At 42.1% G+C, this 72089-nt stretch overlaps 2 protein-coding genes across 2 annotated transcripts; both read right to left on the bottom strand.

The window, feature by feature from the left end:
• Window positions 1–8582: 8582 nt before the first annotated feature.
• LOC102663149 (uncharacterized) lies at window positions 8583–9122 on the bottom strand. Its single transcript, XM_006577455.2, has one exon. It carries the CDS (start codon window positions 9120–9122, stop codon window positions 8583–8585), a length of 540 nt encoding a protein of 179 aa, XP_006577518.2.
• A 25956-nt stretch (window positions 9123–35078) lies between these two features.
• LOC100811961 (uncharacterized) lies at window positions 35079–39423 on the bottom strand. Its single transcript, XM_006577456.2, has 2 exons — window positions 39201–39423; window positions 35079–36289 (listed from the first exon to the last, which is right to left on the bottom strand). The coding sequence occupies exons 1-2, from the start codon at window positions 39421–39423 to the stop codon at window positions 35079–35081; spliced, it is 1434 nt and encodes a 477-aa protein (XP_006577519.1).
• Window positions 39424–72089: the final 32666 nt, after the last annotated feature.

Raw genomic sequence — 72089 nt, 5'->3', positions numbered from 1 at the left:
ACAACCTGTGCCTACGTCCAGTCCCCAAGCAACCACCGGTTCTTGAGATTTCCAATAATCTTGTAAAATCCTTTACAAGCAAAGATCCATAAGGGATGTACCCTCCCTTGTTCTCTTTGAACAACCAAGTGGATGTATCCTCCACTTGAACTGATCCACAAGAGATGTACCCTCTCTTGTTCTCAATATTACAACCCAAGTAGATGTACGCTCTACTTGTACCATAAAGGATGTACCCTCCAATGTGTTAAGACAAAGAATTCTTAGGCGGTTAGTCCCTTGAATCTGTGTAAGGGAAAACAAAAGATATCTCAGGCGGTTAGTCCTTTGAAATCTTTTGTTTAAAGGGAAGAGGAAGAATCAAAAGAATTTTCAGGCGGTTAGTCCTTTGAATCTTTTGGCAAGAGGGAGAAGGAAGAATCAAAAGAATTCTCAGGCAGTTAGTCCTTTGAATCTTTTGGCAAGAGAGAGAAGGAATGAAGAAGAAGAATAGCACAAGTTTTTGGCCAATGAACTTTTCTTGAATAAAGAAAGTTTTGAACAAAAACTCTTAGAAGAATGCTTTGAATGAATGAAAGAAATTTGAAAGTTGTCACTTTAAAATTTGTGCCATGATCACATATTTATAGTCATTTGATGAATCAAGTTAAAAGTTTATGACTCTTGGCAATTTCTTCAAAACTAGTCACTTTTTAAAAGTTGTGACTCTTTTGAAAACTAGTCACTTTAAAAGTTGTGACTCTTTTGAAAACTAGTCACTTTAAAGGTTGTGACTTTTGAAAAATCTTCAGAAACTAGTCACTTTAAGAATTGTGACTTTTGGTAATTTAATTTTCAAAAAATAAGTCACTGGTAATCGATTACCATTGTAGTGTAATTGATTACACATCAACAGATGCGACTCTTCATGTTTAAATTTGAAAACCAACGTTTAAAAACACTGGTAATCGATTACACAAGTTTGAAATGATTTGAAAATGTTTTATCATAAGTTGTGACTCTTGAAATTTGAAATCTAACATTTTAAAACATTGGTAATCGATTACATGATTATGGTAATTGATTACAGCTTTGTAAATCAGTTTGAAAATAATGTTGGCTACTGGTAATCGATTACTGCCTTCTGATACTCAATTACCAGAAAGTAAAACTCTTGGTGAAAGATTTTTCTTTGAAAAAATTCCCTTGAACGAAATTGTGCTATTCAATATTTTGAAAAACTCTTTTAATACTTATCTTAATTGAGTCTTCTCTTGAATCTTCACTTTAATCTTGATTCTTGAAACTTGCTTTGATTGAACGACTCTTTGATTCTTGAAACTTGCTTTGATTGAACGACTCTTTGATTCTTGAAACTTGCTTGACTCTTTGATTCTTGACTTGAGTCTTTGGCATCATCAAAATAAACTTGGAAAACATTGCTTCCACAATTCATTGCAAGAAGTAGGCATAACTTCTTGGTTGTAATCACTGAACACAAAGGAGGGGATTCCTTTGTGGTTCATTGCTTGTAAAGGATTTTACAAGGATAGTGGAAATCTCAAGCGAGTTGCTTGGGGACTGGACGTAGGCATGGGTTGTGGCCAAACCAGTATAAATCTGGTTTTGCATTCTCTCTTCCCTTATCTCTTTTAATTTTTGTTGTCTTTACATTTCCTTAAGTTATTTTCCTTCATTTATTATTTCAGTAACTTGTTAACAAAGAAATAATTAAATCTAGGGAATAATTAAGAAAGGGAAATTTTCTATTAGGAATAGTCAATGAAATCTTAATTTAACCCCCCTTCTTAAAATTTCTGAGGTCACTTGTCCAACATAAGTAATGTACAAATCCAAAAATAATTGATAAACAAAATCATATTGAATTCAAGTTGTTAAAACATAAAGTATATCAAAAGAAAATTAAAAAAGAGCATAATATTAAAAAATATATGGATTAGAGATGATTTATACTAATATAGCCAAATAAAAATATTTAAATTGTCTGAAAATATCTTTATAAAACATTTTTTTCTTTGGAAGTATTAATCTGGTTGCATTATCCTTTTAACTTGAGTCTTTTTCTTTTTGAAAATTTTTCACATGCAAGTGAACTCTAATGTAAGCTCCATTGGAGCTTGTAGGCCTAGGATCTTCTTCATCAATGCATTCATTTGCTTCTCGGAAGATGAATGGCAGTGGAATAGAGAAGGAAGAGAGAGAGGAGATGCCACTTCAAGGAGAAGATGAGTCTAGAAGAAGCTCACCACCATAGGAGGCCATGGATAATAGCTTGGAGGAAGAAGGAGATGAATGAAGGGAGAGGAAGAAAAGAGCACGGAATTTTGTGCACTAAAAGAGCTCTGAAATCTGAAGTTTAATTTTCAAATGATTAAAGTTGGAAAAATGCACACACATAGCCTTTATTTATAGCCTAAGTGTCACATAAAATTGGAGGAAAATTTGAATTTCTATTCAAATTTCACTTGAATTTGAAATTGAATTTGTGGAGCCAAGTTTTGGAGCCAAAATTTCACTAATTATGATTAGTGAATTTCAGATATGGTTCATCCCACTAATCCAAGATCAAGTCCAAGATTCTCCACTAAGTGTGCTTAGGTGTCATGAGGCATGTAAAGCATGAAGGACATGCACAAAGTGTGACTATATGATGTGACAATGGGGTGTAGCAAGCAAATGCCCACCTCCCCCTCTAAAATTTAATTGGATTGGGCTTCTCACAATTCAATTAAATTTATTTCTCAACGCACACATCAAATATTCACTTAATGCATGTGAAATTACAAAACTACCCCTAATACAAAAACTAGTCTAGGTGCCCTAAAATACAAGGGCTGAAAAATCCTACATTTCTAGGGTACCCTACCTACATTATGGAGCCCTAAATACAAAGCCCAAAATTAATGAAACCTTAATCTAATATGTACAAAGATAAGTGGGCTCATACTTAGCCCATGAGCCCAAAATCTATCCTAAGGCTCATGAGAACCCTAGGGTCTTCTCTTGCATCTTTGGTCCAATCTTCTTGGAATCTTCTATCCAATGCCCTTGGGAGGTAGGATTGCATCATTCCCTCCCACTTGAAAAGGATTTGACCTCAAATCCAGAGGTTCTTGAAACTCATGGATTCTTTCCTCAACACCTGTAAAAAGAATAAAAACATATGTAATAGTGATGTTGGGTATGTTAGAGTACGGTAAGAACTGAAAACCCCTTTCCTGGCCCTCTTCCCATGAGAGAATATAGTTCCTCACCAACTCAATGAGTGGTGCTACAAGTATAGAAAAATATGGGACAAACTTTTTGTAAAAGTTTGTTAAGATATTGAACCCCCCAAATTTCCCTTATACTTGGTGGAGTAGGCCACTTAGGAATGACCTTTATTCTCTTAGGGTCCATGGGAAGCCCTTGATCACTATTTAAAAAGTTAGGGAAAGTAATGGAATAAAACATACCTTTTTCTTTATTTTCATGTTGATTATTTCTACAAAAAATTACGACAAACCTAAGGTGTCCCACATGAGCACCTAGGTTTGCATTGAAACAAAAAATAAGAACAAACCTACCTAATGAGTCCATATGTACACAAGTCATGAAGATGTTGGGTGCATGAGTGATTTTACAAAAGAGTGACAAGTCATGAAGATGTTGGGTGCATGAGTGATTTTACAAAAGAGTGTTGAACCACTCAACACATTCATCATACCACCTATCATAGGGATTTGGTGCCTAATAATACCTATTTTAGGCACCAACAAAGCACAATGATTTAAGCCTTATAAGCCTGATAGACCGGCCTATATATATATATATATATATATTATTTTTTGGGTACCAATATATAATATTATTTTTTGGATACAATTAATTTTTTTTGAAACTATTAGACTTTGATTACACATTATTGCTTCATAACTTCTATTCCTATAATCAAGGACTTTAATTATAATTTAGGTGTGAGTCATGTGTCATTTTATATTCCTCATTATTTTGATTGACTTTCCTTTTTCTTTAACTTTCCTATTACGTCCCAACTCCATAAAATATTAAATTTATTGTGAAGAAGGCTTTTAAAAAGGCTATCAGCTCAGGCCAGGCTTTTAAAAAGGCCAGGCCGAGCCAAAATAAAAGTCTTTGATAGGCTATAGGCCAGGCTCAGGCCTCAAAGATTCATCGTAGGCTAGGCTCAGGCCTTTCAAAGCCTGGCTTGGCCTGGCCTATTCCCACCCCTAATGTGGACACTTGAACATAAAGCTTTGTGGCCATGTAAACATTAAGGCTTAGGGTTTGTTTCCCCATTCAGATTGAACCAGTGTTTCAAGGATTGTTCTTTTATCAAATTATGCGAATATCCGAATCTATTTTGGCATTCAGGAATTTCTCATTGCGCTCACCCTTTAGTTGCACATTCATTCTTTTTCACAAAAAAAAAAAACTTTCTATGTTTTGATCCGTGAATTTTCCAAAGAAAACTGGCGGTCATTCTTTTTCAAAAGGCATGTGGACTTTTTAGTTTTCTTTCTTGTTTTTTTTTTTCTTTTTAGAAAAAGTTTGTAATCTAAGGAACAAAAGGCGTGTAAATGACAACAATACACAAGGCACTATTTTTTTTGGACAAACCATAACAACGCAACAGTATGACAATACACTAGAAGCGGTAAAGTTTATCACAATGGGATAACAAAAAAAAACTAAAAGCAATAACATAGAGTACATTTTTATCGAAATGAGATAACAAATAAAAACTGAAAGCAATAACATAGAGTACAATTTTATCGAAATGAGATAACAGATAAAAACTGAAAGCAATAACATATAGTACAGTTTTATCGAAATAAGATAACAGATAAAAACTGAAAGCAATAACATAGAGTATAGTTTTATCGAAATGAGATAACAGATAAAAACTGAAAGCAATAACAAAATAACGATGCAATCACAATTTTTTGGGTGATCTCATCCATGCATGCAATGCTGCCTCGTCAAGTGAAGAAATCTAGCACATCAGCCATGTCATCATCCTCCTGAGCTTTATCCTCATCCCCAGGGGCCCCTACGGGTCCTGCCCCTGTCTCAAAATCAAGCTCATCCTAGGCTAGGCAACCATGGCTCGGAACTACTCGGGGGTAAGCCATGGAAAGGATTGGTGTCCTGGCTCTGCTGGTGCATAGTGTATCAGTAGAAGGTCTCATTCAGCTGGACCTGACCCCGGTGATTGGCCGCTTGCTGGCCAGTCACATACTGCATGTACCTGTGCATCTGGAGCTCAATCCTTCACAGGTGAGTGGAGATGGACTCCAGGGATGGTGCCTCCTGTAGAGGCGGCGGTGGCACATCTGCAACTAGCTTCTGTTGTGCCTGACCCTGTTGCGGTGCCTGCCTTGGCATGCAATATTTCTCTATGAAGGCCCTATTGATGGGGGCTGGATAAGCTTAGTGGGAGTGACCGACACTCCATAGAACTGGCACAGGCCTGTGATCAAAGTAGGAAATCCCAAGGCCCTGTTGGACTTCTTCGGGTCCACCGGGTGTCTAGGAGGCGTCATCCCTGTAAATTGATAGATAGCATCTGAGATCAGCTGGACAACATGGACACTCACTTGAGTTAGGATGGCGTAGACCAGCTGACACTTCAGTAGGGGGAGGTCTAAATTATGGTCGCTGGGGAGAATGTTGCTGAGCAGCAATGTCATCTAAATCTACGTGAAGGTGGTCATGCTGGTGCGCATGATCCGCACCCGTCTCCCCGCTACACTCCAGGCAAAGTCCTGCCCCGAAACGCACAACAACTGGCTGATAGCCTCCTCATCGAAACCTAAGGCTTGGCTCCTCCTCTGGCTGTTCTCATAGCGCTGGCCCTCCTCCAAGACCAATGGATGCCCCAAAATTTGATTAATGGCATCCTTATCGAAAGGGATCCACTGGCCCCTCACCCAGGAGCATTTGTCTCTGACTCCCTCCTCCGTGGGCAGGCGTTGGCATAAAAATCCATGACTATCTCGAGATCGTACTTAGCCATGGGTGATACAAGCTGAGCCCATTGCCTCCATGCAATTTCCTCTTGAAACTCAGCATACTCTCCATCCTTCAGCTGGACTCTTCTCTCTTTGAGGAACGACCAGCCTTTAATGGTCTCAAAGCGTCGCTGGTGTTCCTCACTCTGGAACTTGTGCCCATCAAAATCCATGTCCACCTGTGAGGCCTCCCTGGAACCCTCTCCAGCGGCATCTTTTCTCAACCTCTTGGCTGGAAGCTTCTTCAGAGCCATTTCTTGCAGGGAGTGAACAAAAATGAGAAAAGGAGAGCAAAAACTCAACAATGGAGACTTGGGGCTGCTGGAATCAAGTTTTCCCATAAGCCTTGGCATTCTTGAAGGTTGGGGAATATTTCGGGGTGAAGAATGGCTTCACCCCTCCCCATTTTAAAACTTTTGCCAGACATGCTCGCCTAGGCGAAGCTCGCCCAGGCGAGCTAACCCTTTTTTTTTTTTTTTGCAAAACCTAGATTATCCCTTGTCATGCTTATATATATTTTTAAACTCCCATGATTACAAATAAAATTGGCGCATTGAACTATAATTCAAGAAAATAGACAAAAGTATGAATCTTATAGAACAGAATTAGAGATACTAGGCTGCCTTCTAGTAGCGCTTCTTTAACGTCTTGAGCCGAATGCGGGATGGTGGTTGATTGACCATGGGCCTAGCACCTGCTCATACTTGCCCTTAAGCTTTTGAATGAAGGAAATGGCATCATGTAGTAAATGTGAAATAACACCACAAAATACCGGTATTGCCTTTCACTTACCCTTGTCTCAATTTTGGCATGATATCTGATCATCACCCAAAATGATTATTTATTTATCCTCTGATTTGCAGGATGACAAGATGCAAAATGAATGCATTCTTATGATTTGGATGTTTAAGTGCAAAAATTAAACAAATGTTATCATGTTCAATTTTACTTAAACGCTTACGACACCCCATCGATTAAGCCAAATGGCTCTGGATTCATTGGACAAGATTGAAAGTGTAGGTTCTTAAAAAAGTAAAAACACAACACAGGAAGTTAAGATGCAAATCATTAATCCAATATTTATTAATGTTGCGCTCATGGTCTACAAAGGATTTCAAAACTTTGGAAATCCCAATGAGTCCTTTGGAGAACAAACATGCATTGAACCTTCTAGCCGCCCCAGGCACTAGGCATAATATCGTTTAATGATATCAGAATTTACGGGTGAAGGCAATTCTTCATTGTCCATGTTGGCAAGCAACAAGGCTCCTCTCGAAAATGCTTTCTTCACGACGAAAGGCCCTTCATAATTCAAAGCCCACTTCCCGCGGTGATCCTTTTGCGCTTGGGATACTTTCTTCAAGACGAGATCCCTTTCGTTGAACTTACATGGGCGTACCTTCTTGTCGAAAGTGTTCTTCACCCAGCTTTGATACAATCTTCCATGGCTCATGGCGGCCAATCTCTTGCCTTCTATAAGGCTCAACTAATCAAAGCGAGTTTGAGCCCATTCTGACTCCTCCAACGCTGACTCGGCTAGAATTCTCAAATAGGGAACCTCTACTTCAAACAGAACCACAACCTCCATCCCGTACACCAATGCAGCATGAAAGGGAGCATCTCATGCTAATCCTTGTATGACATGGTCATCTTCAGAACTATCTTCTTGATGTTCTTATTAGCAGCCTCAACTGCCCCATTCATTTTGGGCCTGTAAGGCATAGAATTGTGATGTTGGATCTTGAAATCCTCACACATTTTCTTCATCATTTTATTGTTCAGATTGGTGGCGTTATCAGTGATAATCTTCCTGGGCAATTTGTATCGACAGATTATCTCTTTCTTGATGAACCTGACCACCACACTCCTTGTCACATTGGCGTACGAAGCTGCTTCAACCCATTTGGTGAAGTAGTCAATGGCGACCAAAATGAAGCAATGCCCATTCGAAGCTTTGGGCTCAATAACCCCAATCACATCTATTCCCCACATAGAGAATGGACAAGGTGCTGCCAAAATGTTCAAAGGCACGGGCAGAGCATTGACATTGTCGGTGAATGCCTGGCACTTATGGCACTTTCTCACATGGATACAACAATTGTTTTCCATGGTGAGCCAGTAATACCCTGCCCTCATAATCTTCCAGGCCATGGCATGTCCATTGGCATGTGTTCCAAAGGACCCCTCGTGAAATTCCACTAGCATCTGCTCAGCCTCCCTGGCATCCACACATTGGAGCAAAACCATATTATGGTTCCTCTTGTATAGGATACTTCCAATTAGGAAGAAATCGGCTGCTAACCTTCGCATCATTCTCTTATCGTTGTCGGAAGCCTCCCGTGGGTACTCCTTGTCTTTGATGTATCGCTTGATGTCAAAGTACCAAGGTTTACCATCTTGCTCCTCTTCTATCAAGCAGCAATGTGTGGGCTTGCCGCGACATCTGAATTCGATGTACGGTGAGTCCCCATGCGGGGTTAGCTGAAACATGGCTGCTAGAGTGGCGAGCGCATCGACCATTTGATTCTCCTTTCTGGGAATGTGGTGGAAGGATACGTTATCGAAGAACTATATCAGTTTCTTGATGTAGGCCTGGTAGGGTATCAACTTATGATCCCTAGTCTCCCATTCTCCTCTCAATTGGTGGATCACCAAGGCTGAGTCTCCATATACTTTGAGCAATTTGACCTTGAAGTCAATTGCTGCTTGGATCTCGAGGGCGCACGCCTCATACTCAGCCATGTTATTCGTGCAGTCAAAGCCTAACCTAGCTGTGAAGGGTATGCATCGATTGTCGGGGGTAACCAAAATTGCCCCTACTCCGTGGCCTAGTGCGTTCGACGCACTGTCAAACCACACAATCCATTTATCTTTATCTTTATCCTCTACTTCTTCTTCGAGCAAGGTCATGATGTCCTCATCTGGGAATTCTAGATGCATTGGTTGGTAGTTGTTGATGGGTTGTTGAGCCAGGTAATCTGCCAAGGCATTTCCCTTTACCGCTTTTTGAGTGACATAAACAATGTCAAATTCTGAATACAGAACCTGCCACCGAGCGATCCGTCTGGTGAGAGTGGGTTTTTCAAATATGTACTTGACTGGGTTCATTTTGGACACCAACCAAGTGGTGTAGACGGGGGGTTGCCCACACCAAAGCACAACATGTCCTTTCAAGCAAAGAATAGTTCATTTCACATGTTGTGAACTTCTCGCTTAGGTAATAGATGACCCGTTCCCTTTTTCCGAACTCGTCATGCTGCCCCAGCATACACTCGATCGACTCATCCAACACCGTCATATATAGGATAAGGGGTCTTCCGGGCACCGGTGGCACAAGCACAGGAGGATTCGTAAGGCATCGCTTGATCCTTCCGAATGCCACTTGGCAGTCGTCGTTCCATTAGACAGGCTGGTTCTTGCGCAATAGCTTGAAGAGGGGCTCACAAGTAGTGGTTAGCTATGATATGAACCTCGCTATGTAATTCAGACGTGTCGCAACCTGTCCTCCGGTGGGGGCCATGAAAAAGGCCTCTCAGATGGGCCTAAGGTGCGTCTTTCATCGAAGGAAAACGCGTGGAGTCGCCACCAATGTTTATTCGAGGAAAACATTGGAAAAACTAAAATGGAAAAGGTCGAAGGTTTGTGTATTTTGAAGATGAGGGTTTGGGAGTTGCTTACGCACGAGGAAGGTATTAGCACCCCACGCGCCCGTTACAAGGGACGACAACCTCTAATCGAGTGTGCAAATCATGACTTCAAAACTATGTATTTTCCCAAGCCTATTTATAGCAAAATAGGGGAAGGAACTTGCCGCCCAGCTCGCCCAAGCGAGCTGGTGACTTACTCTAGAAGCAACTTGCTCGCATAGGTAAGCTCAGCTCGCCCAAGTGAGCTGGTTGCTTCCCCCCTAAGTCATCTAGTAGGCCTAGGGGCTGAATAATGTCCCAAAATGGACCATTTTGCCCCTACTTTGACTAATTTAGGGTGGTGTTGGGCTAATTTAGGGGTGGCCTTTGTGGCTGATTGGGTGGTGGGTAGTGAGAAATGCCAATAGTGGCTGAGTATTGACATTGTTGAGCTGGTGGGAAGTTTGGCCATGTAGGAATGGTAGTCACAGCATGGGTTCCTTCCTCCTCATTCTCTCTATTTGCCCCAGACTTCCCATTCATCAAAGCAGGATGATCAATTTTCCTCTTTTCAGACCCACTTTGATCCTTTCGCCGACGAAAACTAAATCTGCAAAGCTTAAAGGTGTGTAGCCCACCATCTTTTCATATTAGAACATTGGTAATGTGTCTACTATCATTGTTTTCATCTCCTTCTCCATCAATTGGGGTGCCACTTGAGCTGCCAGGTCCCTCCACCTTTGGGCGTATTCCTTAAAAGATTCATGCTCCTTTTTGCACATGTTCTCATTCTATCCGGAGCCATACCAGAATTGTACTGTTACTGCCTAACGAAAGCAATCATTAGGGGGGAAGGTTCCAGATTAGTGTACTAGGTGTCGGCTGCCCCAATAAGACTTTCTAGGAAGAAATGCATCAATAATTTTTCATCTTTCGCTTATGCTCCCATTTTACTGCAGTACACCTTTAGGTGATTCTTGGGGCAAGTTGTCCCCTTGTATTTATCAAAGTCCGGTACCTTGTGATACATGTGGTGTCCCTAAATAATGACTAGTTTAATAGTAATAATTTAAATAACAGAAACCTTGGTGATGAGGACATGTTCAAGAGCAAGGGCAAGGATCCACTTGAAGGACTTGGAGGACCTATGACAAGGGCTAGAGCAAGGAAAGCCAAGGAAGCTCTTCAACAAGTGCTGTCCATACTATTTGAATACAAGCCCAAGTTTCAAGGAGAAAAGTCCAAGGTTGTGAGTTGTATCATGGCCCAAATGGAGGAGGACTAAATGATACCACTTTGTCTCAATTTTAGAGTGTTTAGTTTGTCTAAATAATGGCCCAATCCTTGTAAAGTTGGCTGACCAAAAATATGTTTTGGGTTAATCAACTAAAAGGGCTTTAGTTAGGTTTAGTTCAAGTTGTAATAAGGGCCCAATTGGCAACCTAGGCATCAGCCTTTTGGGAGACCAAATGGTGGCTGACTTGTTGGCTGTTGGGGGTGACTTTTGGTTGCCACAATTTCAGTTACACTCAGCCATTAAGTTTTTTTTTAATTCCCTAGGTTAATGGCATTAAGTTATTTTAATTCTAGGTTAGTGGGTCATTACTAAAATCTGCTGTAAAGCTTCTATATAAACTGAACCATTTTATCAATAAACACAAGTTGAGTTTTATTTAGAAAATTAGAGTTTATCTCTTTTATCTTAGTGAGAGTGATTCTCCTAAATTCTTGAGTGATTCAAGAACACCTTGGCTGTATCAAAGGACTTTCACAACCTTTGTGTGTTGCCCTCGCTGGAAAGAGTGATTCTTTCCTTCCTTTCATCATCACCCTTGTTCTTTCAAACCACAATTCCAGAAAATCCACCTCTGCCCAGAATTATCTCGTGGCCATAACTCCCATTTTACGCACTCAAATTAAGTGATTCTTGAGCCTAAATTGAATTTCAAAACGAGACCTTTCACCTCGTTTTGGAATCACCTCATTTGGAGCCCTGTAGCTTCAGTTATTGCCATTTCTATATTTCTGTCCAGCCACCACTTAACCTACGTTTTACCATCCCATTCATCCATTTTATGCCAAGAACCACCTTATTAAGACCCACGAAATTAGCCACCTTATTTTCCATCCTTTCCTTAATCAATTTCCGCATTTTCCATCAAGGTTTAATCCTAGACGATCCTAAGTCAGCCCTTGTGCCATGTGGGTTCATATCATTTGGTAATCAGAGCTCCGGTTCTAGGATCAACACTTCCTTTGCTGGAAATATTGGGTAACATCCTTCTTTATTCTCTTTGCCATTTATATTACCTTCTTATTCATATATATTTTTTTAGGCTGAACCATTGCAAAAGTTAAGCCTTTTGATCTCTTTGTTATAAAAAAAAAAGAAGCAGAATTTCATATAAGCAAAATTAAAAAAAAATAAAAAAAATTGGGCTGAATGGTTCATGCTTGAAGAACTTTTAAAAAAATCTCTTTAAGGTAATATATTGGTTGCATGAAGGATTGTTACTTGAATTCCTAAATTCTGAATTTTATTTCCTTCATTTGTGCCTAAAAACATTGTTAGCCTTTTTCTTGGTTAACCTTTTCCTTGTCTCTCTAGCCTTACCTTACACATATTGGTGAATTGTTCTTTGTTGTGGCCATAATCTCTTGAATTGCCTAAGAACTCAAGGGGAATTAGAGTGGTAAAAGGCAAGAGTGTTTCATTAGAGAAAAGCCATAATTGTGTGATACACTTGAGTGGGTGAGGTATTCAAACAGCAACTATAATTGTCTTGTTACGTTTGATTTGTTTGTTTGAGATGTCAGGTACTAATCCTAATGATGGAGTGGGGCTTTCGCAATTCCAAATGCAAGCTTTGATGCAACATTTGGAGAGGTTAATGAAACAACGAGATGATGCGCTCCATGAGAGGTTGGATCAAATGGAGAATAGAGATCATAATGAAGAAGAAAGGAGGAGAAGAGGGAATGATGGTGTTCCTAGACAAAACCGAATTGATGGTATTAAACTCAACATTCCTCCATTTAAAGGAAAGAATGATCCGGAGGCCTACGTGGAGTGGGAGATGAAAATAGAGCATGTTTTCTCATGCAACAACTATGAGGAGGACCAGAAGGTGAAGCTTGCCGCCACAGAGTTTTCCGACTATGCTCTTGTGTGGTGGAACAAGCTACAAAAGGAGAGAGCAAGAAATGAAGAGCCAATGGTTGATACATGGACGGAGATGAAAAAGATCATGAGGAAGCGGTATGTGCCGGCTAGTTACTCAAGGGACTTGAAATTCAAGCTCCAAAAACTAACCCAAGGCAACAAGGGGGTTGAGGAGTATTTCAAGGAAATGGATGTGCTCATGATTCAAGCAAATATTGAAGAAGATGAGGAGGTAACTATGGCTCGATTTCTTAATGGTTTGACTAATGATATCCGTGATATTGTTGAGCTGCAGGAGTTTGTTGAAATGGATGATTTGCTTCACAAAGCAATCCAAGTGGAGCAACAATTAAAAAGGAAGGGAGTGGCTAAGAGGAGTTTTACCAACTATGGTTCTTCTAGTTGGAAAGACAAAGGTAAGAAAGATGGGGCTGCTACTTCTAGTAGTTCCACACCTATCCCATCAAAAACTCGCTCAAAGTCCCAAGAGGAACCCTCTAAAAGGAGTAGAGATGTGAAGTGTTTCAAGTGCCAAGGCCTAGGACACTATGCTTATGAGTTCCCTAACAAAAGGTCCATGGTTCTTAGAGATGGAGAATATATAAGTGAATCCGATGTTGAAGAAGAAGAGGAAAGTGAGTACGTAGAGGAAGAGGAGACTCCGGAGGGAGATTTGTTGATGATTAGGCAGTTACTTGGTGGCCAATTGAAGCATGAGGAGGAGAGCCAAAGAGAAAACATCTTTCACACTAGATGTTTAATCAATGGCAAGGTGTGCATGGTGATCATTGATGGAGGTAGTTGCACCAATGTGGCTAGTGCTAGATTAGTGTCAAAGCTAAATTTAGCTACTAAACCACATCCTAGGCCATACAAACTTCAATGGCTTAGTAAGGATGGGGAGGTGCAAGTGAGGCAGCAAGTTGAAGTGGACGTTTCCATTGGGAAATACAATGATAAGGTACTTTGTGATGTTGTTCCTATGGAGGCCAGTCACTTACTTTTGGGGAGACCATGGCAATTTGATAAAAGAGCCAATCATGACGGTTACACCAACAAGATCTCTTTCATGCACCAAGACATAAAGATTGTGCTCAAGCCATTGAGTCCACAAGAAGTGTGTGAGGATCAGAAGAAAATGAGAGAAAAACTTCTTCAAGAGAAAAGAGAAAAAGAAAAAGTGAGCAAAACACTTGAGAGTGAGAAAAAGAGGGAAACACTTGGGAGGAAAAAGAGTGAACAAAAGAAGAGTGAAACACTTGAAGTGAGGGAGAGCTATTTAGCCACAAAAAGTGAGGTCAAGAGGTTGTTTCGTGCTAAACAGTCACTATATATCTTGTTTTGCAAAAATCAGATTTTGACCACTAACACTTTTGATGATTTTGAAGTGCCTTCTAGTGTTAAAACTCTTTTGCAGGATTTTCAAGACATGTTTCCACCAAATGTGCCAAATGGACTACCACCTTTGAGGGGAATTGAGCATCAAATTGATCTCATTCCGGGAGCTTCTTTGCCCAATAGGCCAGCCTATAGAAGTAATCCACAAGAAACCAAAGAGATTCAAAGACAAGTGGATGAACTCATTAGCAAAGGTTGGCTAAGAGATAGTATGAGTCCTTGTGCTGTCCCAGTGATTTTGGTCCCTAAAAAGGATGGGACATGGCGCATGTGTTCCGATTGTAGAGCCCTTAATAACATCACCATTAAATATAGGCATCCTATACCCAGGCTTGATGATTTGCTTGATGAATTGCATGGTGCATGTTACTTCTCTAAAATCGATTTAAAAAGTGGATACAATCAAATTAGGATTAGAGAAGGGGATGAATGGAAAACTGCTTTTAAAACAAAATATGGTTTGTATGAATGGTTGGTTATGCCTTTTGGCCTAACTAACGCTCCTAGCACTTTCATGAGATTAATGAACCATATCTTGAGAGAGTTCATAGGAAAGTTCGTTGTGGTGTACTTTGATGATATTCTTATCTATAGCACTTCACTTGATTTGCATATTGATCATTTAAAATCTGTCTTGACTGTGCTTAGAGAAGAACAATTGTATGCCAATCTTGAAAAATGCATCTTTTGTACTAACCATGTTGTGTTTCTTGGTTTTGTTGTGAGTTCAAAAGGAGTGCAAGTGGATGAGGAGAAGGTTAGGGCTATTCAAGAATGGCCTACACCTAAGTCTGTGACCGAGGTGAGGAGTTTTCATGGCTTAGCAAGTTTTTATAGACGACTTGTGAAGGATTTTAGCACATTGGCAGCACCTCTCAATGAAGTGCTCAAGAAAAATGTTGGTTTCAAATGGGGAGAGAAACAAGAAGAAGCTTTCAATGTTCTTAAGCAAAAGCTAACTAATGCCCCCATACTTGCGTTGCCAAACTTTCAAAAATCTTTTGAAATTGAGTGTGATGCTTCAAATGTTGGGATTGGGGCTGTGTTGATGCAAGAAGGCCATCCAATTGCTTATTTTAGTGAAAAGTTAAGTGGTCCTACCCTTAACTATTCAACTTATGATAAGGAGTTGTATGCCTTAGTACGTGCTTTGAAAACATGGCAACACTACCTTTATCCCAAGGAATTTGTCATTCATAGTGACCATGAGTTCCTCAAATATATCAAGGGGCAAGGCAAGCTTAACAAAAGGCATGCGAAGTGGGTGGAATTCCTAGAGCAATTCCCTTATGTTATCAAACATAAAAAGGGAAAAGGTAATATTGTAGCCGATGCTCTTTCTCGGCGTCATGCATTACTTTCTATGCTTGAAACAAAATTGATTGGTCTTGAATGTTTGAGAAGCATGTATGAAAATGATGAAACTTTTGGAGAAATTTTTAAAAATTGTGAAAATTTTTCAGAAAATGGTTTCTTTAGACATGAAGGCTTTCTTTTCAAAGAAAACAAATTGTGTGTGCCTAAATGTTCTACTAGAAATTTGCTTGTTTGTGAAGCACATGAAGGAGGTTTAATGGGGCATTTTGGGGTCCAAAAGACTCTAGAAACATTACAAGAACATTTTTATTGGCCTCATATGAAAAAGGATGTGCAGAAATTTTGTGAACATTGCATTGTATGTAAAAAGGCAAAGTCTAAGGTAAAGCCTCATGGATTGTATACTCCGTTGCCAATTCCGGAGTATCCTTGGATTGATTTATCCATGGATTTTGTTTTGGGGCTGCCAAAAACAAGCAATGGTGGAGATTCCATTTTTGTGGTTGTTGATAGGTTTTCTAAAATGGCTCATTTTATTCCATGTAAAAAAATTGATGATGCTTCCCATGTGGCTGATTTGTTTTTCAAGGAGATTGTGAGACTCCATGGTTTGCCAAGGAGCATTGTTAGTGATAGGGACTCTAAGTTCCTAAGCCATTTTTGGAGGACTTTGTGGAGCAAGTTGGGCACTAAATTGTTATTTTCAACCACTTGTCACCCACAAACCGATGGGCAAACGGAAGTTGTTAATAGGACTTTGGGAACTTTGCTTAGGACAGTTTTGAGGAAGAACTTAAAAACTTGGGAAGCTTTTTTACCCCATGTTGAATTTGCTTACAATAGAGCTGTTCATAGCACCACTAATTGTTCTCCTTTTGAAGTTGTTTATGGTTTTAACCCACTAACTCCTCTTGATCTTTTGCCTATGCCTAATGTTTCTATTTTTAAGCATAAAGAAGGTCAAGCAAAGGCGGACTATGTGAAGAAGCTTCATGAGAGAGTCAAAGATCAAATTGAGAGGAAAAATAAAATCTATGCTAAACAAGCCAACAAAGGGCGAAAGAAGGTTGTCTTCGAACCCGGAGATTGGGTTTGGGTGCACATGAGAAAAGAAAGGTTTCCGGAACAAAGGAAATCAAAGCTTCAACCAAGGGGAGATGGACCATTTCAAATGCTTGAAAGAATCAATGACAATGCTTACAAAGTTGAGCTGCCCGGTGAGTATAATGTTAGTTCCACCTTCAATGTCTCTGATTTATCTCTTTTTGATGCAGATGGAGAATTCGATTTGAGGACAATTCCTTCTCAAGAGGGAGAGAATGATGAGGACATGTTCAAGAGCAAGGGCAAGGATCCACTTGAAGGACTTGGAGGACCTATGACAAGGGCTAGAGCAAGGAAAGCCAAGGAAGCTCTTCAACAAGTGCTGTCCATACTATTTGAATACAAGCCCAAGTTTCAAGGAGAAAAGTCCAAGGTTGTGAGTTGTATCATGGCCCAAATGGAGGAGGACTAAATGACACCACTTTGTCTCAATTTTAGAGTGTTTAGTTTGTCTAAATAATGGCCCAATCCTTGTAAAGTTGGCTGACCAAAAATATGTTTTGCGTTAATCAACTAAAAGGGCTTTAGTTAGGTTTAGTTCAAGTTGTAATAAGGGCCCAATTGGCAACCTAGGCATCAGCCTTTTGGGAGACCAAATGGTGGCTGACTTGTTGGCTGTTGGGGGTGACTTTTGGTTGCCACAATTTCAGTTACACTCAGCCATTAAGTTTTTTTTAATTCCCTAGGTTAATGGCATTAAGTTATTTTAATTCTAGGTTAGTGGGTCATTACTAAAATCTGCTGTAAAGCTTCTATATAAGCTGAACCATTTTATCAATAAACACAAGTTGAGTTTTATTCAGAAAATTAGAGTTTATCTCTTTTATCTTAGTGAGAGTGATTCTCCTAAATTCTTGAGTGATTCAAGAACACCTTGGCTGTATCAAAGGACTTTCACAACCTTTGTGTGTTGCCCTCGCTGGAAAGAGTGATTCTTTCCTTCCTTTCATCATCACCCTTGTTCTTTCAAACCACAATTCCAGAAAATCCACCTCTGCCCAGAATTATCTCGTGGCCATAACTCCCATTTTATGCACTCAAATTAAGTGATTCTTGAGCCTAAATTGAATTTCAAAACGAGACCTTTCACCTCGTTTTGGAATCACCTCATTTGGAGCCCTGTAGCTTCAGTTATTGCCATTTCTATATTTCTGTCCAGCCACCACTTAACCTACGTTTTACCATCCCATTCATCCATTTTATGCCAAGAACCACCTTATTAAGACCCACGAAATTAGCCACCTTATTTTCCATCCTTTCCTTAATCAATTTCCGCATTTTCCATCAAGGTTTAATCCTAGACGATCCTAAGTCAGCCCTTGTGCCATGTGGGTTCATATCACTTGGGAAATTTCTTCTTCTTCTCTTCTTTTCTCTCTCGTTTCACGGTAATTAAATTCAGAAGGAAAATTATCACTATAGAGTCCTGAATGGCCAGCTCACAACTCTATTCGGAGTCATTTCTTTCTGATCACTCATAACCTCTAAACTATTTTGCTCTTTCAAAAAGAAAAATATACCAGCCATCATTTTAGGTCGTCACGTGAAAAATAATAAAATGCGGTCGATGAACTCTTTTCAATAAAATTTGTTAACACTTTCTTTTCAAATAACAAGATTAAACATAATTACATTCATCATCTAAAACTGTCCAAAATATGGGAGTTTGCAAAATACATAGTGACATCCAGAGCAAAGGTATCGATTTTGGTGGCTTCAGTCACATATATACAATCATCAAAATTTCTATACAATAGGTCTACCCACCCAAAAATCAAAAGAGTAAACCTAGCAGTCTGTACTAGACACACCCACCCACAAAAAGTATGTAAACCTAGTCTAAGGAGCCGTCTGCTATGATGAAGAGTCTTCACTATTCGCTGTCCCTCCAGGGCCGCTCTCCTCCATAGAGTCTGCCTCAGATGCTGACATGATATCCTCTGGAGAATCCAAATCAGGGAGTGGGTCCTCATCATCCTCTGGAAAGTCAAGAGCATCCACAGTAGGCTCAGTAAGTAACTCCTTGTAGTTCTGCTTCAGGTCTGGCGTCAGAGGATGACACCCTCTATCACTTGGGCTGGCTCCACTAGTCGATATGGAGTAGGTGTAGGTAGTATCCACTCCACAGGCTGCTGAAGCGTGCATGCGGGTTCCTCTGGATGTACCAATGAAGTAGCAGTGAGTCGAATCGTGCCACGGAATCGACACCTCTCATTGCCTTCGAGGGTCTCCCAAACTCCCTCTAGGCACTCCATCACCACGCGATCATGGATTAACTGCGCTGCCATTGCGATCTACAAGAAATAAAAGAAAGAGGGTAGACTCTTTCACAAGAAATCTAACTACAGGCAACAATACAATGCGTCCCATAACCGCTACGTATAATCAAAAGGTCTCTCTCAAGGGATTTCCTCTCTGGTAATCGATTACCAAAGTATGTAATCGATTACTAGTGCCCAAACTCGAGTTACACAGCTTCTGCACATGGAAACCTACAAGTTACCCTGTGTAATCGATTACACCTAAATGGTAATCGATTACCAGTGCCTTGTTACTCTGTGTAATCGATTACACACCATTGGTAATCAATTACCAGAGGCCATCTTAACATTCTGTCTACATTTTTAAGCCCTGTAATCGATTACACACCCTTGGTAATCGATTACCAGAGGCCATATTAACTTCCTGTTTCCATTTTTAAGCCTTGTAATCGATTACACACCCTTGGTAATCGATTACCAGAGGCCAAATTCCAAATACCACTCAAGATTCATAGCTGGCCAGCCGCCACACAAGCCTCCTTGCTTCGTGGTCTTTGTTCTTTTATTGGTTGACTGTCAGGAGCTCGCCTGTTTAGGTACGTCACAGGTTCTCACTGACTGACTATGCCCGGGTTGGGTCGGGATTGGTCAAGCTTGGTTTTGGGCAATAGCACCCTACCTGACGTCCCCAAGGTCTCCTGACCCTTGCGACATATCTCCAGGTACCACTCTGTGGTCAACAAACAAAAGTAGGAAGACTGACTCTTCCACGCTTTCTCACATCAAGCTTGTTGGATTATGGGGTACCCGTCATATATGGTACTAGGTGGCGATCGGGCGATGGTGCAAATCAACTCTCCCACATCCACATATCAAACATGAACCCACCATCCCCAGTTGCCCACCTTCAACTGAGCTCACGTACTCCTACGTAGCCCTTATCCTCGTTCCTCTCAGCACCGCATCTCTGGTTCCAGTCCCTCGCGTTTCTCTGCACCCGTCGGGGCCCGTTTTCGACAGTAGGCAATATATATATATATATCAAAACGCTCAGAATGAAACCCTGAGGGTGGTTCAGAGGTTGGTTTTGTTAAATTTTTAGTTGCACGCAAAACGATAATTTTTAGACTAATTAATTGAGAATTAATCTATAACTGTCCAGTTATGGATTTCTCTTTGTTAATTAGCCTAACCCGTGTATCTTTCCCCCAATGTACATACTTCTACCGGGAGTATATATATATACATTGAATAATACTTATATATATAATTATTCAAAATGTATTGTTTACAAAATTCCGGGTAGAAATTTCCAGGATGTCACAATACAATCCTACACCACAAGGGCATAGGATAGAAGACTCCAAGAAGATTGGGCCAGAGATGCAAGAGAAGGCCCTAGGGTTCTCATGAGCCTTAGGGTAGATTTCGGGTCCATGGGCTAAGTATGAGCCCGCTTATCAATCCAATTATATTAGATTAGGGTTTCATTATTTTTGGGCCTTGTATTTAGGGCTCCATAATATAGGTAAAGTACCCTAGAAATTTAGGATTTTTCAGCCCTTGTATTTTAGAGCACCTAGAATAGTTTTTTGTATTAGGGGTAGTTTTGTAATTTCATATGCATTAAGTGAATATTTGATGTGTGTGGTTGGAAATAAATTTAATTGAATTGGGAGAAGCCCAATCCAATTAAATTTTAGAGGGGGAGGTGAGCATTTGCTTGCTATATCGCATTGCCGCATCATATAGTCACACTTTGTGCATGTCCTTCATGCTTTACATGCCTCATGACACCTAAGCACACTTAGTGGAGAATCATGGACTTGATCTTGGATTAGTGGGCTGAACCATAGCTAAAATTCACTAATCATAATTAGTGAAATTTTGGCTCCAAAATTTGGCTCCACAAATTCAATTTCAAATTCAAGTGAAATTTGAATAAAAATTCAAATTTCCCTTCAGTTTTGTGTGACACTTAGGCTATAAATAGAGGCCATGTGTGTGCATTTTTTCAACTTTGATCATTTGAAAATTAAACTTCAGATTTCAGAGCTCTCTTAGAGCACAAAATTTTGTGCTCTTCTCTTCCTCTCCCTTCATTCATCTCCTTCTTCCTTCAAGCTCTTATCCATGGCCTCCTATGGTGGTGAGCTTATTCTAGACTCATCTTCTCCTTGAAGTGGCATCTCCTCTCTCTCTTCCTTCTCCATTCCACTGCCATTCATCTTCCAAGAAGCAAAGGAATCCATTGATGAAGAAGATCCTAGGCCTACAAGCTCCAATGGAGCTTACATCATGTGGTATCAAGAGCATCTTCATCTAGGTGATGTTCTTTTTCTTCCTCTATCTTTTTGTTCGGTGAATTCTCTTTAATTCCTTGTTCTTCATCTTATTTTCCATGTATATCCTCCATTGTCTTGTGGTTTGGTGCTGTTTAGAGTTGATTAAAAAAAAATAAACCGATTAAATCTTAGATCTACACTTGTTCTTGCATTTCTATGATTCAAATTTTGTAGATCTACTCTTGAATCATGTTTTTGTGTTGATTTTAAGTTCTATAAATTTTCGTTCATAATATTCTTGTGCTAAACCTTTAGATCTAAATTTTCTTCCAAAATATTGATTAGAAAAAAACACAAAAATCTAAGCGTAAATCACCTAATCCATGTTGTCTTAGAGTCATGTTTAGTCATAGTAATTGTCACATTATGTTCTAAGTTTGTGTTGAATTTTTATTTTGTTTATTGAATTCTAGATACATGTGTTCATGGATTCTTGTCATTCTTAGCCTATCTTTTGAATTTTGAGTCTAATTCATGCATGTTATTTAGTTCATAAGATGTTCTAAATCAATTCCTAGAAGTAGTCTTGTTGTTGAACTATTTTTTTTTTTTTGTTTTCTAAGTTTCCTACATGATGCCTATGATGAAGTTGAGTTGTGGTGCTGAGTTGTGGCTGGATTTGTGAATCAAATAAGTCTTAAGCTCTCTTGAATTGTGTTAGTCAAGATAATTGAGCATAAGCAAACACAAATTGTAACTATCCAAGCCTTAAGCAACATAAACATTACTCTTGATTTCTAGGTTGAAATCGTTGGTGCTGGCAGTTTGAACATACAAACTTGTATAAATTTCTGGGAATTAGTCACTATGTGTTTTGAGCTGAAATTTTTTACTAAATTTTCTAGACATCTGGACCAAAATTATGAAAAAGGAACCAAGCGATTTGGATTAAAGAAAAAAATAATAAAAATCACACAAGTTGGCAGAAAAATCAGTGTCTAGGAAAAAAAGTGAAAGGGAAGTGTGTTTGTTGTTTTGGCTCAAAATTTGTTCTATAATTGGTGCCTATTTTATACCAATCCTAGTTCTTAAATTTAAATTGCAAATTAGTGTGAAAAAAAGTTCCAAAACTAGAGGTTTCTTGAGTCTTTTTTTTAGTTTTTTTTTTACTATACTCTAGAGCTATTCTAAGTTTCTCTTTGAGTCCTAGCTTGCTTTTATGTGTTTTTCATTGCTTTAATTGTTGAATAATCCTTGAAAGTTTGTCTTGTCAAAACTCTATTGGTTTAGCTTTCATTTCATTTTTTTGGTCTTTGGTTATTGCTTGTCTCTTTGTTTTCTTGTTTGTGAGTTGTCGTATAGGAAATTGGAAAGGGAGGATTGATTCCATCCCTTGAAGAATTTGAGTCAAGAAGCAAGGGGCCAACCACCTTAAGAGCTATTGGACTAAGAAGCACTCCAAATTGAGTGAATCACCAAAGAGAGAACAAACACCAAAATTGAGGACCTTTTTGTAATTTTTTAAATTTAGAATTTACTTATGTTCATTGCTTTCAAATTTTGTAACAAAAAGGCCTTTCATTGGAAGTAAGTTGGGAGCCTCCAATAGGTCAACCTACTTCCATTTGTGTGTAATAATTTTAGGCAATTTTCCCTTAGGATTGTGAGTGTTTTGTTGGGAACCTTAAATGTGGTCATCCAAACACTCTTAGGATTCACCTAGTTTACATTTCTTGCTTACTATCATAGCTTATTTCATTTACCTTCCATTGTCAAACCGCCTAGATAGATTGCCTTTTACCAATTAGTTTTTACCTTATCTTTCACACCTCTTTTAGTGTTTATTTTGGCTAGTTTCAACCATAGTTTCTTTTACCTTTTATTTTCAAACCCCCAACAAGAAAGAACCACAACTTAGGAACCAACATGAGTCTTCATTCTTCATCTAGTGTTAATGGTGAGGGTTCTACTCCTAAGGACCCCTTGTATAAGATATTAAATGAGTTGAGATCCCTTAAGTTGTGGAAAGAAAAACTAGAAAGAAAAGAAAAAGGAAAAGAGAGGGCAAAAATAAATCAAGATGAGAGGGAACAAATAAGGGAAGAAGAAAGAAGGAAAATACTAAAAGAGTTAAGAAAAGAAAAACATGCCTCCTATAGTAGTCATAACTCTTTCAAGAGCCTAAGTGAAGAACTTTGTGACTATTATGAAGGAAGGCATAGGTCACATCTTAGACCTCACTCCCACAGGAGAGAAAAGGAAAGAAAGCCTCAAGAGGCTAACATTAACCTCCCATACTTCCATGGGAAGGACAATGTAGAGGCTAACTTAGATTGGGAAATAAGGGTAGAGCAAAAACTTAAAATAAAGTCTACTTTAAAATCTTATGGCTCTCACTCTTATCCAAAGAAAGACCAAGGTCTAGGCATCTTAGGGGCTGCACCTTCTAAGCCCAAAGATGATAAGGGGAAGACAATAGAAAAGCAACCCCCTAAGGCTAGTATGCAAGAGAAGACTAGCTCTATAAAGTGCTTTAAATGTCTTGGAAGAGGACACATTACTTCTCAATGCCCCACCAAGAAAACCATGATTATGAGGGGCCAAGACATTTATAGTAGCCAAGATGAGGCTACTACTTCACCTTCCTCTAGTGAACGTGAAGAAGCAAAAAGGGAAGAATCTAGTGAAGAAATCTACCCCCATGAAGAAGGACAACCATTAATGGTTAAAGAGGAGTATAAGGAGGTAAGTGTTTCCTCCAAGAGGTTAGCTAAGAAGGAAAGTCATTTTACAATTGTCGCAACCTACCCTTCGATGAGAGGGCGACGCGGGGCTCACGGGTGCGTCTTTCATGGGAGGAAAATGTGCGAAGTCGCCACCAACGTTTATTCGAGGAAAACGTCGAAAAAACCAGAAAAGGTGTGGTCTACGAACTTTAAGTGTGAAAGGTTCGGGAGTTGTTTTTACGCACGGGGAAGGTATTAGCACCCCACGCGTCCGTCATAAGGGACGGCAGCCTTCAATCAAGTGTGCAAATATGACTTCAAAATTATGTATTTTTCCCTTTTTTATGTTTTTATGTCTTTTTATGCCTTTTTTGTATTTTTTATCTTTTTGTGGTCAACAAGGGTGTTTCCCTCGCTCCTACGTATTCCTCAATTGTGATAAGGAAATCAGACCTACGTAGTTCTTTTAAAACTGAACGTTGGTTAAGTTGTTTTTATTTTTTTTTGCAAGATATATTTTGACCAAACAAAAGTCGTTTAAGGCATTGGACCATTAAACGATCTTTTGATTTTGAAAGGAGAGAAACATTAAGGCGTTGGACCATTAACGATCTCTTGGGGTGGTCGACAAAAGCGGGACTTTTGCTCCTATGTATCCTCAATTGCGATGAGGAAATCAGACCTACGTAGTTCTTGCAAAAGCGGTAAAGTTATGGGTTGATTTTATGCTTTTGAACGGTCCATGTTAACCGATAAAAGCAAAGAGGACAATTTAAGGCGTTGGACCTTAAAACGGTTTTAAGTGACTTTTGCGGACAAAGCTTGATTTGTGAGTTGATTTTAGCCTTAGTTTCACTTTGGTTATTAGTCAATTCATTCAAGGAAACTTCCAAAGAAAAAAGTCCGATTGATTTTTTTTATTATTTTATTCAAAGATATTTTGATTATTTTATTATTGTTTTTTTCAAGATATTTTTGATTATTTTATTATTATTTTGCTTTTTTTGGTTTAACCGAGGTTACAACATGGAAGATCGGTTGGATTTTGTTTTAACGGTGATTACATGAGATTACAACACAAATGATCGGTTGAAATTCATTTTATCATTTATTAGGTGAGAAAACGGCTTAAACGATCGGTTAAAGCTCGTTAAAAATGGAAGAAAAGAAACCGAAAGTGAACGAAATAAAGATGGAAGCCAAAAAAAACAAGAAATGAATTGAAAGTCTCGGATTCGAGAACTTACTCGTTGAAGAACGAAGAACGAACGAAGAACGGTGAAGAACGACGGAAAACCTTCATGGATTTGCTCACGGAAGCGTTATAGAAGCGCTTTGGCGTGGATTTTCATCACGGAAACAATTTTTCTCACTAATTTCAAGAGAATCCTAAATACTAGAAGGGCTGAACGAAATTACTCTGCCCACTTTCCCCTATTTATAGGGAAAAAGAGGGAGGTGGTTGTCGCCCAGCTCACCCAGGCGAGCTGGGTCGCTTCCACCAGAAGGCACCGCCATCTGTTGGAACCCCCTAGAAGGCCCAAGTGGGCCTGGTTGCTATTTGCACACCTCTTTTTACTAAATACACCCCATTTTGCTTTTTGTGTTGATTCCTTTTTCGTAATGTTACAGAACTTTACGGATTACGTAACAACACTTATTTTCTTTCCGCAATGTCGCGAAACCTTACGGATTACACAACAATGCCCTTTTTGACCTCTGTAATGTTGTAGAACTTTACGGATTGCGCAACAATGCTTCCTTTCGACTTCCAGCATGCCGCGGAACCTCACGGATTGCCTAACGATGGGTGTTAAGTACCTTGAAGCGGTCAAGCAAAGGTTGCGTGCCACCAAACAATGGTCCCCAGACAAAATTAGGGTATGACAACTGATGTGCCATCATTTTCTTCTATTTTCTAAACCCTTTTTGCACCATTTTAATTATTGATTGGTCTTAATTGTCAATTAATTAGGCAGTTTTATTATTTGGGCCCATTCAGCTAATTTGATGTTTTTAATCTAATTTCAGGAATTAATGAAGCATTGGGCTTGAATCTAGCATTGGGCTTGAATCTAGAATTGGGCTTGGACTTGAAGAGGGCAGACTAATTTATTCTATAAAATTAGATCTTATCTTATCTAGATATTATTTAGATTTGATCTCATCTAGATATTATTTCATCTAGATCTTATCTTATCTTATCTTATCTAGATTTGATTTGATTTTACTTATGGGCTTGGATTTAAAACATATTTGTAAGCTTTGGGGCTGAAAAAAAACTATATAACAGCACCAAGGTTCTAGTTTAGGGCCCCCCCCTCTCTCCCTCGCGGGAGACTCTCTCTCTCTCCTCTCTCTCTTCTATTTTTCGTTTTTAGTTTTAGTCTCTCTTCTCTTTCTCTTTTATTTTCGTTTTTTTTCAATTCCAGTTCAGACTTTTAGTTTTATCAATAAAATTTCATTCTCTATTTGATTAATGGAAGGCTAAGTCCGCAGCGTTGTTTTCCCTTGAGGATCAAGCACAGTTCTCTTTGAGGTTCTATTATTACTGTTAAATTCTGTTTAGTTTTTCCTCTTCACTAATTACTTTGAATTTGTTGCTTTTAATTCATGCATGCTTAGTGCTTGATTAATTGTCTCTGCGCTTAATTTACGTTCATGCTTAATGATCGTTTATGAGTAATTGGTGTATGTGATGCTTAATCACATAATGAATGCCTTATGTTGAATTTCGCTTAGTAATTTAATTTAGGGTTGGATTAAGTGGTTAAACTGATAAAGGATAAACTCTCGTAACCTAGGATAAGAGACTTGCTTGTGAATCAAGGGGAAGCAACGTGTTTTAATTCTGATATTTTCTAATTCACATATATTCGCTGTTTAATTTACAAAAGCAAACAACCCCCCCCCCCCCATCGTTACTGTTACTGTTACTGCAAGTATATTATGAACATTTGGCTTGTCACTGCTCGTTGGGAAACGACCTAGGATCACTTCCTAGTTACTACATTTTAATGTTTATTTGATTCGGGTACGGCCTCGATCAAATTTGGCGCCGTTGCCGGGGAGCAGTGTCCAAAGGTTCATAATAGCTAGCTATTTTCTCCTTTGTAAAAAGACACTTGTTAGCATTGCCACACCTTTTGGGCTTAAGTTTATTCCTCAAGTAAAGGAGTTGTTGGATGAGGATTTGGTTCGCAAGAGCTTAAATCCTTGTGCTTTGTTGGTACCCAAAATAGGTATTATTAGGCACCAAATCCCTAAAATAGGTGGTATGATGAATGTTTTGAGTGGTGCAATGCTCTTTTATAAAATCACTCGTGCACCCAACATCTTCATGATTTGTGTACGTAGGGACTCATTAGGTAGGTTTGTTTTTATTTTTAATACAAACTTAGGTACTCATATGGGACACTTTAGGTTTGTCATACTTTTTTGGTAGGAATAATCAACATGAAAATACCGAAAAAGGTATGTTTTATTGCATTACTTTTCTTAATTTTTTAAATAGTGATCAAGGGGTTCCCATGAACCTTGAGAGAATAAAGGTCATTCCTGAGTGGCCCACTCCACCAAGTATAACAAAAATTTGGGACTTCCATGACTTAACAAAATTTTACAAAAGTTTTGTCCCATATTTTTCTATACTTGTAGAACCACTCATTGAGTTGGTGAGGAACCATGTTCCTTCATGGGAAGATGCTCAGGAAATGGGTTTTCAGACCTTACCTTACTTCAACATACCAAACACGACTAATATATATGTTTTTGTTCTTGTTACAGGTGTTGAGGAAAAAAGCCCAGAGTTTCAAGAACCTCGGGATTTGAGGTCAAATCCATTTCAAGGGGGAGGGAATGATGCAATCCTACCCCGCCAGGGTATTGGATAGAAGACTCCAAGAAGATTGGGCCAGAGATGCAGGAGAAGGCCTTAGGGTTCTCATGAGCCTTAGGGTAGATTTCGGGCCCATGGGCTAAGTATGAGCCCACTTATTTGTGTACATATTAGATTAAGGTTTCATTATTTTTGGGTCTTGTATTTAGGGCTCCATAATATAGGTAAGGTACCCTAAAAATGTAGGATTTTTCAGCCCTTGTATTTTAGGGCACCTAGAATAGTTTTTTGTATTAGGGATAGTTTTGTAATTTCATATGCATTAAGTGAATATTTGATGTGTGTGGTTGTAATTTCATATGCATTTGCTTTCTATACCCCATTGCCGCATCATATAGTCACACTTTGTGCATGTCCTTCATGCTTTACATGCCTCATGACACCTAAGCACACTTAGTGGAGAATCTTGGACTTGATCTTGGATTAGTGGGCTGAACCATAGCTAAAATTCACTAATCATAATTAGTGAAATTTTGGCTCCAAAATTTGGCTCCACAAATTCAATTTCAAATTCAAGTGGTGTCTCCATGAAGTGGTGTCTCCTCTCTCTCTTCCTTCTCCATTCCTTTGCCATTCACCTTCCAAGAAGCAAAGGAATCCATTGATGAAGAAGATCATAGGCCTACAAGCTCCAATGGATCTTACATTACCTTGAACTTCGGAGGAATGACCATGTCAGGTACTAGGCACAAATCTTCCATGTCAGTGTTGGATCAAGTGGCCTCGGAATAATTAAGAAGGGGGGTTGAATTAATTATTAATGTACCTTGTTCTCTTTGAACAACCAAGTGGATGTACCCTCCACTTGAACTGATCCACAAGAGATGTACCCTCTCTTGTTCTCAGTTACAACAACCCAAGTAGATGTACCCTCTACTTGTACCACAAAGGATGTACCCTCATATGTGTTAAGACAAAGTTCTCAAGCGGTTAGTCCTTTGAAACTTTGTAAAGGGGAAACAAAAGATATCTCAGGCGGTTAGTCCTTTGAAACCTTTTGTTTAAGGGAAAGGGAAGAATCAAAAGAATTCTCAAACTGTGTCTTATTGAATTCTTTGAAAAAGGAGAAGGGAGACACAAAAGAATTCAGGCAGTTAGTCCTTTGTTCTTTTGGAAAAGGGAGAAGAGAGACATAAAAAGAATTCAGGCGATTAGTCCTTGTTGAATTCTTTTTGGCAAAGGGAGAAGAGAATGAAAAGATATAGCACACTTTTTTTTTCTGTGAAAGAACAAGGTTTGGAAACCAGAAAACTTAGAAAGCTTTTGGCAAAGGAAGAAGAAGTTCAAAAAGATGTTCAAAAGTTGTGTGAAAAAGTTGTAAAAGTTATTGAAATGCAAGTCAAGGTCTTGCTTTTATAGACTCTTCATGTCTGGTCAAGAAAACCATTGGAAGAGTTATAGCTTTGAGGAAAATCCTGAAAACCATTGGAAGAGTTACAATTCTTGACTTTTTATTCAAAACATGCCACTGGTAATCGATTACCAAAACCATGTAATCAATTACACAAAGCATTTTATGAAAGGATGTGACTCTTCACAATTGATATTGAATTTCAACGTTCATATACACTGGTAATCAATTACCAATATATTGTAATCGATTACACCATTTAAAAATCAATTGGAACGTTGCAAATTCAGTTAAAAGCTTTTGAAATTAAACTTTGCCACTGGTAATCGATTACAGGTAATTGGTATTCGATTAACAAAGAGTAAAAACTCTGGTAACTTAGAAAATTTTGAGAAAAACTCTTTTGAAAAACAAAACTGTGCTATGTTTGTTTTTTGAAAAATCTTTTCAATACTTCCCTTGTGAAGTCTTCTTGATTTCTTCTCTTGAATCTTCAATTCATCTTCTCTTAAATCTTGAAATCAAACTTCTCTTGATTCTTGAATCTTCTTGATTTCTTCTCATGAAACTTGAAATTAATCTTGATCTTGAACTTGTTGACTCAATCTTGAAAACATTCTCTTGGACTTTTTGTCATCATCAAAACTAGACTTGAATCAACTTGATTCATCATGAAGCTTGCTTCTACAGTCAACAAAGCCATAATCTTCGCTTCCTTCAATGGCCCTTAGCCTTTCCTCTATTTGATCCAACTTTCCTTTTTCTGCCATAGCTGGAGGGACTCTCCCCGCTGCAAAATGCAATGGTTATGGTTGTGGGCGAAATTGAGGGCCCTCCAAAGTGCTTGGCAAGGGTACACCACCAATTTCTTGTCCCTCAGTGGCGTATCTGAGGCAAGGCTCGAAGTCGGCTAGATTATGGTGGGGTATTTCATGTGCCTCCCTCATGGGTTGAGAGATATGTGCATGATCAGATTGAGGTTGTTGGCTCTCAATGAATATGGGAATGGATTTATTGACATTCTCATCGGGAGTGTGCACCACATTGGGTGGTGTATAGTTCGGAGGCAAGCCATATGGGGGGAAAGCATGCTTGTTCTAAATTTGCATAAAATGGGGGCCGCCCGTACTTCCCAACTCTTTGCCTCCCTGCCCTACCATATCTGAGGTTGGGGGATTTATTTGATTGAGGCCAGATGGGGGAATCGAGTCCACCTCAGCAATGGCGCTGGTAGCGGTGACTGCAGCCGCATTGACCTCTATTATTTTCTTCATGCTCATCATGGCCTCCATCATTGTGGCCATTTGCTCTTTTATGGCCTCCATGTTGGCCTTGATATGTTCTTTTACCTCCTCTACTTCACCCATTACTCTAGCTCTAGCACACGTTTGGTAAGGGTGTCGTAAAGCATGTTCTTTCCTTTTGATTACAATTCTATTTTCAAGGAAAGAGTGCAATGAGCAATGCAACCAATGAAAAGCATGGATGTATGCGAATGATGCATGGTTGAAGTATTGCAAATTTTTATGCAGGACATAGGGTTGAATCAATTTAGATTTTCATTAAAACCACATGGTCCACCACTTCTTATCAAAGTGAAATTGGAAATAACACATGGACTTCAACAGTCCTCATTTTTTTTTTTAAATTGGCACAATTATGTGTTGGCAGTAGATAAAGAAATTATGTAACTTGATCCATCTTCTGCCCCAACTTTGCAAGCTGGTTACTTCCATACTTGACCTTGACTTGATGAACCTTTTCTTAAAACATGTGCTTGGTTCAAGCCCATAATCCTAGGAATAACAATTTTGATCGCCAATACTTCGAAAATATCTCATAGAGATTAATGACTCAGGCATACTTATGTTATGCATGGCAAATGCAATTATGAGATTAAGATGAGATGCCCTAAGAACCATCATTTCCTAGTTAACCATGCATTAGGTACATGATTTTCATTCATTTTCTTGTTAGAGAAATGAGCGTATAATCCTAACATGGTTGGTTTATAGCTATCATCGTGGTAGCCAACACATGTAACTAAGAATGTGGTACAAACTTTCACGCTTCATTGGGACTTTCTTTTTGTTCTTTTTGTTTTGTTTTTGTGTTTTTTCTTTCTTTTTTTTCATGTAGAGGAAAATTCAAGGATCATACATGAGTGAACATCATGTCAATGATGAAAATAGAATGTATGCAATTGGCATGCTAAATGAAGGTGTATGATAATGTCGTGATTTACGCAATGCACAAATATGATGTAGGAATGATACACCCATTACGATGCTATGAAGAGACGCATGATGCCATCAAGGAATATGCTGGAGTAAGTTTGCTACATACCCCCTAATTGAGGAACCTAATGGAAATGATCCAAAAGTCCACTTCTAGTGATAACTCCAAAAGGTGGTTTCAAGTAACTTTACTGGCTTCTAGAGATATCATCCTCTTAGGTAATACATTGTGGTGATAGGAACTATCAGCAGCAATGCATCACTAAAAGAGGAAAAATCTAGATGAGGCTTCACTGTCATCAAGCGAGTCGGATACCCAGCATGACCACAGATAGACCTCCACTCCTATGGCTCACATAGACCCAGGTATAAGGCCTAACATCTCAATGCGTGTGCGAGGTATAGGTGTCATGTGTGTGTAGAAAAAAGTATTTCTAACTATGAATGTAATCGATAGACAAACACACACCAAACACAACAACATAGCAAAGGTTATGTACAAATATGGACAAAAACCAAAGATAAAAGGGAAGAGAGAACATAAATTAAGAAGTCATGATGAGATGTTGCACACTAATTGATTGGCCTAACTCTCTAAAAATCGTCCCCAGTGGAATCACCAACTGTCGCAACCTGCTCTCCAGCGAGGGCGCAAAAAAGGCCTCTCGGATGGGCCTAGGGTGCATCTTCCGTCGAAGGAAAACGCGTGGAGTCACCACCAACGTTTATTCGAGGAAAACATCGAAAAAACCAAAATGGAAAAGTTAGAAGGTCTGTGTATTTTGAATATGAGGGTTTGGGAGTTGTTTATGCACGGGGAAGGTATTAGCACGCCACATGCCTATCACAAGGGACGGCAACCTCTAATCGAGTGTACAAATCATAACTTCAAAACTATGTATTTTCCCTTTTTATGTTATCTTTTTCCCTTTTCATATTCTTTTACCTTTTTTTGGATTTTTATGTTTTTTACTTTTTTAGGGTCGACAAGGGTGTTTTCCTCGCTCCTACGTATTCCTCAATTGCGATGAGGAAATCAAACCTACGTAGTTCTTTAAGAACTGAAGGTTTGTTGATTAAATTGATTTTATCTTTTTTGAAAGATTTGATTTTAGTTGTGAACAAAAGTCATTTAAGGCGTTGGACCTTTGAAACAATCTTTTGATTTTTGAAAAGGGGATAGAATTGTTAAGGCGTTGGACCTTGAAATGATCTTACTCAAATTTGAAAGGCGAGAATCGTTAATGCACTGGACCTTTGAACAATCTCTTGATTCTTTTTTATGAAATGAAGAAGTTTATGAGTTGGTTTTATTTGGTCTTGGCTCATTGATCTTCAATCCTTTTTTAGAGATAACTTGTGGCATTAATGACCGGTTAAAACTTATTTTTTGATGAAAAGAGTTTACGACACAAACAATTGGTCGAAACTTAATTAAATAGTGATTAAAAGATATTACAACACAAATGATCGATTGAAATTCATTTAAACTGTGATTAAGTGAGATTACAACACAAACGATCAGTTGAATTTTATTTTAACGGTGATTAAATGAGATTATGGTATAAAGGATCGGTCGAAACTCGCTTTGAACAATGAAAAAGATCACCAATGATCGAAGAAGGAGATGAAGATGCACAAACAATAAAGGGGACCCCTAAGGGTCCATAAACCAAATTCAAATCCTTGAAAGCAAACACTAACCGGATGAAGAATGAAGAATGATGAAGAACGGATGAAGAACGGTGAAGAACGTTCATGGAATTGATCACGGAAATGTTACGAAAGCGCCTCGGCCTTGATTTTTCTTCTTTTTTTCCTTCTTCTCACCAATTTCACTGGAATTTGCTCACTAAGGATGATGAACCCCTTCCCCTCAGCCTTCCATGCCTATTAATAGCAAAATAGGGGGAGGAGCTTGCCGCCCAGCTCGCCTAAGTGAGCTGGTGACTTACTCTAGAAGCAACTTGCTCGCCCAAGCGAGCTGGTTGCTTCCCCCCTAAGTCATCTAGTGGGCCCAGGTGGGCCCAAGGACTGAATAATGTCCCAAAATGGACCATTTTGCCCCTACTATGAGTTTCTTGCCCATTTCCTTCCAAAACGTCATGAAATCGTACGAATTGCACAGTGATTGTTGTTAAGCAGCTTAACTCGAATGGAAAAAATCCCCATGTTGACAAAAATTGCCCCCATTCTGAGTATCTTACTCATTTCTTTCTGTAACATCGCGAAACCCTACGAATTGCGCAGCGATTGATGTTAAGAAGCTCAACTTGATCGGCAAAAATCCGTATGTTGACAAACAATGGTCCCCGGACAAAATTATGGTATGGGAAGATGTCCTAGGAAGGCTCGGACCTGCTTCTCTGTGCGTGGCTCAGACATTTCAAGGATGGCTTTCACCTTGTCTAGGTCCATCTCTATCCTTTTCTGGCTTACAATAAAACCAAACAACTTTCCCAACATGACCTCGAAATTGCACTTTGTTGGATTCAACCTTAACCGGTACTTACATAGTCTCTGAAACAACTTATGTAAGTTGACGAGGTGTTCTTCTTCGGTCTTTGACTTCGCAATCATATCATCCATGTAGACCTCAATTTCCTTGTGCATCATGTTGTAGAATAATGCCACCATAGCCCGTTGGTAAGTTGCCCCAGCGTTCTTAAGCCCGGAGGACATCACTTTGTAGAAGAACGTCCCCAACAGGGTGACGAAGGTTGTCTTTTCCATATCCTCTGGCGCCATCTTTATTTGGTTATAGCCCAAAAACTCATCCATGAAAGAAAACAAAGCAAAGTTGGTGGTGTTGTCTACAAGGACATCAATGCGCGGTTAAGGAAAGTTATCCTTTGGACTGGCTCGGTTTAGATCCCGATAGTCCACGCACATTTGTACCTTCCAATCTTTCTTAGAGACTGGCACAATGTTAGCGACCCATTTGGGTATCGTGCCATAGCCAAGAAGTCGGCCGGCGTCAAATTGCTTTTTGACCTTTTATTTTATTTTTAAGGACATCTCGGGCTTCATCCTTCGCAGCTTTTGCTTGACCGAGGAACACTCGGGATTCAGAGGTAATCGATGTTGCACGATGTCAAGACTTAAGCCTGGCATATCTTGGTATGACAAAGCAAAAATGTCTTGGTAGCCTCATAACAGAGCTACCAATTCATCTCAGACGTTTGTGGACATGCCCGTGCCCACCTTCACCTCCTTTCTTTCCTCGTCATCACCCAAATTTATGATTTATGTCTCTTGATGTGGCTTCATCTCTCTATCTTCTTGTTTGACCATCCTTTTTAGCTCTGGGGGAACTCCCCAATCCTCATCTTCCCCATCCTCAGCTTGGTTTACCAACTGCTCAAAATCGAAGTCTGGGTCCTCGGTATCATTACCTTCATAAGACTCATTGTTGGATATTATGTTTGCCATGGAAATCCCGGGTTGCTCGACAATTTGCCAGTTCTCTAACTCGAACTCCAGAGGACACGACCGTACCCAATTCGATTGCTCTTAAGGGACTCCACCGTTGATCATGGCGACCCACCCTTCACACATCCAGCCTGCGAATGGCCCATGCTCCTTCCCCTCGTTTCTAGGGAAATCCTCCTCACGTCGGTGCGTGTAGGTTCATATCCTAGCCCGAACCTTCCACGGTTTCCTGTGAACTCTATTAAGCTCACCACACCATCGTCACTTCAGCGCAAACCCATGTCGGGCTCATATCCATGTCCCAACATCACACGGGCCACTATTAATGCGACATCGGATGAGCGTGGTTGCACCGGGGGAGACTCGACATAAGCATTGGTCACCACTTCAAATGCTTGAAAGGCCATCTCCAAGGACTCCTCCGTGGCCTCTACATAGGGCGTAGAAGAAGGACAACTTACAAGAATGTCTTCTTCTCCTGAGACTATGATCAATTGCCCTTCCACCACAAATTTCAACTTTTGGTGGAGCATTGAAGGGACTACCCCAACTGAGTGAATCCAAGGTCGGCCCAATAGGCAGCTTAAGGCCGGGTTGATATCCATCACTTGGAAAATGATCTGGCAGACATGGGGTCCAATCTGAATTGGGAGATCAATCTCCCTCCTTACATCCGGGAGACTGCCGTTAAAAGCCCGCACGACCATGGAGCTCGACCTTAGGTGTGACGGATTGAAAGGCAATTTGTCCAAGGTAGCCTTGGGCATGACATTAAGTGATGAGTCATTGTCAATAAGCACCTTGGCCACGATGTGGTCCAAACACTTGACGGATACATGTAAGGCCTTATTATGTCCCTGACCCTCGACGGGTATCTCCTCATCGAAGAATATGAGGTAATTGTTGGCGGTAATATTGTTGATGATGCCCCTGAAGCCCTCCACAGATATGTCTTGGGCGACGTGGGCTTCATTCAAGATTTTAACCAAAAGTGCCCGATGAGGCTCCGAGTTCATGAGTAGTCCTAACAAGGAGATCCTAGGAGGGGTTTTATTGAGTTGTTCAATTACCTTTAACTCAGTCGCTTCTTCAACAGATATTCCTCTTTTGCTGAAGTCCTCTTCTTCCTTAACCAACCGTCCGGCTGAGACTTCCTTATCCAGAATCGGGCTCGCCTTACTGCTCTCTTCCATGCCCACCTTTGCCTTCCCCTTTGGGTCTTTAGCTCGCACCAGGAGCTTGGGTGTTGCAAAGATCCGTCCGCTACGAGTTACGCCGCTCGTGCCGGAGATGTTTGTGACCTTGGCGGCGGATAGATCATCTATGATGGAATCTTCCTTCCTTCGGTCGGGCCTTTGAGAGACGTACTTCCATGGGACCGCCTTGTCACTCTTGTAGGGAAAAGGAGCAGGCTTCTTAACTGAGATAGGCTGGAAACCTTGGGGGCTTATGCGTGTTGTAACGACCCGCCTCGTCGCTACGGTATCCACACTCTAATATTCGATAATTTCAATTTTTATAAAAAGAACTCCCTTAATTTTTTATTATAAAAATAGAAGTGATTTTGTCACAACATAAATTCATCCAACAACATGCCATTACTTAAGTGAATATGCATAATTACATAGAAACAATAATTCGGTACATGTCATACACATAACGAAAATTAAATATGTTCATATATATATATAATTAAAATTCCAGTTTTACATCTTTAACTCAAAAAAATAAAACTTAAAAACCAACTACAAAGGAGTTGATTACAAAACACAACTCTCCCAAAATAACGCCAACGTCATCACGTCGGCTCGGTGGCTCCTCACCAGAATCTTACTCCCTACACCCTGCCACTGTCCTTCTACTCCCACGAACAAGGTTTGTGATCATCACAGGTGTCAACCACACGATACAAAATTGCAAGGGTGAGTTTATTATAAAAGAACCAATACCAATTCCAAATAACCACAATTAGCAAGGAACATATGCAAACATGATAAGCATACACAACAATCATTATTCAACACTCATATCCAACAAATATTCATCATTCACATCCAACAATTACTCATCATCCATCCATGGACCCAATCAAGACTGCACAAAATGATGCATGCACCTGACTCAACACTCAAATGCAATGTGGTACGTACCAACAACAACCAAAACTCAGGAAATAGCCTAAGCGTGTCCACACGATACTCTCACTTAGGGAACTGTGCTGAGTTTATCGAGACCACCCGGTTGTGCACGTAACAGCCCCCCTCCCATAGGTGATCAGCCTGGGAGCCCAAAGGTGTTCCCTACCAGGTGACAGCCCCCTAGTACAAAGTACACTTGGCCACAGTTACTCTATTTCCTGTGTCGTATGAGCTATGATCACGGCCAAAAGTAAGTGCCAAAGACCATGGACCAATTAAAGCGCCTAAGCATCCCCTTAGAAATGCTTAGATTCTCTAACCACGCTAGTTATCCACGTCTGGGCCATCCGACAAGGTCAGCGCACTCTACCCCCCATGACATACACTCCATACGACGTATGATCGTGGCCAAAAGCTAGTGTCAAAGACCCTGGAAGGTCAGTGCACAGTGCCCCGCACGATCATACACAACATCCAACGTATGAACGTGGCCAAAAGCTAGTGCGAAAGACCCTGGAAGGTCAGTGCACAGTGCCCCCCACGAACATACACAACATGCACATGCCAATGCATTTCCAACATCAATCAACATTCCATTTCCATGTCATTCACAACATAAATATCATCTCATCTCAATGACGTTATCAACAACAACAACAACCTCATTTCATATTCACATATTCATCAATAATAACAATTCATGTTGACATGGTCTTTATTAACAACGTCATCTCAAATCAATATCATCATAATTATCATTATCATCACATATCAATTAAAATCCTCAATAGCAACATCAACAACAATTCAAACAAACACAACAATATCATTTCCACACGCACGGTCTTCAAACAACACATTTCAAACAACCAAAACAATATCATTCATCACAATACATACATACATATATATATATATATATATATATATATATATATATATCGCATCCCATTAGTTAAAACGTAATTTTCTTTGAAGAAAAATCAGCATGCAACAGGGACAGGCAGATATCCTCATAGCTAGGTTCCCTGACCCTAACTATGGTGTTAAAACGGTAAATTTTATAATAAACTCCCCTTACCTATCGTGAGCTACCCCGCGGATTCCTCGTCGTGTCACTTGAAGATTCCTTTTCACCCTTGCTTGTCGATTCCACGCACGCCTCTACCATGCCAAAACGAAGGAGACTTAGTATGGATTTCAGAAAACCAAGCTAGTAACAGTGCTCTGGGTCAAACACCCACATCACTACATGAAAGAGCTGAGAGCATTTTGGGTTTTTCAAAGGAACATCATTTGGAAATTCTGACCTCGCCAATGTGACCGGGGTTCAGTGTAGGTTACGAAAATAACATGCATCTCATGAAAGGATAACGTTTACAAAGTCTCTTTCTCTAAGGTTTTTCAAAGGAAGCATAAGACATACAATGGCGGTTCCAAAGTCAGAAAAGATGCAAAGACAAGATAAAACTAACAAGAAACAAGTGTAGAACCATGGTTACCTCGAAAGAAAATGAAAGGTCAGATTAGGGTTTCGTTCTCTACCGAAACCACAAGCCAAGTTGGAAGATTCCGGTTCGGTTGAAGGGTTCCTCTCGGTGTGGAGAACAACGATGGTTTGTGGTGGCTAATGGTGGCTGTGGTGATGGAGAAAGTGCTTCGAACTTTAGAAATGGCTTTGGATGAAAGAAAGAAGAAGAAATGGCGTTTTTCCTAAGCTACACGAAAGCAAAGGCTGAAATGCTTAAATAAGAGATGCTCTCGGGAACGGAAGCTTCTAGCATACTCCAGACATCTTCTCAAAGATCCCAACGGTCAGATCATGGTAAATTGTCTTGTGAAGTTGCAGATCAAATTTCGAGAAGATCCAACGGTTAATAAAGGCTGGGCAGCGTTTTTACCGAGGCAGCTTCATGTAGCTTTCTCTAGAAGCTTCATTAAGAGGCTTCCTCCAGAAGCTTCCTCGTGGCTTCTTTGAGAAGCTTTCTCAAGAGGCTTCTTTGAGAAGCTAGATCCTTATCTATCCATACCACTCTATTAACTAAATTAACTTCCTTAAAAATAATTTCGGATGAAAATAACGTAACAAATAATCAAACATCAAACATAATTACTAATAATATATAGATATATATATCAGGGTGTTACACGTGTCAACATCCCTAGTGAAGTGAATTACCAAGGGCTTGGGTTTGCTCAAGCTCTTGTCAGCCGATTGCATGCACATTTATTGCTCTCCCTTCCTTGCACCATAAACCTCAAACATGCCCTTGTCTATCATTCCTTGAAACAACTCCTCTACCGTCGGGCATGTTTCCATGTCATGCATTGCCCCCGGGTGTATCAAACAAGAATCTCCCTTATGCCCATCAAAGGAAATCATGCCCGCTTCATGCAAGGCCCTCAATATAAACCACCTAGAGGTTACCACATCCTTCATTTGCTTCGGCCTCTGAGGTCCACCCTCCTCCATCGCATTAACCGCCGATCCCCTATGATTGGCAAGGGGATTCGTCTTTATGTTTGGATCGTCCTCTTGGAATGTCAGCCACCCCGTGTCAATCAAACTTTGGACCTTATGTTTGAGGGCCACACATTGTTCTATCGAATGCCCTGGGACACCCCTATGATAAGCGCAGGTTGCGTTGGGGTTGTACCATCAAAGGAAAGGAGATTGGTAAATTTTATTGGGGGTCACCACCGTCATTTGGTTGGTGATCAAGGATGGCAGCAAGTTCGCGTACGACATCAAAATCGGGGCGAATTCTGCAAGTTTCTTCACTAGAAAATTCCTCCCTGGATTGGCACTTGTGCTAGGATTGGAGTTGCCGGCAGGGGGAGCTGAATTTTGAGTAGGGGCCCTTTGTGGTTGAGCAGATGCCCTTTATTAGACAGGCACTGGATTGGAAGGGTTCCCGACACGGGCCGAAAAGCTCGGCTGATGTTGGGCATATTGATAAGTGTTGTGAGGGGTTTTTTGGGGTTTCGACCAAGTAGGAGCCGAAGTCACAGCGTGGGCATGTCCTTCCTTCTTCTTTGCCCCACTTGCCCGGAATCTCTTATTTCTTGTATTGGCAGAAGCAACATAATCAAACTTCCTTCTCTTCAAGCCTACTTCGATCCTCTCACCCACAAATACTAAATATGCGAAGCTAGAGGGCATGTAGCCCACCAACTTTTCATAGTAGAACACTGGCAGCATGTCCACTATCGTAGTTATCATTTCTCTTTCCACCATGGAGGGCGCCACTTGTGCGGCCAAGTCTCTCCACTGTTGGGCGTATTCCTTAAAGGACTCATGCTCCCGCTTGCTCATATTTTGCAGCTGGGTTCTGTCAGGAGCCATGTCAGTATTGTATTGATATTGTCTAATGAAGGTAGGTATCAAGTCCTTCCATGAGTGAATTTAGGAAGCTTCTAGATTTGTATACCAGATGACCGCCGCTCCGGCCAAGCTTTCTTGAAAGAAATGCATCAAGAGCTTCTCGTCTCTGGAGTACACCCCCATCTTTCGATAGTACATCTTTAAATGATTCTTGGGGCAAGTAGTCCACTTGTACTTATCAAAATCAGGTACCTTGAACTTCAAGGGAACGACGATGTCGGGCACCAAACACAACTCAGCCATGTCGGCGAATGGGTAATCACCAAACCTTTCGACGGCCCTTAATTTCTCCTTGATGAGATCGAGTTTCTCCCTTCCTTCCACTGTTGGAGGTAGCCCCCTACTGAGAAATGTTGTGGTTGCAATGGACGGTGCTGAGGAGCCGTTGCGGCATTAGGCGGAGGCATACCACTACATGTCGGTCTCTCAGTGGCAAATGCAGGGTATGGCTCAAAGTCAACCTGAGCATGATCCTGAGGTTCTTCATGGGTGCCCCCTATAGGCTGGGGTTGCTGGCCCTCAAAGGTAACGGGAACGGCATGGTTAGCGTTCTCGTTGGGCATGTGCATGGTGGGCGGTGTATAATTGGGAGGGGTAAGCCATAGGTGTACGCATTCCTATTATGCCCCATGATTGGACCATCGATGCTGCCTAACACCTCTCCTCCTTGAGCCACTATGTCTGGGATGGGTTGGTTTGCTTGGTTTATGGCGGATGGATGGGTCGGATCTGCCTCAATGGTGGCACTGGTGGCGGCAATTGCGTCCGCATTGCTTTCCATCATTTGCTTCATGCTTAACATGGCTTCCATCATGGAGGTCATTTGATCTTTCAAGGCCTCCATATCGGCCTTCATTTGTTCTTACACCTCTTCTATATCACCCATGACTCTAGTTTTGGAATGGGTTTGATAAGGGTGCCTTAAAGCGTGTTTAGTTATGGTGTTTACTGCTAAAAGAACAAAAATATAGTAAGCAATATGACAAAGAACTAAACATGAATGCATGCTAAAGATAAGTTGTCGAAGTACTGGACTCGCGCATAATTTTTGAGCAAAGACGCAGGACTGAACCGGACTCATTTTTATTAAGGAAGAAAAATGTTCATCTTGTCGAAATTAAAGCAAAAATACAAATGCCTTAATGGTTCCTAATTATGTGGGCCATCAAATCGATCATGTGCTGACAATAATCGAGGAGCCCATGAACTTCCTCAGGGAACGAGTACACATCTGCCACTGCCTTGGCTTTGGCTAGTAGTCTTGGAAGCTCTTGACTCCCATTCAAGGTGAAAGCGAACCTATCCATCCACATCATTGCTTCTCTGTGTAATGAGTCTATCAACCTCTCTCTTGCTTCCCTTTCTGCTTGCAGGACCGACACCATCGCATACTCATCCTCTAGCCTTTGCTCATGGGTTGAAGCTAGACTTAGCTTATCTTTGTATTGGTCAATGATGGCACACATGTTTTCTTCCATCCTACTCAATTGTTCGGACAAACTCCTCTTTGACCTTGGACAAGCCTTCAACTTGTCCTCTAATATCATGCCCTTGACTCTCGACTGGTCTCTCTCGGCCCTTCGAAGCTTGAGCTCGCTGTTGCTGCCCTACAAAACCCCTCGGAACTTGTTTTGGCCCTATTCTTCCTTTGGGGCCCTTTTTGTTTCCTGTTCCAATGCTTTAGGTATGGCCACATTGACGTCTCTCAGCTTGTCGCACTCTTTCCGGACCTTGATGGTTGTCGTCTTGAACTTTTCCTTGACCGCTTATGCCCTTTCAAGTTCCACCTTCAAGGCTTGCACCTCTTCACTATCCTCAGGGGTTTCAACCTCTTCCTCACTTGAGATCTTTAGCTTCGGGAGCCAAGTTATCTCTTGTGTTCTAGCCTTCAGCCACTTGTGGTAGCCACCGATGATCCCATTGCTGCTTCCCCTAAGCTCCTTATCCTTTCTTTGCACCGCACTCCATGCTTTACGGACTCTTTGAAACATCCTTGCATTGGGATCACTGAAACCCCGTGCGATGAAAGGCGTAATACTTTCTTCCGATGGTTATCCTCTCATGGGATAGCCAAGTTGTCTTATGACAAGGACATGATTATAATTGATACAACCCCTCATTCCCATCAAGGGGACATTTGAGAACCCCTCACATAAGGACAAAACCCCGACCTTTCCTTCCTTCCATCGGGGAAACCAATTAACAGATGCCCCTACCATACTAGCCAAGAGTTGCTCCCAATTGGCCTCCCCTTTCTCGGTGCACATGTGGTGACCTTGTAGGGGACAGACGGGTCTACCTTCATGACTCAAGAGGTGAGAGACCAGCCATACATAAAGAGCTAGTGTGCAACAAACAATCCTTGCGCCGCTTTTCTCACATCTTCAGTCAAATGTGTCGTAGGCATCGACCAAAACAGCCACGACTGGACTTTCCTTGCTTTGGTGGTAAACAAGGAAGGCATCGATCGCCACTAGGTCCACTAGCCCATCCACATTTGGGAAGAGGACGACTCTGAACACCAATAGCACTAGGACATCAATGAATGAAGCCCATTCACCTTGATCCGCCAAAGCCTTTGCTTTCTCCTCCAAGTGCTTCCTTGGTATTCCGACCACCCTATTTCTATTTTCTTTTACTCGGTCCAATTCTTGTGCCGAGATTTTGACCACTTTGGATATTCTCGCCATGTAGGGGTAGAACCCAAAAAAAAGATATGGTTTTCTTCCTCCTAGTGGGCATCCCAAGATCTCTTCAAATTCTTCTACGATCGGTACTAACTGAAAGTCCCCAAACGTGAAGCACCTTAGCGGCTGATTATAATACTAAGTGAGGGATGCAATGGCTTCAACAAAGACTTCTATCATAGCTAGATCCCAGATATTCCCATATGTCTTACGGAAAGTCTGATGTTGGAGTTGATCCATCAACTGCCCTAACTCTTGCAAACTGGCAACTTCTGGGCTTTTGATTTTGACGTGATAGAACCTTTTTCTTAAACAAGGGTGCTTGATTTGATCCCATGTTTTGCTAGAATGAAAACTCTGTTGATCAATACTTTGACGCCCTATCATGGAGGAAATATGATGAATGCATGAGGGAATGTTTATGCTATGCATGACACAAATGCATTTTACAAACACAGGAGCCTGGAAGATCATCTCTTCTTACTCACAAACATTTTGGCATTGTGGTTCATTTGCAGTCATTACCATGGCACCCCATGCATGTATTTAAGGAGGTGATCCAAACCTTCCGACATCCCGTGACCAAATGACAAGACAAATGCAATGCATGAGTGACGACACAATTCAAGTATACATGCGTGAGAGCACATGGTTGATAGCATGAAAAGAAACATGCTAGACGGACGAACATGGTAACGCAATCAAATAATGCCGAGAAGACATAACAGCACACACAAACATGACATTATAAAAACATGCATGGTAATGTCAAGGAAACAACACATAGCATGTTTGCTCCATGCCCCTATTTCAGGAACCTAATGGGGGAACTAAAAGCTCGCTATTTAGTGATAATTTCCAAGGTGGTTGCACCTAACTTTCAAAGGTTTCTAGAGATATCATTCCCTTTGATATCAAACATTGTGGCAGTAGGGACTACCAGCGACAACGTATCATCAAAGAGAAAAACTCTAGATGAGGTTTCACTGTCATCAAGCAAGTCAGAGACTTAGCATGACAACAAATTCACCTCCACTTCCTATGTTCCTATAGACCCGGGTATAGGGCCCTTAATAACTCACCATGTGTGCAAAAAGTGTAGGTGTCGTGTGTGCATCAAATAAACAAATATTTATCAATGCACATATTAAATACACACAACTACACAAAGCGTTAAAAAATCAAGAGAGTTGAATGAACACAAGAACATAAAAAAAGGAAAGGGAAACAAACAAAGGGAAAGTCATGATAAAAAAGCATATAGATTAAACGACCTAACTCTCTAAAAAAAGGTCCCCAGTGGAGTCGCCAACTGTCGCAACCGACCCTTCGACGGGAGGGCGACGTGAGACTCACAGGTGCGTCTTCCAAGGAAGGAAAACACGCGGAGTCGCCACCAACGTTTATTTGAGGAAAACGTTAGAAAAACCAAAAAACAAAACGGTCTACGAATTTTAAGAATAAAAGGTTCAGGAGTTATTTACGTGCGGGGAAGGTATTAGCACCCCACACATCCGCCTCAAGGGACGACAGCCTTTAATCAAATGTGCAAAATCACGACTTGAATTTTTGTTTATTTTCCCTTTTTATGTTTTTTTACTTTTTGAGGTCGACAAGAGCGTGACTCTTGCTCCTACGTATCCTCAATTGCGATGAGGAAATCAAACCTACGTAGTTCTTTGAAAGTAAGAAACTTACGCATAGGGTTGATTTCAAACTTTTAAAAGGTTCATTTTAACCGATAAAAGTAAAAGAGACCGTTTAAGGCATTGAACCTTTGAATGGATTCAAGCGATTTTTGTGGATAAAAGCTTGTTTGTGTGTTGATTTTAGCTTTGGTTTCACTTGGTTATTTTCAAACTCATTAAAAGTGGACTTGCAAAGTAAATGACCGGTTTAAACTTTATTTTTCAATGATTAACCAAGGTTACAACATGTCGCAACCTACCCTTCGGCGGGAGGGCGACGCGAGACTCGCGGGATGCGTGTTCCACGAAAGGAATACGCGCGGAGTCGCCACCAACGTTTATTTGAGGAAAACGTCGGAAAAAACCGGAAAAGACGCGATCTACGAACTTTTTAAGTGAAAGGTTCGGGAGTTGTATTTACGCACGGGGAAGGTATTAGCACCCCACACGTCCGTCCCAAGGGACGGCAGCCTTTAATCGAATGTGCAAACATGACTTTGATTTTTACGTTCCCTTTTATGTCCTTATATCCTTTATACCCTTTTTATATTTTTTCTTTTTTGTGGTCGACAAGGGTGTTTCCCTTTGCTCCTACGTATTCCTCAATTTGGGATGAGAAAATCAGACCTACGTAGTTCTTTCTTATCAAGTGATTCTTTTTACTTTAAGAGGTGATCATTTTTAAGGCGTTGGACCTTAAAAATGATCCATTTTACTTAGTGAGAAATTGAAATGACGAACTTCAAAAGCCTATTTTTGTGGACGAGCTTGACTAGGCGAGTTGATTTTAGCCTTAGTTTCACTTTAGTTATTAATCAATTCGATTAAGAATGAGAAATCCCAAAGAGAAAACGTCCGATTGATTTTCCGCTTTATTTTACTAAAATTTTTTTTACCTCTTTTTTTGATTTCCAACGTGGTTACGGCATGACCGAACGGTCGGAATTTATTTTAACCGAAGTTAATGTATTTTAACCGAAGTTAATGGATAATACAATTCAAACGTTCGGTGGAAATTTATTTTATTTTTAAGTTAAGCGAGAAATGACAATGTGGACCACTACGGGTACATAGAATGAATCGAAAAGCTTGGTTCGAGGTACTTACCCGTTGAAGATCGAAGAACGATGAAGAACGAATGAAGAACGTCGAAAAACGGTTGAAACCTTTGCGAAATTCTTCACGGAAAACGTTACGGAAACGTTTCGGAAGCGCCTCGGCTTAGATTTTCTTCACGGAAACAATTTTTCCAAGCAAATTCGAAAGAGAGAGAAGTGCCTAAGGGGCTGAACCCCTTCCTTCTTGCCTTCCTCCCCTATTTATAGCAAAATAGGGGAGGTGGTTGCCGCCCAGCTCGCCCAGGCGAGCAGGGTTGCTTCCTCCAGAAGCAACCGCCTTCTGGAGGAATATTCCAGAGGGCCCAAGTGGGCCTGGGTGCTATTTGTACCCCCATTTTTACTAAGTACACCCCCCTCTGCTGTTTTTTGGTGATTCTTTTTTCGTAAAGTTACGGAAACTTACGAATTTTGTAACGATACTTGTTTTCTTTCCGTAATGTTACGGAACCTTGCGGATTACATAATCATCCCCTTTTTGACTTACGGAATGTTACGGAACCTCACTTAATTATGCAACGATGCTTCCATTTGATTTCCGGTGTGTCACGGAAACTTACGGATTGTGCATCAATATTTTTTTGGTTTTTCGGCATGTCCTGGAATTTCACAAATTGCCTAATGATGGGTGCCAAGCACCTCACGAGGACCAAAGAATGGTCGCACGTCATCGAGCAAAGGTCCCCGGACGAAATTAGGGTATGACAGTTGCCCCTCTTTACTTGTCTTTTATTGGAGATAAAAGGAAAGTAAAGATAAGACACTAATTTCGTTCCTCTCGATTTGGCGGGAGTCGCGGGGGACCATAAAATCTCCACATGCAAATGACTTGTTGTTCCCAAAATTTCACAAATTGCCTAATGATGGGCGCCAAGCACCTCACAAGGACCAAAGAATGGTCGCATGTCATCAAGCAAAGGTCCCCGAAAATCAGTGTATGACACTAATTTCGCTCCTCTCGGTTGACGAAAGTCGCGGGTGACCATGACTTGTCGTTCCTAGAATTTCACAAATTGCCTAATGATGGATGCCAAGCATCTCACAAGGACCAAAGAATGGTCGCATGTCATCAAGCAAAGGTCCCCGAAAATTAGTGTATGACACTAATTTGGCTTCTCTCGGTTGACGAGAGTCGCGGGCGACCATGAAATTTCCGCATGTAAATGACTTGTTGTTCCCGGAGGAACAAAAGGTGCAGAAGACTATGTCAGCCTCTGCATGCTATCAAGCGTTCTGTCTTACAGATAGCAAAAGAATGTTTATACGGATAACCACTCGGGTATTTCCGCGTATCATCGGGCCCGCCGCCTCTGGATGATACAAGGGTGCAGAATGACCAAACTTGGTCTCTGCTTGTCATCGGGCCCGCCGCCTCTGGATGACAAAAGGGTGCGGATAACCGTAAGGTATCTCCGCGTATCATCGGGCCCGCCGCCTCTGGATGATACAAGGGTGCAGAATGACCAAACTTGGTCTCTGCTTGTCATCGGGCCCGCCGCCTCTGGATGACAAAAGGGTGCGAATAACCGTAAGGTATCTCCGCGTATCATCGGGCCCGCCGCCTCTGGATGATACAAGGGTGCAGAATGACCAAACTTGGTCTCTGCTTGTCATCGGGCCCGCCGCCTCTGGATGACAAAAGGGTGCGGATAACCGTAAGGTATCTCCGCGTATCATCGGGCCCGCCGCCTCTGGATGATACAAGGGTGCAAAATGACCAAACTTGGTCTTTGCTTGTCATCGGGCCCGCCGCCTCTGGATGACAAAAGGGTGCGAATAACCGTAAGGTATCTCCGCGTATCATCGGGCCCGCCGCCTCTGGATGATACAAGGGTGCAAAATGACCAAACTTGGTCTTTGCTTGTCATCAGGCCCGCCGCCTCTGGATGACAAAAGGGTGCGAATAACCGTAAGGTATCTCCGCGTATCATCGGGCCCGCCGCCTCTGGATGATACAAGGGTGCAAAATGACCAAACTTGGTCTTTGCTTGTCATCGGGCCCGCCGCCTCTGGATGACAAAGGGTGCGAATAACCGTAAGGTATCTCCGCGTATCATCGGGGCCCGCCGCCTCTGGATGATACAAGGGTGCAAATTGACCAAACTTGGTCTCTGCTTGTCATCGGGCCCGCCGCCTCTGGATGACAAAAGGGTGCGGATAACCGTAAGGTATCTCCGCGTATCATCGGGCCCGCCGCCTCTGGATGATACAAGGGTGCAGAATGACCAAACTTGGTCTCTGCTTGTCATCGGGCCCGCCGCCTCTGGATGACAAAAGGGTGCGAATAACCATAAGGTATCTCCGCGTATCATCGGGCCCGCCGCCTCTGGATGATACAAGGGTGCAGAATGACCAAACTTGGTCTCTGCTTGTCATCGGGCCCGCCGCCTCTGGATGACGAAAGGGTGCGAATAACCATAAGGTATCTCCGCGTATCATCGGGCCCGCCGCCTCTGGATGATACAAGGGTGCAGAATGACCAAACTTGGTCTCTGCTTGTCATCGGGCCCGCCGCCTCTGGATGACGAAAGGGTGCGAATAACCATAAGGTATCTCCGCGTATCATCGGGCCCGCCGCCTCTGGATGATACAAGGGTGCAGAATGACCAAACTTGGTCTCTGCTTGTCATCGGGCCCGCCGCCTCTGGATGACAAAAGGGTGCGGATAACCGTAAGGTATCTCCGCGTATCATCGGGCCCGCCGCCTCTGGATGATACAAGGGTGCAGAATGACCAAACTTGGTCTCTGCTTGTCATCGGGCCCGCCGCCTCTGGATGACAAAAGGGTGCGGATAACCGTAAGGTATCTCCGCGTATCATCGGGCCCGCCGCCTCTGGATGATATAAGGGTGCACGTCACATGACCTCAGGGTCAGTATGACAAAGATTATGGGGCGGCCGACAAAAGCAAAGCTCTTGCTCCTACGTATCCTCCAATGAGGAACTCAGACCTACGTAGTTCTGGATAACTTGTGAGACTTGAAAAAGTCTCGGTGTTTTCTCCACTAAAAATGCAAACATGCTTTAGCAAAGAGACAAATATTCCAACTGATTTAGAGCAGCATATGCTTTTTTTTTTTGAGTGAAAAACAATGCGTCTACCGGGGAAGGAGAGTCTGCTGATGAAATCTCCCATAACCATAAATGAGATTTTGGATGTTAGCATTTCGTTTCTAAATGACCATTTAGAGGAAACACTGGGTTCGACAAAAATAGAAGAAATCCACTCAAAGTGTATCAATCTCGCACAGGTAAGTGTTTCATCCTAATTCCGAACCATAGATATGTCATGACTTGACTTTGCAAATTATTTCCTATCAAATCAAAAATTACATGCGTGATCATGGATCAATAGGGCTTCCCTTGGGAATGGGTTCTTTTGGTGGTTTCTTCTTTCGGCTTTTGTGTGTTTTTGGCTTTTGATTTTCCTGGCTTTTTCTTTTTCTGTTTTTTTTTTGTTTAGTGCGGGGCGAGAAAAAAAGGTCGCTAGCGCACGGGATTTTGGTTGGTAATTAAAGGGAGAAGACCATTTTAGGTCGTGGTTTCCTTTCCTTCCTTTTTTGTTCATGTGGTGACAATTCTGTATTGTTCAGATATCGTCTGGTCCAAAGACCTCTCTGCACATTTCTTCTGTTTTCTTTCGATCCTTGATCAGGAGCTTTCTTTCCTTCTTTTCTCTTTTTTTCTTTCTCCCATTCTTTGATTGGGAATTTTCTTTCTTTTCTTTTTGCTTTCTCCCACTCTTTGATTGGGAATTTCCTTTCTTTTCTTTTTTTGCTTTCTCTTTGATTGGAAATTTTCCTTCTTTTCCTTTTTGCTTCCGAGGGTAAGGATTATGGTGAGTCAGGATTTTGGCTCAAGGTTTGTAGAATGGCTAGACATGATACATGTCGGGGTTTGGTTTGGCTCAAGGATAAAAGGGATGCCCCACATTATTTCCATGACACAAATGCAAAAATGATGATTTGGAAACTTTATGCAAAACTGGTCATGCATGCACCTATGCGGACACTCAAGTGTCAAATTTTTATGGTCATGTGATGCTAGGGCTCAGGATTCATTTCCTCTATTTTAAATCAACCCAATGTTTCCAAAATATGTTCTTTTATCAATTTGTGCATTCATCCGAGTCCATTTTGGGCGTCTGGGAAAATCTTCACAGCATTCACCCTTCAGGTGTATACACATTTTTTCAAAAACTAGTTATGATCAGTGAATTTTTTTCAAAGAAAAGTTGGAAGTCATCTCTTTTCAAAAGCATGTTGGTTTTTCAGCTTGACAACTTATTTTCCTTTTTTCTCCCTTTTTTTTTCATTATCATTTGTTTATTTCTTTTTCTTGTTTGTTTTTTTTTCTTTTTTTTTTCATGAGGTATTTTGCTACCTAAACATGTGCATATTTTTGTGAGGTATTTTTGCTATATACATGCATATCCAAGGTATCTTGCCACCTAAACATACATATATATGTTTTGCGAGGTATTTTTCTGCTACATACACGCACATCTAAGGTATCTCTCTACCTAAACATACAAATATATATTTTGTGAAGTATTTTTTGTTTACATACATGCATATCTAAGGTATCCCTCTACCTAAACATACATATATATATTTTTGTGAAGTATTTTTTTGTTTACATACATGCATATCTAAGGTATCTTTCTACCTAAACATACATATATATATTTTGTGAAGTGTTTTTTTGTTTACATAGATGCATATCTAAGGTATTTTCACTACCTAAACATACATATATATATTTTGTGAGGTATGACTACCTTCCGAGCTTGCGCTTGTTTTATTTAAATCCCCAGGATCATAAGCAACTAGGTGCGTCCTACTATAAAAAGTGATCAAATAACAAGCATAGATTCAAAAGGTACTAGGTTGCCTCCTAGTAGCGCTTCTTTAACGTCTTTAGCTGGACGCCTTATGACTTGTCGGTCACTGACCTAGTACTTTGCTTACCTTTGGCTTTGGACTTGGTCGCCTATGGGTCGGCCATGTGTTGTAGGCAACGCTCTAACTTTTTTGTGGATGAGCAGAGGTGAACTCTAAAGGTGGTGGCGGTGCGTCTATTGCCCGCTACCGGCCATCCTAATGCTACTGTGGTGTCTCGCCCTGCGTCTGCCTGGGGGCGCAGTACCTCTTGATGAAAGCTCGATTAGTAGGGGGCCTGATGCCCTTGCTGGAGGTGACAGGTACTCCGTAGAACTGACAGAGACCCGTAATTAGAGCTTGACAACTCCAAGACCCTGTTGGACTTCTTCGAGTCCACTGGGTGTCTTGCAGGTGCGATCCCTGCAAACAATTGATGAAATCAGAAATCAGTTGAGCGATGTGCATACTTACCTATGATGACATAACTTTGCCGGGGGGGTACGGGCACCCTGTAGGACTGATAGAGGCCCGTAACCAGAGCTGGAAACCCCAGGGCCCTGTTGGACTTTTCTGGGTCCACTGGGTGTCTTGTGGGTGCGATCCCTGCAAACAATAGATGGTATCAGAAATCATTTGAACTATATGCATACTTACCCATGTCGGGACGACACAGACCAACTGATACTTTTGCAGGGGGAGATTGGCGTTGCGGTCGCTGGGCAGAATGTTGCTAAGTAGCAATGTCATCTATATCTGTGTAAGAGTGGTCATGTTGGTGCGCATGATCCGCACTCGTCTCTTTGCAGCGGCACGGGTGAAATCTTGCCCCGGTATGCATAGTAGTTGTGTGATAGCCTCCCTCTCTGGTTGTGCTCGCACAGTTGGCCCTCCTCCAATATCAGGGGGTGGCCCAGGAACCGTTAAAAGGAAACTACTGGCCCCTTAACCGGAAGTTCAAGTCTCGGTTAAGCATTTAAGGGCAGAGGACCTTAAATTCTTTTAAGGTGTGGATGTCGAGCACACTGAAAATGAGGACACGTAGCCCTCTAAAGGTGAGGGCGTGCAGCCCTCTCAAGGCGAGGAGGTGTAGTCCTCTGGAGGTGAGGGCGTGCAGCCCTCTGCTGGCAAGGACGTGTAGTCCTTTCAAGGTGAGGGCGTGTAGCCCTCTGACGGTGAGGGTAACCAGTACCCAAGGTGAGGGCGTGTAGCCCTCTCAAGGCGAGGACATGTAGTCCTCTAGAGGTGAGGGCGTGCAGCCCTCTGATGGTGAGGACGTGTAGTCCTCTCAAGGTGAGGGCGTGTAGCCCTCTAACGGTGAGGGTAACTAGTACCCAAGGTGAGGGCGTGTAGCCCTCTCAAGGCGAGGACATGTAGTCCTCTAGAGGTGAGGGTAACTAGTACCCAAGGCGAGGGCGAGTAGCCCTCTCAAGGCGAGGACGTGTAGTCCTCTGGAGGTGAGGGCGTGCAGCCCTCTGATGGTGAGGACATGTAGTCCTCTCAAGGCGAGGACGTTTAGTCCTCTCAAGGTGAGGACGTGCAGTCCTCTGAAGGCGAGGATGTGTAGTCCTCTTAAAGGTGAGGGCATGTAGCCCTACGAAGGTGAGGACATGTAGTCCTCTGAAGGTGAGGGTACCTAGTACCCAAGGTGAGGGCGTGTAGCCCTCTCAAGGCGAGGACTTATAGTCCTCTGGAGGTGAGGGCGTGCAGCCCTCTGGTGGTGAGGACGTGTAGTCCTCTCAAGGCGAGGACGTGTAGTCCACTGACGGTGAGGGTAACTAGTACCCAAGGTCAGGGCGTGTAGCCCTCTCAAGGCGAGGACGTATAGTCCTCTGGAGGTGAGGGCGTGCAGCCCTCTGATGGTGAGGACGCATAGTCCTCTCAAGGCGAGGACGTGTAGTCCTCTAACGGTGAGGGTAACTAGTACCCAAGGTGAGGGCGTGTAGCTCTCTCAAGGCGAGGACGTATAGTCCTCTGGAGGTGAAGGCGTGCAGCCCTCTGATGGTGAGGACGCGTAATCCTCTCAAGGCGAGGACGTGTATTCCTCTCAACGGTGAGGGTAACTAGTACCCAAGGTGAGGGCGTGTAGCCCTCTCAAGGCGAGGACGTATAGTCCTCTGGAGGTGAAGGCGTGCAGCCCTCTGATGGTGAGGACGCGTAATCCTCTCAAGGCGAGGACGTGTATTCCTCTCAACGGTGAGGGTAACTAGTACCCAAGGTGAGGGCGTAGAGCCCTCTCAAGGCGAGGACTTATAGTCCTCTGGAGGTGAGGGCGTGCAGCCCTCTGGTGGCGAGGACATGTAGTCCTCTCAAGGCGAGGACGTTTAGTCCTCTCAAGGTGAGGACGTGCAGTCCTCTGAAGGCGAGGATGTGTAGTCCTCTTAAAGGTGAGGGCATGTAGCCCTACGAAGGTGAGGACATGTAGTCCTCTGAAGGTGAGGGTACCTAGTACCCAAGGTGAGGGCGTGTAGCCCTCTCAAGGAGAGGACTTATAGTCCTCTGGAGGTGAGGGCGTGCAGCCCTCTGGTGGTGAGGACGTGTAGTCCTCTCAAGGCGAGGACGTGTAGTCCACTGACGGTGAGGGTAACTAGTACCCAAGGTGAGGGCGTGTAGCCCTCTCAAGGCGAGGACGTATAGTCCTCTGGAGGTGAGGGCGTGCAGCCCTCTGATGGTGAGGACGCATAGTCCTCTCAAGGCGAGGACGTGTAGTCCTCTAACGGTGAGGGTAACTAGTACCCGAGGTGAGGGCGTGTAGCTCTCTCAAGGCGAGGACGTATAGTCCTCTGGAGGTGAGGGCGTGCAGCCCTCTGATGGTGAGGACGCGTAGTCCTCTCAAGGCGAGGACGTGTAGTCCTCTAACGGTGAGGGTAACTAGTACCCAAGGTGAGGGCGTGTAGCCCTCTCAAGGCGAGGACGTATAGTCCTCTGTAGGTGAAGCGTGCAGCCCTCTGATGGTGAGGACGCGTAATCCTCTCAAGGCGAGGACGTGTATTCCTCTCAACGGTGAGGGTAACTAGTACCCAAGGTGAGGGCGTGTAGCCCTCTCAAGGCGAGGACGTATAGTCCTCTGGAGGTGAGGGCGTGCAGCCCTCTGATGGTGAGGACGCGTAGTCCTCTCAAGGCGAGGACGTGTAGTCCTCTAACGGTGAGGGTAACTAGTACCCAAGGTGAGGGCGTGTAGCCCTCTCAAGGCGAGGACGTATAGTCCTCTGGAGGTGAAGGCGTGCAGCCCTCTGATGGTGAGGACGCGTAATCCTCTCAAGGCGAGGACGTGTATTCCTCTCAACGGTGAGGGTAACTAGTACCCAAGGTGAGGGCGTGTAGCCCTCTCAAGGCGAGGACTTATAGTCCTCTGGAGGTGAGGGCGTGCAGCCCTCTGGTGGCGAGGACATGTAGTCCTCTCAAGGCGAGGACGTTTAGTCCTCTCAAGGTGAGGACGTGCAGTCCTCTGAAGGCGAGGATGTGTAGTCCTCTTAAAGGTGAGGGCATGTAGCCCTACGAAGGTGAGGACATGTAGTCCTCTGAAGGTGAGGGTACCTAGTACCCAAGGTGAGGGCGTGTAGCCCTCTCAAGGAGAGGACTTATAGTCCTCTGGAGGTGAGGGCGTGCAGCCCTCTGGTGGTGAGGACGTGTAGTCCTCTCAAGGCGAGGACGTGTAGTCCACTGACGGTGAGGGTAACTAGTACCCAAGGTGAGGGCGTGTAGCCCTCTCAAGGCGAGGACGTATAGTCCTCTGGAGGTGAGGGCGTGCAGCCCTCTGATGGTGAGGACGCGTAGTCCTCTCAAGGCGAGGACGTGTAGTCCTCTAACGGTGAGGGTAACTAGTACCCAAGGCGAGGACATGTAGTCCTCTAGAGGTGAGGGCGTGCAGCCCTCTGATGGTGAGGACGTGTAGTCCTCTCAAGGTGAGGGCGTGTAGCCCTCTGACGGTGAGGGTAACTAGTACCCAAGGTGAGGGCGTGTAGCCCTCTCAAGGCGAGGACGTATAGTCCTCTGGAGGTGAGGGCGTGCAGCCCTCTGATGGTGAGGACGCGTAGTCCTCTCAAGGCGAGGACGTGTAGTCCTCTAACGGTGAGGTAACTAGTACCCAAGGTGAGGGCGTGTAGCCCTCTCAAGGCGAGGACGTATAGTCCTCTGGAGGTGAGGGCGTGCAGCCCTCTGATGGTGAGGACGCGTAGTCCTCTCAAGGCGAGGACGTGTAGTCCTCTAACGGTGAGGGTAACTAGTACCCAAGGTGAGGGCGTGTAGCCCTCTCAAGGCGAGGACGTATAGTCCTCTGGAGGTGAGGGCGTGCAGCCCTCTGATGGTGAGGACGCGTAGTCCTCTCAAGGCGAGGACGTGTAGTCCTCTAACGGTGAGGGTAACTAGTACCCAAGGTGAGGGCGAGTAGCCCTCTCAAGGCGAGGACGTGTAGTCCTCTGGAGGTGAGGGTACCTAGTACCCAAGGTGAGGGCGTGTAGCCCTCTCAAGGCGAGGACTTATAGTCCTCTGGAGGTGAGGGCGTGCAGCCCTCTGGTGGTGAGGACGTGTAGTCCTCTCAAGGCGAGGACGTTAGTCCACTAACGGTGAGGGTAACTAGTACCCAAGGTGAGGGCGTGTAGCCCTCTCAAGGCGAGGACGTATAGTCCTCTGGAGGTGAGGGTACCTAGTACCCAAGGTGAGGGCGTGTAGCCCTCTCAAGGCGAGGACTTATAGTCCTCTGGAGGTGAGGGCGTGCAGCCCTCTGGTGGTGAGGACGTGTAGTCCTCTCAAGGCGAGGACTTATAGTCCTCTGGAGGTGAGGGCGTGCAGCCCTCTGGTGGTGAGGACATGTAGTCCTCTAGAGGTGAGGGTAACTAGTACCCAAGGCGAGGGCGAGTAGCCCTCTCAAGGCGAGGACGTGTAGTCCTCTGGAGGTGAGGGTACCTAGTACCCAAGGTGAGGGCGTGTAGCCCTCTCAAGGCGAGGACTTATAGTCCTCTGGAGGTGAGGGCGTGCAGCCCTCTGGTGGTGAGGACGTGTAGTCCTCTCAAGGCGAGGACGTTTAGTCCACTAACGGTGAGGGTAACTAGTACCCAAGGTGAGGGCGTGTAGCCCTCTCAAGGCGAGGACGTATAGTCCTCTGGAGGTGAGGGCGTGCAGCCCTCTGATGGTGAGGACGCGTAGTCCTCTCAAGGCGAGGACGTGTAGTCCTCTAACGGTGAGGGTAACTAGTACCCAAGGTGAGGGCGTGTAGCCCCTCTCAAGGCGAGGACGTATAGTCCTCTGGAGGTGAGGGCGTGCAGCCCTCTGATGGTGAGGACCCATAGTCCTCTCAAGGCGAGGACGTGTAGTCCTCTAACGGTGAGGGTAACTTGTACCCAAGGTGCCACCCTTATGAGAAAGCAAGAGATCGACTCATCGAGAGGGCTGGTCATCCCAAATCCACAAGATTTGGACATTAGATGTAGGAAATCTATGCAGTTAACATGATCTTTAGGGATGCAGATGCATGCAACCTTTGTCGTGAAACTTGGTAAATGCGGACTTCATATGAAACAATGCAATGTAATGGAAAGTTGTACAATGTTCATGACATTCTTTCCCTATTTTGTGATTTTGATTTTGATTTAATTTTTTTGGAAAACACAGATTGACTGTCCTTTTGAAAGAGGTGATAATTCATGCAACCTCATCCTATCCTTTTTTGCAAATCTCTCCGGGAACTTCCTCAGAGTGTGTGTTCTGTTTGATTTAGTCACTTGACCATTTTGGAGTGACGGCAATGGAGCCATTTGATGTTTGATCAATCCATTGAAATCCTAGGGTTTGTCCCCCCTTTTTTTGTTAAAAACATCGATGGGTGAGAACTTTTGATCGACCCCTATGTTCACTTGAGGCTCATGCACGGTGCCCCTCATTGCCCCAGTGTAAGGCTTTGAGGTATCAATCGTTGCCTTTCGTCATGACCTTGTAGGAGGGAACCTATTGGGTGAATGCTTCTAATCTGCCCCTAGGTTCGCTTGAGGTTTTTGCATGGTGCCTTTCGTTGCCCCAGTGTAGGGCTTAGAGGTACCAATTGTTGTCTTGTTTTCACAACCTCGTAGTAAGGAAGAATGAAAGAAGCAATTGATTTTTGCAAAAAGAATTTTCCAAGGACGAGAAATAGTTGAAGGATTTTTTTCAGTTGATGGATTAAGTCAAATGACTCCTATGTAGAAGCAAGATGTTTTGATGTTTCGATGATGCCAAAGGATCAAGTGCTTCCAAGTTTTATTCAAGACAAGAATCCAAGAAAATCAAGATATATGATCAAGTTGATCTCTAGAATCTTAGGAAGAAGTTTCCAAATTGAAGAAGCAAAAGGTTTGACCAAGGAATTCTATCCTTTCAAATTGAGATTTGCTCTCTGGTAATCGATTACCAGCAGTTTGAAAATGTTTTAATTCAAATTTTTAAAACCTGTAATCGATTACATAAGTCTTGTAATTGATTACTAGAGGGGATTTTCAGAAAATAATTTCCAAGAGACATATCTATTCAAATGTTTTATGAATGGCCATTCAAATGTTTTAAAGAGAGTTTTCATTGCCCAAACAGTTTTATCCTCTCGAAAGATCAAGAGTTTTTCTGAACTGAAATGTCTTATTCTCTCAAAAAGATTCCTTGGTCAACCACTTGCTTATTCAATAAGGAATTTTTGATTGATCTTCATTTTACAATCTACCTCTTTTACGAGAGACCTCTTCTTCTCTTCTTCTTATTTATGAAAAGGGATTAAGAGACCGTGGGTCTCTTGTTGTAGAGGATTCCTGAACACAAGGGAAGGGTTATCCCTGTGTGCATTGTTAATCCGAAAAAAGAGATTGATAGTTCAATTGGGGAATAGTCTTTGCATCTTAATTCAACCCCCCTTTTTCTTAAGGTAACTGAGGCCATTTGTCCAACATCCTATTCTTGATAACTCACTTCTCTCTAAAAAGACAAAATGAGGTCACATGAACGTCTATATTTTTACTTGAAAACACAGTCAATCAAATGCCTTTTTATTTTTTATTTTGAAACTTATTTTTTATTTTGAAACTTATTTGTTTTGAACTTTGCTCGTTGTTTTACGGCACCCCCACCAACGTGCAAGATGAGTAATCTCTGATTGAACGGTCTTGGAAATCAACACTCGGGAGCGCAGGTTGCTTGAGCAAACAGACCAATGGCTTACACCTACATTCCGGTGAAAGTTGAATAAGCAAACATGCGTTTGTGAGGGGATGAGGGACAAAGATATCAACTTTATCCATTTCATTTAACATTGTAGCTGTGGTTTACAATAATGGCATAAACTTGGAAACCCTGATGAGTCATTAGGGACACCTAACAAAAGCTTTCAAAATTGCCCCATGTGTGGCATCTCTTGTCAATGTCAGGATTTACACGCAATTCTCCTCAAATTTCAGCCAGCCCGTATCAATTAGACTTCACATTTTATGCTTCGGGGTCATACAATGCTCAATGGAATGCCCCAGGGCTTCTCCGTGACAAGCACATGTTGCGTTCGAGTCGTATTCTCGGAGAAATGGAGGTTGATGAACCTTGGCTAGGGTTATGGCTACCATTGAATTATCAAGTAGATATGGGATCAAGTTTAGCATATGACAACGGAATTTGGGGTGAACCCTACAGGCTTTTTGCTGCAAAATTCCTTTTTGTTGGTGTTTTTTTTGGTTTGTGCTAAAGGTGGTGTTCGTCATTGGAAGTGCGGTAGACAGGCTTTGTGGTTGATTTAGGGATGGCCTTTGTGGATAACTGGGTGGTGGGTAAGGAGGAGGTTTGTTATTGGCTGAGTAATGACATTGTTGGGTTGGTGGGAAACTTGGCCGTATAGGAATGGCAGTCACAGCATGGGTTTCTGGTGGGAAACTTGGCCGTATAGGAATGGCAGTCACAGCATGGGTTTATCCCTCTTTCTCACCCTCTTCATTTGTTCGGATCCACTTCGATCTTTTTGCTGGCGAAGACCAAATCTGTAAAACTTGAAGGTGTGTAACCCACTATTTTTTCATAGTAGAACACCGGTCACGTGTCTACTATCATTGTGATAATCTCTTTCTCTGTTTTTGGGGGTGCTACTTGAGTTGCCAAGTCTCTCCATCTTTGGGCGTATTCTTTGAAAGATTCGTGCCCCCTTTTTGCACACTTTTTGTAGTTGCATCCTATCCGGAGCCATATCAGAATTGTACTGACACCGCCTAACGAAGGCAACCATTAGGTCCTTCCAAGAATGGACTCGGGAAGGTTCCAAGTTAGTGTACCAGGTAACAGCTACCCCAGTAAGACTTTCATGGAAGGAATGTATCAGCAATTCCTCATCTTTTGCGTATTCCCCCATCTTCTGACAATACATCTTTAGATGGTTCTTGGGACAAGTAGTCCCCTTGTACTTGTCAAAGTCCAGCACCTTGAACTTGGGAGGGGTGATGATATTGGGTACTAGGAACAACTCTTTTAGGTTAGCAAAGGCATAATCTTCACCTCCTTCAATGGCCCTGAGCCTTTCCTCTAGATTATCCAACTTTCCCATTCCTGCCATAGTCATGAGGGTTTTTAACCGCTGTGGAACGTGAGGGTTGTGGTTGTGGATGATATTGAGGGCCCTCCAAAGTGTTTTGCAGGGGTATACCACCAACTGCTTGCCCTTCAGCAGCATATCCGAGGCAAGGCTTGAAGTTGGCTAGATCGTGGTGGGGAATTTCATGTGTCTCCTCCATGGGTCGAGAGACATGTGCATGATCAGATTGAGGTTGTTGGCTCTTAATGAGTATGGGAGTGGAGTTATTGACATCCTCATTGGGAATGTACACCACATTGGGTGGTGTATAGTTTGGGAGGCAAACCATATGGCGGGAAGGCGTGCTTGTTTTGAATTTGCACATCATGGGGGCCGCCCGTACTTCCTAAATCTTTGCCTACCATATTTGAGGTTGGATGATTCATTTGCTTGAGGCCGGATGGGGACGTCGGGTTCACCTTAGCAACAACGCTGGTAGCGGCAATTGCAACCGCATTGGCTTCCATTATCTTCTTCACGCTCATCATGGCCTCCCTCATTGTGGCCATTTTCTCTTGAATGGCCTCCATGTCGGCCTTCATCTTCTCTTGTATCTCCTCTACTTCACCCATTACTCTAGCTCTAGCACGAGTTCGGTAAGGGCGTCGTAAAGCGTGTCCCTTTCTTTTTTATAACAATGATTAAGTTCATTTTATTTTATTTTTCAAGGAAAGAATGCAACGAGCAATGCAACCAATGAAAAGCATGGATGCATGCGAATGATGTACAGTTGAAGTATTGCGAATTTTTACGCAAGATATGGGGTTGAATCAATTTAGATTTTCAACATGGTCCATGACATCTTTGTCAAGGTGACACTGGAAGTAACAAGGACATCAATAATCCTAAATATGTTTGGCAGTAGACGAAGCAGTGATGTGACTCGATTCATCTTTTGCCCCAATTTTGCAAGACGGTTACTTCCATATTTCAACTTGACTTGATGAACCTTTTTGTAAAAGCATGAGCTTGGTTCAACCCTATAATCCAAGGAATGGCAATTCTGATCGCCAATACTTCAACAACATCTCATAGGGATGAATGACTCGGGCATACTTTAATCTTATGCATGGAAAATGTAATTATGAAATTGAGATGCCCGAAGAAACACCATTTCCTAGTTAACCATGCATTAGGTACCATGTTCAATTATTTTGTTTTTAAGTGAAACGGGTTTATGATCCCAACATGGTTGGCTCGTGGTGCCTAACACATGAAACTAAGAATGTAGTGTGAAGTTTCACGCTTCCCCCTTTTTTGTTTTTGTTTTGTAGAGGAAAACGCAAGGATGAGCAAACATGAAAACAAATGGTATGCAATTTTGCAGATCAAAAAGTTTGTTGAACGCATATGCATGATGATGCCATGACTCATGCAAAATGTGAGGCTGGAATATGATAACGGACAAATGCAGGATATGTCCATTATGATGTTATGACGAGATGCTTATGCGATGCATGATATGAATGCATTTTACGGACACGAGAGCCCGGAAAATTATCTCTTCTTACTTGCGCATTTGGGGGCGCAGTGCCCCATGTGTACAATTAAGAAGGTGATATGGACCTTCCGGCTTCCTGTGACAAAGGACGAGACCAACATACAATGCATGCTAGAGATAAAATGCAGGAGTGACTTGATTCGCACTGACTTTTGGAGTAAAAACGTGAGATAAACTCATCTTATTCAAAAAGTTATAACTAGTCAAGATCTGAGCGACAATACAAACTTCCTAGCGGTTTCTAATCATATGGTCCATTAAGTCTATCATATGCTGACAATAGCTGAGAAGTCCGTGGATCTCCTCGGGGGCGGAGTAGGTGTCCGCCACTGCTTTGGCCTTGGCTAGCAATGGGGGAAGTTCTTGACTCCTGTTCAAAGTAAGAGCAAATCGGTCCGTCCACATTGTTGCCTCTTGGTGCAATGAATCAATTACCCTTTCCCTTGCTTCGCTTTCTGCTGATATCTTGGCGTACTCATCCTTCAGCCTTTGCTCATGAGTCGCCGCTAGATTTAGCTTCTCTTTGCACTCATCGATGACGGCCCACATATTCCCTTCAGTCTCGCTTAACTGTTGGGACAAATTTCTTTTCGACCTAAGGCAAGCCTTTAGCTCGTCCTTCAAGATCATGCCTTTGACCCGTGATGATTCCTTTCACCTCTTCGGAGCTTGAGCTCACTATTGCTGCCCTATAAAGCCCCTCAAAACTTTGCTTTGGTCGTGTTCTTCCTTTCGGGCCTTCTTGGTTTCTCATTCCAAGGCTTCATCAGTGGCCATATTGACATCCCTTAGTTCATCATACTCTTTTCAGACTTTGATGGCTATGGACTTGAACTTCTCTTCGACTACCCAGGCTCTTTCAAGCTCTGCCTTTAGGGCTTGTACCTCATCACTTTCTTCCGAAGCTTTAACCTCATCGTCTCTCACAATCTTTAGATTTGGGAGCCAATCCAGTCCTTGTGTTCGGACTCTCAGCCACTTATGATAGCCGCCGATGATCCCATTACTGCTTCCCCTAAGCTCTCTGTCCTTTCTTCACGCCGCATCCCATGCCTTGCGAACTCCTTGGAGTACCCTCGCGTTGTGGTCACTAAAACCCCGTGCGATGAAAGGCGTGATGCTTTCGTCTAATGGCGCTCCTCTCATGGGGTAGCCAAGCTGTCTTATGGCGAGAACGGGATTATAATTAATACAACCCCTTGTTCCCATCAAGGGAACATTTGGACATCCTTCGCATGAAGATAGAATCTTGATTCTTCCTTCCTTCTAGCGAGGGAACCAATTAACAGACGCCCCCCATGCTAGCCAAGAGTTGGTCCCAATTCGCCTTTCCTTTTTCGACGCACGAGCGGTAACCTTGTAGCGGATAGACGGGCCTACCTTCTTGGAGAAAAAGGTGTGAAACCAGCCCCACATAGAGAGCTGGAGTACAGCAAACAATCCTTGCATTGCTTTCTTCACATCTTCGGTCGAAGGTGTCATATAGGTCGGCTAGCATAGCGACAACCGGACTTTCCTTGTGGTTATGATAGGCGAGAAAAACGTCGATCGCTGCCAGGTCCACCAACCCATCCACATTTGGAAAGAGGAATCCCTCGAAAATCAACAGTGTGAGAATATCTATGAATGGGGTCCACTCGCCTTTATCTGCCAAGATTCTTGCTTTTACCTCCAAATATTTTCTCGGTATTCCGACCACCCCATTTTCGACTTGCCTTTGGCGGTCTAATTCCTGCGCCGAGATTTGGACTTTTTTAGAAATTCTGGCCAATGAGGGGTAGAACCCTGAGAAGAGGTATGGTTTCCTTCCCCCTAGAGGACATCCTAGGATCTCTTCAAATTCTTCCACCATTGGTGATAGCTGGAAGTCCCCAAAGATGAAGCACCTCAACGGCTGATCATAATACTGGGCGAGGGAGGCAATAGGTTCCATGGAGACTTCTACCCTAGCTAGGTCCCAAATCTTACCATAGGCTTTGCAGAAGGCTTGCCGTTGAAGTTGACCCATTAATTGCCCCAACTTTCGTAAACTGGTGACCTCTAAACTCTTGATTTTGACTTGATAGAACCTCTTTTTAAGCAAAGGCTTTTGACTTGATCCCATGTTTTACTAAAGTGAAATAAAATCTAGTGCGAAACAAAACTCCTACATCTATCATCGGTGGAATGGATGAATGCATGAAGAAATGCATATGACACAGATGCAATTTACGAATACGGGAGCCCGAGAAATTGTTTCCTTCTTGGATACAACGTTTGGGCAGCATGGCACCCAACGTATGTTTTTTAAGAAGGCGACACGGACCCTCCGTCGGTTTGCTAAAGTGAGGGGATCAAAGACAGAACCCATATGCAATGCCTATGCAAAAGACACAATGCGGGAATGTGCATAGTATGACAATATTTACCGAACATAAGCAAAAGGGTATATGATACTCATGCATGGCAGTGTGAAAAATGGCACGCAGCGTGTTTGCTTCGTGCCCCTATTTAAGGGACCTATAAGGGAGAGAACTAACTAGGCCTTTAGCAATAATCCCCAAGGTAGTTATATCTCTCTTGATGGTTTCTAGAGGTATCATCCCCTTTGAAGAACATATTGTAGCAATAGGGACTACTAGCAACAATAGGTTTTCAAAGAGAAAAGCTCTAGATGAGGGTTCACTGTAATCAAGCAAGTCGGAGACCTAGCATGATCACAGATTCACCTCCACTCCTTATGCTCCCATGAACCCGGGTATAGGGCCCTTTTTCACTCACAGTGTGTGCAAATAGTGTTGGTGTTTGTGTGCATCAAATGAATAAATATTTACTTCATGCATACATTTAAAACGCACTAAAAGCAACAAAGAGTTTATATACACAAGAACATAATGAAAGGAAACCAACAAAGGTAAGTCACGGTAAAACATTGCACAAAATTAAATGGCCTAACTCTCTAAAAACAGTCCCCAGTGGAGTCGCCAACTGTCGCAACCTACCCTTCGGCGGGAGGGCGACGCGAGACTCGCGGGATGCGTGTTCCACGAAAGGAATACGCGCGGAGTCGCCACCAACGTTTATTTGAGGAAAACGTCGGAAAAAACCGGAAAAGACGCGATCTACGAACTTTTTAAGTGAAAGGTTCGGGAGTTGTATTTACGCACGGGGAAGGTATTAGCACCCCACACGTCCGTCCCAAGGGACGGCAGCCTTTAATCGAATGTGCAAACATGACTTTGATTTTTACGTTCCCTTTTATGTCCTTATATCCTTTATACCCTTTTTATATTTTTTCTTTTTTGTGGTCGACAAGGGTGTTTCCCTTTGCTCCTACGTATTCCTCAATTTGGGATGAGAAAATCAGACCTACGTAGTTCTTTCTTATCAAGTGATTCTTTTTACTTTAAGAGGTGATCATTTTTAAGGCGTTGGACCTTAAAAATGATCCATTTTACTTAGTGAGAAATTGAAATGACGAACTTCAAAAGCCTATTTTTGTGGACGAGCTTGACTAGGCGAGTTGATTTTAGCCTTAGTTTCACTTTAGTTATTAATCAATTCGATTAAGAATGAGAAATCCCAAAGAGAAAACGTCCGATTGATTTTCCGCTTTATTTTACTAAAAGATGTTTTTTTGATTATTTATATTTTTTTTTTACCTCTTTTTTTGATTTCCAACGTGGTTACGGCATGACCGAACGGTCGGAATTTATTTTAACCGAAGTTAATGGATAATACAATTCAAACGTTCGGTGGAAATTTATTTTATTTTTAAGTTAAGCGAGAAGTGACTTAAGTAAAATGGCTTAAGCACGTCAACAGGGGGTATAAAAAGTAAACAAAACGAGAATAAAAATGCACGAAACACAATGTGGACCACTACGGGTACATAGAATGAATCGAAAAGCTTGGTTCGAGGTACTTACCCGTTGAAGATCGAAGAACGATGAAGAACGAATGAAGAACGTCGAAGAACGGTTGAAACCTTTGCGAAATTCTTCACGGAAAACGTTACGGAAACGTTTCGGAAGCGCCTCGGCTTAGATTTTCTTCACGGAAACAATTTTTCCAAGCAAATTCGAAAGAGAGAGAAGTGCCTAAGGGGCTGAACCCCTTCCTTCTTGCCTTCCTCCCCTATTTATAGCAAAATAGGGGAGGTGGTTGCCGCCCAGCTCGCCCAGGCGAGCTCAGCTCGCCCAGGCGAGCAGGGTTGCTTCCTCCAGAAGCAACCGCCTTCTGGAGGAATATTCCAGAGGGCCCAAGTGGGCCTGGGTGCTATTTGTACCCCCATTTTTACTAAGTACACCCCCCTCTGCTGTTTTTTGGTGATTCTTTTTTCGTAAAGTTACGGAAACTTACGAATTTCGTAACGATACTTGTTTTCTTTCCGTAATGTTACGGAACCTTGCGGATTACATAATCATCCCCTTTTTGACTTACGGAATGTTACGGAACCTCACTTAATTATGCAACGATACTTCCATTTGATTTCCGGTGTGTCACGGAAACTTACGGATTGTGCATCAATATTTTTTTGGTTTTTCGGCATGTCCTGGAATTTCACAAATTGCCTAATGATGGGTGCCAAGCACCTCACGAGGACCAAAGAATGGTCGCACGTCATCGAGCAAAGGTCCCCGGACGAAATTAGGGTATGACACAACACAAACGATCTGTTGAATTTTTATTTTGCATTGATTAAGTGAGATTACGGCACAATTAATCCATTGAAACTCGCTTTACACAAAGAAATAAAATTACCGATGGTAGAAGAATGAAGATGAAGATGCGAAGAGCAAGAAGGGACCCCTACGGGTGCATAGAATGAATTCACAACTTCAAAACTAAAAACTAACCAGTCGACGAACAAAGAACGATGAAGAACGGACGGAGAACAATGAAGAACGATCACGAAATCGATCAAGGAAACGTTACGGAAGCGCCTCGGCCTTGATTTTTCTTCTTGTTTCTCCCTTTTCTCACTAATTTCACTGAAAATCTCTTGATTTTAGGTGTTGGCCCCTTCTCCTCAGCCCCCTCACGCCTATTTATAGGAAATGAGGGGTGGAGGTTGCACAGCAGCTTGCCCAGGTGAGCTACTTGCTTCCTCCAGAAGTAACCTAGCTTGCCCAGGCGAGCTGGTTACTTCATCCCCAAACTTCCTAGTGGGCCCAGGGGCTGAAAAATGCCCCAAAAGTAACCCTTATGCCCTCCTTTTGAATATTTTGCACATTTCCTTTTGAAACATCACAAAACCCTACGGATTGTGTGGCAATTAGTGTTAAGCAGCTCAATTCGGCTTGCGAGAATCCAAATGTTGGCAAACGATCATCCCCGGACGAAATTAGGGTATGACAAAGGGAGAAGGGAAAACAAATTTGAGAGAAAAAGATAGCATAAAAACATATCGGTAAATGTAAAAACTGACCTAATATGTCTCTATTTATAGCTAGGATACTCTCAGCCTATTATTTACTCTATTTATCTTTATTTTATTATTTTATAAAAATGAGCTATATTTTTCTCCCTATCAAATGAATAAACAAAACATATTTGTTTTATTTTCTAAGAACATGTACTTATTTTATTTATCTTAAAACCATTATTTTAATTAATAAAAAATTTTCTCCTTATTTATTTAATTACAAAAATCTCATTATTTTTCTAAAATTATTTTTAATTTATTTTACAAAAAATGAGGTGTTACACCACCTCCTCCTTTTTCAGCTCCACCGGTTCTACCCTATGTTGTATTGGTAGCGGTGTCACCTTTCTCGTCTTCTCATCCTCATTTCTCTCTAGATCATTTGTACACCTCCAATGATGTTGATTCATTGGGGGGTGCAAGTTATAAGCTGGAGCAGAAGACCTCAGTTGGTTTTGTGTTTTTTATAAGAACCTTATTAGGTCAGTTGGAGTGCAGAATGCTATGGATTTTGCCAAGGTCTTCCTCCAAAGAAGTCTAGCAATTCTAGAGGAGAATAGACAACAACACTAAGAAGCTATGCACAAGGTGGCATCCTTGGAGGCGGAGGTTTCTAAATCGAGGGCTATTACTCACACTGTAGCCTTCGCTAAAGTTGTGAAGTCGAACCATCAACCATCTTTCATGGTTGGCAGTGCCCTTTCCAAGTTGTTACACACCAGATTGGATGGTTATGAGTTATTCGAGCGCTGCAAGGGCTTGCAGTTGGAGAAAATTGATTTGATTGGCAAGGTAGAAGGCATTGCAGTAGAGAGGGACGAGCTTGCCAAGGTGGTTGCTGAGTTAGAGGCCCAGTGTTAGTCGATGAATACGACTAACTTTTATGTATAAAACCTATGTAAATTGTATAAAACTCCTCTGATTTATGGTTGTTTTGTAGTATTGTAATTACTTTTTGTTAAAGATAGGTAATAAATACTTAGTATGTCCATTTTGTGTGTTTAATAATCATTTTCTCTCAATTTCAGGTTAATTAGGCAAGTTTGTGAGGTGTTGATTTTCACCCTTTCGCTAAGCCAATATGTTGGCTTAGCGAGCCATCCGCTGAGCGCAACACTCCTTGGCTGAGCGCGAGGAAGAATTTGGAAGAAGGATGAGTTGTGTATTTATGTTAAGCGAAGTGTCATCCAGAAAAGTGCACTACTTCAGTACATCCGCTGAGTGGGAAAAGGACGCGCTAAGTCGAAATCCATTAATGAGCGCTAAGCGGTTCAGAATTGCGCTAAGCGCGTAAGCACGAACAAAGCCACCTATTTAAGCCTGAAATCAGATTTTGAAAGGGAGTTTGGGCCTTTTCTTGAAGCTTCTACATGTCTAGGGTTTTCTAGAGAGAGAAAGGTCTAAGTTCCAGAGAGTTTGAGATATTTTGCTGTGTGAAGACCTGCAGAGAATCGACCTTGAAGAGGAAGCTATCGTGAGAACTTGAAATGAGTTTGTGAGTGATTGTGAGGTTCTAGAGGTGGAGGAGACATCCCCACCACTTGTATTTCTTCAATCCTTCATCTTTCTCTTCTCTTTGTTGTAAAGGAAGCTTCCCAGTTATGGAGAGCTAAATCCTCTATTGGTTCTTCCTTGTAGGTACTGGATGTAAATACCTGTATATATATTTTAATGATGTTTTGTGTGTTCACTGTGCTATCAGAACTTCATTCTACCATGCTTTTGCCTTGATCACGTAGATGCATGTGTTTTCAGGATCATTCAACAGTGGAAACTAGTCAGATTCTTAGAACTTGATAGGATGGTGCTAGTTTATCATATTATCACGAGGGATCAGGGTACGATAGTCTAGTTGTTGTATGTTTGTCTTAATGCGATTCTGGTCGAATTTAGTCCAACAAGAGGAATCTGCGAACGATGCCTGATCAAGATTAGGCTAGACTATCATGAGGAATCGGGGTTTAGCATTTCAGGAGACACCATAGAACACATGAGCATTGTTAAGTAGATAATATCCTTTTAACATTAGGCACCTATTAGGAAGACCAACGTGTTACCTACTTGTCTTTACACATCATTACTCATGTGATTTTTCTTTTAATAGTTAGTTTACATACCTGTTCATAATCAACACATCTCTTTTCATACTAGACACCTATTCACTGAATATAGCTTTACCAAGTAACACAAGTTCCCTGAGAGTTCGATACTCGGTTCTTACTGTTTTATACTACTTGCGCGATCCGGTGCACTTGCCATGACCGAACACCCAGCTGAAAGAGTTGGAGTCCAGGATGGAGGAGTCCGAGCTACAGGCGAACAAGGAGAGGGAGACCAGCAAGGAGCTTAGAGAAGAGCTAATAATGTACAAGAAGGAGGCTATGGAGCATCATGAAAAGGGCTTTAACAAGGCTGTTAGGTAGGTCGGGTTCTTCACCAAGGACCTTGATTTGGGTCTCTTTGACCTTTTCAAGGACGTGAAGGATGATGTTTTGTTTGACAAATAAAATATTGTTGTGGAGGAAGAGGCTAGCGGGGAGGAAGAGGATGCTGAAGAGCAAGGCGATGGTGCCACTATTTAGGCTGCCTTTGATTATTTTCTTTGTCATTGGATTTTGGCTGCATAGGCCTTGTAATTATGATAATTTGTTCTTCTTCAACGCATATGCTTTCCTTCGTTGATGAATTTTGCATAGTATGTATGTCTTGTGTGTTTGCTTTTGTCTATGAAATGCTCTGTTACTTGTCATAGTATAAATAGGTCGCCATGATAAGAATGCAGTCTTTGATGGCGTGGGAAGCAAGACCTTGTTGAAATGGAGGCAAGACTTTGGTAATGTAGGAGGCAAGGCCATGGTAATTTAGAAAGCAAGGCCTTGGTAGTTTCGTGTGAAATAGAGAAGTATGAAATTGTCTTAGGTTTGATTTCAACCTGACTAAAAGTCTTGTCACTGTTTCCTTTCACTTTGCAGAGCTTCTCCTTTGATGCTTGTGAGGAGTTGATTTGGTTTGCACTTGGTTGAAAGTCTTGTCAACCGTTCTAGTGGTAGGTCGTTTAGCCTTGTGGAAACTAGACCTTTTGATTGTGGTCATTGTGGTTCTTAAGGAGTGAGCTGACCAAGGGGGTGTCTTGGGTTTTGTAAGAGTGTGTATCAAGGGTGGACCTTGGGTTTTTGTACCAAGGGCGGACCTTGGGTTTTTGATATTCCTGCAAACTTGTATTCCTGCATAAATAAAAGTTAGGAGTAGAAAAGATTTTCAAGGGTAGACCTTGCGTACTTTGAGTTCTTGTGGAGATGGAACTTGGCAGAAGAAGGGCTCACTCTGGATGGACCTAGGGTCTAACGAGCCTTAGACTAAGGACTTGTTTGCCCTAGGTTTTGACAAGCCTGTAGAGCTGCATCAAGGCTTACCAAGGATAGACCTTGGGTTTTGTGAACCTGTGAGACTCATCAAGGTAAAACCTTGGGTTTGACGAGCCTTTGAAGAATCGACCAGGGAATTATTCATCCTGGGTTTTGGATAGACTTACCAAGGGCGGACCTTAGGTTTTGTGAGCTGTTGGAGAATTGAGATTCACCAAGGGTGGACCTTGGGTTTGACGAGCTTGGTGTATGTAGAGCCCATGTCGTACTCTTGCATACATGTCACTTCGTGGAGTGGTATGTACTAGAGACATGGTGTCATGCTTGTGCATAAATGTCATCCGTGGAGTGGTATATACTAGAGACGTGATGCGATTCTCTTGCATACGTGTCACTTATGGAGTGGGTTGTATTAGAGACATGGTGGCGTGCTCTTACATACATGTCACTTGTGGAATGACATGTACCGGAGACATGGTGGCATGCTCTTGTATACGTGTCACTTGTGGAGTGGCACATACTGGAGACATAGTGGTATGCTCTTGCATATAGGTCACTGGTGGAGTGGGACGTATTGGACACAGGTGGCGTGCTCTTGCATACGTGTCACTTGTGAAATGACACATACTGAAGACATGGTGGCATGCTCTTGCATATGTGTCACTTATGGAATGGCACATACTGGAGACGTGGTGGTGTGCTTTTGCATACGTGTCACTTGTGGAATGACAAGTACAGGAGACGTGGTGGAGTGCTTTTGCATACGTGTCACTTGTGGAATGACACATACTGGAGACATGGTGTCGTGCTCTTGCATATGTGGCACTTGTGAAGCGACACGTACTGGAGACATGGTGCTCTTGTATACATGTCACTTGTGAAGTAACACGTACCAGAGATGTAACACCCCATTTTTCGTAAAATAAATTAAAAATGAATTTTATTTAAAAATAAATAGAGTTTTAGAAAATGATGAGATTTTTATAATTAAATAAATAAGGAGAAATAACTTTATTAATTAAAATAATGGTGTGAAGGAAAATTTAAAAAAAGATATTTTATTTATTCATTTGATAGGAAATAAAATAGAGTTATTGTTTATAAAATAATAAAATAAGGAAAAAATAGAGTAAATAATAGGTTGGGAGTACCCTAGCTATAAATAGAGACACATTAGGTTAGTTTCAGACTGATGATATGTCTCTACGCTTCATCTTTCTCTCAATTTCGTTTTTCCTTCTTCCTCTCCCAAAACTATCTTTTTCTCATCCAAACCTATCTTAGTAAAATGACGATGCCAAACTCATTAGTTGTTGGATCGTCATGAAGTTTGAGCACCAGGTTCGGAACTCATTTACGAACACTCTCACTGTTGGTATTTGAGAAAACATTTCTGAGGTGAGAGAAATGCCCTTCGCATTGTAGCTTTCTCTTTTCCCGTAGAGACCTAAAACCTATCCCAGTAAAACTACGATCTCAGACTCGTCAATCGTTGGATCGTCTTGAAATTTGGACACCACCTTTGGAATCCACTTTGGCACATTTCCATTGTTGGTATTTGTAAAATAGTGTCCACAGAGAGAGAAAGGTCCCTCGCACGGAGACAGTAAAATGGAGGCTTCAATCCCTTCTCTTTCACTCTAACGCTTGGAAACCCTAATAGAGAAACCAGAGGAAAACTTGAGAAATGTTGTTGCTAGAGATGTTGCTATAACTGCTAGAATACACATATGAGCCTGCTTAGAGGTAAGAAATGACTTTATCGCAATTGGGTTAGAATGAACATGTGTAGGGATCCTTAGAGGATTAAATTAGGATTATTTTGGGATGTTTATTAAATTATAATTTTTTCTTTATGATTATAAACATGATATTGTTGTATTTGACGAACAAATTGATGTCCTGATGCGAATTGGTTGATAAATAGAGTGCTCTTGGTGTTTTCATGTTTTTTTTTACCTATTGTCATACCCTAATTTCGTCCGGAGACCATCCGTTGTTGGGATGCGACCCTCGTTTGACCACTTCGAGGTACTTGGCACCCATCGTTAGGCAATTCGTGAAGTTCCGTGACATGCCAGAAGTCAAAAGAAAGCATTGTAGCACAATCCGTGAAGTTTCGTGACATGCCAGAAATTAAAAGGAAGTGTTAGTGCGCAATCCGTAAAGTTCTGTAACATTCCGGAAGGAAAAAAAGGGATGATTACGTAATCTGTAAGGTTTAATAACATTACGGAAAGAAAACAAGCATCGTTACGAAATTCGTAAAGTTTCGTAACGTTACGGAAAAAGAATCACCAAAAAAGAGCAAGGGGGTGTATTTAGTAAAAATGGGGGTGCAAATAGCAATCAGGCCCACTTGGGCAGAATATTCCTCCAGAAGGCGGTTGCTTCTGGAGGAAGCAACCTAGCTCGCCTGGGCGAGCTGGGTGGCAAGTTTCTCCCCTATTTTCCTATAAATAGGGGGAGAAGTGAAGTGGAAAAATGTTCAGCTCTCCTGGTAATTCGAGATCACTTGAAATTAGTGAAAAAAATTGTTTCTGTGAAA

Source organism: Glycine max, chromosome 3 (genome assembly GCF_000004515.6).
Source record: "Glycine max cultivar Williams 82 chromosome 3, Glycine_max_v4.0, whole genome shotgun sequence".
NCBI classification, from domain to species: domain Eukaryota; kingdom Viridiplantae; phylum Streptophyta; class Magnoliopsida; order Fabales; family Fabaceae; genus Glycine; species Glycine max.
This window is presented reverse-complemented; position numbering and strand designations above follow the sequence as displayed.

Excerpts from the sequence above, each read along its gene's own strand:
- LOC102663149 (XM_006577455.2), bottom strand. The coding sequence starts at position 9,122 with ATGAACCCAGTCAAGTACATATTTGAAAAACCCACTCTCACCAGACGG.
- LOC100811961 (XM_006577456.2), bottom strand. The coding sequence starts at position 39,423 with ATGGAGGAGGGTGGACCTCAGAGGCCGAAGCAAATGAAGGATGTGGTA. Across the intron at positions 36,290-39,200 it reads GGGCATGTTTGAGGTTTATG|CGACGAGGCGGGTCGTTACA; the intron begins GTGCAAGGAAGG and ends TGGATACCGTAG.